Source organism: Sipha flava, unplaced genomic scaffold (assembly GCF_003268045.1).
Source record: "Sipha flava isolate LNK unplaced genomic scaffold, YSA_version1 46_pilon_pilon, whole genome shotgun sequence".
Taxonomy (NCBI): domain Eukaryota; kingdom Metazoa; phylum Arthropoda; class Insecta; order Hemiptera; family Aphididae; genus Sipha; species Sipha flava.
In genome coordinates, this window is record NW_020273250.1 from 1,303,924 (window position 1) to 1,364,871 (window position 60,948).

Genomic DNA, 60,948 nt, shown 5'->3' on the forward strand with positions numbered 1-60,948 from the left:
TGAAAGTTTTTGATTTGCAGTAATAGCACTTCTCTTATTTTTATCTTTTTTTTTTTTGATATAATGTTTAACTTTTCTAATGATTCCATAAATGTTGAATGGTCCATTCAAAGAAAATTTCCATAATCTTCATTTGATGTCAATAAAAGTTCATCTAGTAGGTTATGATATGTATATTTGGTTCCTTTTAAAAACCATTCTTTTGGACATATTCTTTGTTTTTTCTTTCGTTTCCTTCCTTCATCTGAATTATCTATAGCCAAAGCAACAATAATTGCAATGCAAGCTTTTTCCATTTTTCAGGAAAATTTATATGTACATTTACAATAGAGCATAGACTACGATAGATTTAGTTGGTGGAATTTGTTTTTATCTTTAACCTAAAAGTGAATAATTTATCAAACGATTGTCATTCATGATTGACTATGTATTTCTAATATATAGCACATGTTGAAACAATGAAATTAATCAATTTATTGTGTTTAAACAAATACAAAATATTAAACATTAATAAAATACATAATATATATTCGAATTTCCGGGGTTAAAATAGTTATCACCTAATTACAATACTATGTGAATTTTTCTTTTTATTTTTGCCAATTCATCTAATACTTCTTTTATATTAACTTCAATTGTCCTGTTAATATTTAACTGTTTCATATTATTATTATTATCATTATTTTTTAACGCCCATTCGGGCAAAAAGTATACATAAATTATACTATATAAGTTATTTACTATCTCAGGTACAGGTTCATGATGGGGAGGGTTTTGACTCCCCCATGGATACGCCACTGAAAACGACACATTTTGTAAAATACGAAATGTTAAGTATATAGTACGAAATTAAAAAGTGTGTTGCGGTTCTATTCTCTATTTTATGGTATGTTTTTATTAAATTATTTTACATATTTTTAAAATCCCAACATTAGCAAAATCTAAAATACCAACCATTTTAACTGTGTTACACATCGTTGTTAATATTTAAAAGGTAACTCCTTTTTCTTATGGGTAATATTATAATGTTACACTCCTGCGGTTGCGGTATTTAAAGACAAATAAAATGTAATAATAATATTTAACTATAACACAAAATCAGGATAATGTTATGTTATACAACCTGAAACGGTAAGTAACAGTACATTTGATATAATATTTATACAAAATGGATACATGTGGGTTCGCGAAATTCGATAAAAAGTTGACATTTTTTTTTAAATTATTTAATTTAATTTTTAGTGAATCCAATTTTAAGGATTTATGGAATGCGATTGATTGGTGTTAAAATTTATATTTAACTGCTGGATCATCTTCATTTAAACCATAGACATATTAATATGTTAAGATGATATTAAGATGATTAATATTAATATGTCTATGATTTAAACACATCCGTCTTAGTGACCATTGAAAGTTTAATCCGGCACGGAACAATGAAATAATAATAACAATAATATTAATAATAATAATATTTATTGCATGTTAAAAATATTATACATTACAATAAATTATAAAAATGAAAAATTATTGTCTTCGAAAGCCTAGACTTGTGAAGGAGACAACAGTTCTTACTAAGATGTGAGATTATATAAATAAAATAATAATAATAATAATTACATGAGTAGGTATATCCTTATAATCAATTAAAAAATAACTAAAAAGTAATAAAAACAAATAAAATTTAACAAGTTGGAATACATTGTAATTTATAATATATGAATATATATATAGGTGTTTACAAAAAAAAATTTATCTTGTACTTTACATACTTTTTGTGATGATTATAGTTATAAAAATGTCTAATAGGAATATCATATTGCATGCAAAAATGTATACCTTTATTAAAAGGATCTTTTTTACCAAATTCAGTATTATTTTTTTTTTATTTTGAATACATTTTTTATAGAATTGCGCGTAGAAATGTCTAAGTATGTCGTATAAACCGAGGTATAAATGTAGTACCGCAATGACCGAGTGTGCTGCGAGTGTATCAAACCCGCGGGCCCATGTCTCCAGGCCACAATAGGGCCCAATGATAATATTTAAAAATATGTAGAATGCGAGAAAATAAAACCATTTTGTAATTATAATTATTAATGAAGATTGAACATTGATTACATTGATTGATTTTGTTTTATAAATTTTTGCGCAATTCTTTTTGCGGCCTATATAATCGAAATTCGAAATAGTTTCGTTACAATTGATTATAGTTACGGTTTCGGTTCCAAATTAGTGTAGCTGCGGCACTGTATAAAGATTTCCCGCATTGCATTGCACCGAACACTGAGATGTTGGTATGGCGCAGTGCGATGCGGGAAATCTTATAGCCATTGATGAAAGGCAGATGATCGTCGTTGACCATGTACATCAAGCTTCTGCTAATGTTCACCAACGCAAAGGGCATCGTAAACGCGGTCGGTTTGTTGTTATCCTCCGAGTAGAGCGACCAGGGATTATCCCGGATCGTAGTAAACTGTACGTTTGCATCCAACTGCTGGATGATGATAAGTCGCGCGTAATTACAATTACGCCTCTTCTCTTCGTGGAACTTCAGATCCCGCCCAATAACGGTCGTCATGTGTTGCCATTTCGTTTTGCAAATGTCGGCTTTCGTGCAGTCATTATACAGGCACAAGATCAGATGGCCCGTGATCGGGTCCCGTTCAAACAGTACGAGTACATAGTATCGAATTGGAACAGCCTTGCTGTATCATAAGAAAAAATCTCACCCGAAACTCGGTCGTTAAAAGTAGCCATTCCGACATTGGGTACGGTCTCCTGAATGCCATGTGGCTCATCGTTCGACGATTTCGGATATTTGTCAACAATCTGAATTGCATGGTGGAAAGCATATTTTTTCGAAATAAAGACCAGAATATGGTTGGCCGTTGAATTTGATAACAGGGCGAAAAAATTAGATACCCGTGTTTGAACAGATAAAATAAGTAAGATTTACTACTTGCAATAAATTTGTTAGTTTTATTGATAATGACGTTTTTGCTTTGAATTATATGAAACTGTTTTTATTATTTATTTTATGATAGTAATACATCTATTGATTTGACAGACTTTGATTAAAGGCAATATTTTTAAAAATTCCGTTGTATTTTTTTAATTATTAAATATTTAAAATGTTATAAATAATTCAAATCGTAAAAATAAATGTATTATTTAATAAAAAACGTAGTGTACGCACATGTGTTATCTCCATTTATTCGTGCTACGCGTTTCTATAAATATTTACCAGTAATTACTTATAACCGCTATATCAATTACATAACATGGGTTTATGTGATACTTGTGCCGTAAGCTTTAAATGCGGTCAAAACGACTGATTTACGTGTTCTTCCTGCTCTAGATTATACCACCTTATTTGTTATTCGTTGAAACAAAATAACATCGAATATTTAAATACTTTGAATAAATCATGGTCTTGTGTTGCCTGTGCAAAAAAATTTTTAAAAATACTATTTCTGTTGCCGGTAACTCTGCTAAGCCTCTTTCTTCACTCTCTACAACCAAACCCGACTTAAAATTAACTATCAGTCATCTCGATAACCTACGCATGGAGCAAACCAAACTTGATGATCTGATCAATGAGCAAAATGAAAAACTTAATTCTTTTGACAAAAAATTCCATGGATCTTCTCTTAATTATCATATATCAAAAATGAAAATAGTGTTCTTCGTAATGATTTGACTGCTATCAAAAATCGTGTCGATCTGTTAGAATCAACTGCTCCAAAGTCCAACACTATTCAGGACATGTTTGCTGAGTTTGTCAACCGTCAAAATCGTTCTAAAAATATAATCGTTTTTAATGTGCATGAACAATCTAGCCAGAATAATACCTCAGATATTTATTCAATAACACGCATTTTTGATAAACTCGGAAATGACATAAGTTACATGTAGTACATACAATACATATAGCGTTGTTACTAGAGCACGGATTTATATGAATTTAAAACTAACCAAATATGCCCTAAAAAAACCTCTAAATATACATAAGTATATACACTAAAATGTTAAAATATGCACAAAAAATAAAAAAATATGCATAATAAATAATTTGCCGAAACCAGTGCTCCGCATAAATCTGCAGAAAATGAATTTCATTTCATTTTTCAGTGTCTTATTATTAGTGAATAAACTTTAAAAATTGCGTTGTTTATTCTGTTGTAAATTCACAGATTTTAAATGTTATTCAGTATTAATATATTGTATAATTGAATACCGTTTATCGTGGGAAACTTTTACTGCACATAATTTGCACAGTATGATTTGACCATCGGTTGAAAAAATATTCTCCCCGAATTCATGCACATAATTACGAAGACGTCTCGATAACGAAGATTTATCTTTCGGCATTATGAAAAAAAAATAAAATAAAAAAAACGCGAATTACAACACGAGCACACACGAACGCACAGCTGTAAATATTTTAATACGATTGAAATAGTGAAATAGTGGTGAATCGTTACCGCTGTATTCGGTACAATGTAACGGATTACATAGATGGAATGAGTAAGAACGAGTACATTAATCGTTCCATAGTCGTTCCATCGGTACATTCGGTACAAATTTTCAAATTACAAAATGGTCCCCATCAGGCGATGCTGATACCAACACCGAGTAGTACTAAGTGAAATAATGTCAATGATCAATCATGGTCGTAATCGATATTTTCTTATTTAAGAAAACGTATTTTATTTCTCCGATTATTGATCTAAAGTTATATTTGGGAAAATCTTTTATACTAACTGGAGTGGCATACGAGAAAAGGATCGATGTGATTGCACACACTAGAGGTAGTTTACTCCGCAAGCACTTTCAAGGCGTTCACGCACGCATGCAACACAAGTTGCCTATATTCAACTGTTTAAAAATTACAAGGATCGAACCATCAGAACAAATTTTATAGAAACTAAAGAACTAAACTGTATTAAAAAAACTACCCTGATTAATCCTAATTAATCAAATAAATGCACTCTTAATACTATTTTATAAGAATCTAAATTGTGTCTAGACAATTACTGTTAATTTTGTTACATTTGAAGACAAGCATATGTTTGTGCAATATTATACTTTTTTTTTTTTATTGTTACTATTTATATTTATTTTTATATTGTTTTATATTTGTTTATTTTATTTTTTAATCCTCTGTCAGATTTTCCATAAAAAATGAGACTTATTAGCAAAATATAAATATTTTAAATTTTTTAAAATTAGTTCGGTGAAAATATAATATGCAAACATGTGTACTCATGTCACTAAATAATACATAAAAAATAAATAAACTAATTTGAACTTAATTAAATATAAACTATTCTGAATGAACTTGGTGGACTAAAATACCATTGCAACAAATAATAAGTTTACGTTAATAATAATGCTAATTCATACGTTATTGACTCTGGGTGTGTTTAACAAACAGGTATCACTATTAGTTACAAATTGTTACTCTATTGATAACCGTATACATAACTCAATATATATAAATATATATATAATTTAACAACAATTTGTACGGCTTAGATGAAAAAGTAAATTTTCCTAAGTATTCGTAATTTAACTAAGACAAACAAGAATTGTGAAAGTGTTTTTAATATTGATAACAATTAAAAATATCATTGGTACTTTATACTTTTTAATAACTAAAATAGCATTGATTAAATATACAAATACATAAATAATTTATTATTTATTATTTTATTACATATCATACTTTATATTTAATCAATACTGTTAGCAATAAATGCTTTGGCAGTTAACTCCTTTTAGAAAGATTTGAAATGAACTGTACTAATGCTCTGGTTGGTTTACCAGACATACCACTTGAAATATATGAATCACTTTCGCCACTCGATTTCATCACTCCAGCTATATCCAGGTGAATCCAATTACCATGTGGTGCAAATTGCTGTAGTCAAATAATATAATTATATTAATAAACACAGTTTCCGTTCATCATAATTTTTTAAATTCAATTAACAGACCTTTAAAAATGCTGCAGCTGTACAAGCACCGCCACCTTTGCCTTTTCCTATATTACACAAATCAAAACCAGAATAACCTGTGATGGGGAAAACACACACAAACACATAGAGTTTAGTTAAATAGTTTAGTGTAATAATTATGGCCGATGGATATTGTCTTCATTAAATTCATAAGATTACCTTTTAATAATGAAGAATAATAATTCCATAGTGGAAACCTCCACATTCTATCACCTGTGTAATGACCGGCTTTTTCTAGATCAGCCCACAAAGTGTCTGATGTACTAAACACTCCGGACGCAGCTTCACCTATGGCAACTGCCATCGCACCTAATGGAACATCATTGACAACATTTTATATGATTCATTTTTTTCTTAGGAAAACACACACTATCATATAATTTATAGCAAAAGTTGACATTAAGATAAATTAAGATTAGTATTATTACCTGTTAGAGTAGCAAGATCCAAAGTCACTTGTGGATTAAACGTAGCTGCATAACACAGAGCATCAGCAAGTATTAGCCTGCCTTCAGCATCAGTGTTATCTACTTGTATGGATTTACCATTCATGGCAACAATAACATCCCCCGGCTTCAGTGCACTACTACTTGGCATGTTTTCGCACAATGGTGTCAGTCCTATGTAAACACAGAAGTTTTAGTATACCAGTTATGTTTTAAAAAAGTGTGAGCATTCTAGAAATGTATTAGAATGCAACTATTAAACATACAATTAAGCTTGTTAAAACTCACCGATAATGTTGATTGGAAGTTTCAAATCTGCAATAGCTGATATTGCAGCTACTACATTAGCAGCACCCATCATGTCGGCTCGCATCTCACCCATAGCTGCTGAAGGTTTGATTGATATACCCCCGCTGTCAAATGTCACTCCTTTTCCTGTTGAACATAGTGAAGATAAAGTTATTACTGTTCATTCAATAAAACTTAAAAAAAATCATGTTGACCCACCAACCAAAACTACAGGCTTATCATTTTTGTTTCCACCTGAATAGTTGATTTCCAAAAACGCTAAAGATTCGATACTACCTTTGGCAACATTCAATAGACCACCCATTTTTTGTTTTTCAGCCCAACTTTTATCCCGAATCAGGACATTGACTCCTTTCTTTCCAAGTACTTCTTGTACTTCCTAAGGACAACATTTTATTCTGAATAAGCAACATGAAAATAAAATAGGTTTGATCATTTTATCGATCACTTGCACTGTCAATAGTGGATAAGATGAGAGAAAATAGATTGAAATTGGTTTGGGTACGTAATGTGGAGAGAAAACCAAAGCAGTAAGAGTAGTTATGAAAATTAACATTGAAGAGAAAATAGGAAAAGGAAAATGAAAAAAAGAGATTGTTGAAAAAAATTGAAAATTATAATTGGTGTGTGCTAGAGGATGTCAAAAATCAAGAAAAGAGGAGGTTAGGACAAAGGTGGCCGACCTCAAGTAGTTGGGAGAAAGGCAAGGAAGAAGAATTGAGTTTCATTCATTCAGTACTTAATATCTATTATTTAATAATTTAGTTACAAAAATGTATTTAAAACCATTTCATAAAATTAGATAAACAGTTTATCATAAACTATTTTTACATTATAAATAATTATTTATTTATAAGTAAATACTTATCTGTTTAACTAAGTGTATGAAATAAGAAAGAAAATAATAACACATTACCCTAGAAAATATAGTTGGAGTCATATGATTAGAAGCAGATTCAGTAAGTTTTCTTGACCAATTTTGAGCATTTGATTTAATTATGCCACATAACCACGCATCTCTATGTATCACAAAAAAAAAATGGCTTAATTAAGTACACATTTACTCTGAACATAAATTATAAGTATGTATTTTTATTCTATTTACAATTGTAAAAAAATTGAATGGAAGACCACTTGTACATAGATTGGCATGGTGTATCATGCATTCTGGCCCAAATGGTTAACTCAGTGATTAACAATGCAAGACTAATCTTATTGTAAATAAATAATAGTAAAGTAAACAAATAAAATAATTCTTTAGATCACTGAAAACTTTTATTATTCTACAAACCTATCTTTCTCCTCAAGCAATGAAATTTTAGGGATTGGATCTTGTTTTTTCTTATACTCTTGAAATTTCCAAGTGGCCAACATAGAACCTTCAGCAGCACTTTCAGAATCGCCCATTGCAGATACAAGTATGTCTTGAATGCCGCATTCTGAAAGACTACGACAGCCATCTAAAATACAATGGATACATTCAACACAATATTCAAATTAATTAACAATATTTGTTGAAGAATTACTAGCTGCTGCTCTGCGAATGTTTTCTTTTTTAGGATCAACACCATCACCGTAGTCTTTGTTATCCAATTCTTCTTTACCAATCCCAACCAGAGCAATTGTTCCATACTTAGGACTTGCATTATAAAATAATCGAGTTTTTCCTTTTTTCAAAAAACCTTTGCCTCTACAAAAATGTACATTTATCACTGTAATTTTGAATTTTTATCGGCCATAAACTAAAATAAACATTTTTTAACAGTAATGGAACAAGAAAATAATCAACAAAAATGTGTACTATAGTTATATGTAATATATATTCATAGTTAACTCTTATTCATATTAAACTATTCATCTATAAAAAATATTTCAACACAGTTACAATCATCAGCTAATAGTTAAAATAAAAGTAATAATAAACATATAAATTGCATTTATTATAAATACTATATAGGATATTGGACACAGGTAATGAAAGCAAATACAAATTCACTTCTTAATATTGGTTTTACTACATTACAATCCATATAATGAATTAATAGTAAAACATACATTTTGTAGGTAAAGTTTATAAACACAAATTATCACACTATTTCAACACATATTCCATGATACAGGGAGAAAATATTAACGTTCAAATTTATACAATTTCACATGAAAATAACCAATAAAATTAACTAATTTAAACATATACACATTAAGCAATAGCGAAATTAAACAAGAAATTACTTAAGTTCAATAACTTTAATAATTCCTTGACTATTAGCAGCCATTATTATATTAGATGTTTGCCGCCAGCAAACTGCTGAAACAAATTCATTGACGTCATCATCTCTGCGCCTGTCTTTTTCTTCTTCAGCTGCACTCAATATTGCTGTAGTCGCTTCAAATTTAAATGTAAACAATTTTCTTTGTAACCCTTTGTAGTAAATGTAAAGAGAATTATTTTCAGACCCACAAGCTATATAGTCACCATCGGTTGCTAAGCCAACAAAGTTCTTTTCATTAACATGACCAACAAAAGAACGTACACAGCCTTCATGTGCTTGATCTACATTCCAAAGTTTTAATTGACTGTCAGTCGACGCAGATACCATTTCTTTTCCATTCAAGAACTTGACATATGATACAGCTTTTTTATGGCCTTTAAATATTGCAAGAGCACGTTTAGCATGTCGCAAATCATAATAATGGACACAGTGATCAGCAGAACCAAATGCTAGATAAGATGCACCGACTGGATTAAACTTAACACAACAAACATTGGCTTTTGCTTCCAGACAAGCAACAGACCTTTCTTGATTAAGTGTCCAAAGCTTAACACGAGCATCGTCTGATCCTGAAGCCATTAATCCTGCATCAGATTTATTAAAATCAACACTCCAGCAACGTTTTTCATGTTCTCGAAATATCCTAGTACGTTGTCCAGTACCTGCATCCCATACACATACAGCTCCTTCATAGTCACTGCTAGCAACAGTATTTTTTCTGTAGGAATTCCAACTCACACATGATATCTTTGAACCAGATATCATTTCAACACAGGGATAATGAATATCCACACTGTCTCGTAAGATACTATCATATTCAAACACCTTAATACGTTTGGTTACACCAGCTATAGCAAAATATTCATCGTCTTTATCAAATTCAATACTTGAGACTATGGTTGAATTATTGAATATATCTGTACCATAATTCAGTGTTGCTATTGGTCGGAGGGAATTAAATCTAGAAAACTTCACTAGGTTTTCCCGAAACTCATCCAATCCTTTTTCATGATCTTTTTCTCTAACATTTCCATCTTCTTCAGGTGAATATTTATGACCGAATACTAGTTCTTTTGCTCTTAATGAAAAATAACAATCAACAAAATCATCAAAATGTGTACACATTCGTCGGCGTTGAACATTACCAGGTATACAATTATTAGAGCTATTCAGAGTTGGTGAAGTATTATCACATTTATCAATAGGACAACTATGCTCTGTATCTGTAGCTGCAGGTTTCTTAGCTTCCCATTCTTTTAACATTTTTTTAACAAAAGCTACATCTCTTTTAACTAGTTCCACTTGTCTACTAATTCTGCGCATTTGCGATTCTTTATCGCATAACAGCCTTTCAAGGAACTCATAAAGTAATCGGTTTTGAGCCAAAGCTGACTCTGCTTCAAGTTTACGCTTACGGCGAGTTAAAAGTTCCAACATGGCATCCACATCAGACAAAGTTAACTTCTTTGATTCAGCAGTCACAAATCCACGTAGCCCGGAAACTACACCTAATTTACTGGAGGTTTCTAATTTACGACCAGGATTTAATAGTTTATATTTGCTCACCAACTTGTCAAGAGCTAAATTTGGAAATACATCACGAATACCTCCGGATAACATGTTACCACATTTTGGACAGGCAGATTTTGCTTCTAAAGCTCTACAAACACAACTGTAACAAAATGAATGTCCACATTTTGTAATATATGCTTCATGGATTAGTTCGTAGCACACTGGACAAGAATAATCAGATGAAGTAGTATTTGATAATGAAGACTCATTTGAATCCAGATGTTGGCGTTTAACTGGACGTGATCCAGAATTCTCTTCTTCTGTTATCTCGGACATTGTTTTAATTTTTATTTTAATACATTTTAGTACGTCGCAAACTGAAACAATAAGAAATAATTTATTTTAGTATATATTAATATATCATACAGGCATAAATTCAAAATCTTAAAGAGAATTTCTCTAAGTATAATAAAAAAAATAAAATAAAATGATTGTGTATTAATAATAAATGTAGCTCTTAAATTAAAAGTTAATTAATAAAAAAAAAAATTAATCAATAAAAAAATAATTAAAAAGTACCTAATAAATTGATTTTTCTTTAAAATTTGTAGATAACTTATAACCAAACTTAAAGCTTTCAAATTAAATAAAGAAATAGAAAAGAAAAAAGAAATTATAAAAAAAAGGCACACACAAAATAGAAATTGTTAAAATAAATAAGAAATTTAATAAAAAGAATAAGAACAGAACTATCTATAACATATTTCAATTTAAATAAATATAATTTAAGGAGAGAAAGTTTTTTTATATGTATACTAGTATAAAAGTAATAATATTTAATCTTTATATAAACATGCCTAATATTTATGACATATTAATAAGTACATAATTATCTCTTATCATTTCAGTTTGCAAAGTTTTACTTTAAAACAACTATAGTTTAATGAATAAACAATAATTAATGAAAATTATAAACTTGATAGATACAATTTAATTCATAGCTAATACATACAAAAAAGTATGTAATTAATTACTACACTTAATACATTTTTTGTAATGTAAGCTAATTTTTAATATTTTAATCACCACTGAGATGGTAAAAATTTAGTAAATAAACTAACAATAATTCAGTAGATTCACAATATTACGAAAAGTATAAACAAAAATAATACTCTTTACTTCTGCCATATCAAAAAATTTAAAGTTTTCAAACCATTTAATTTAACTGATGAAAAACATAGAAAATACGGATAGGTTTTCAATGATAGTTCAACCACAGAATATAATAAACTTAATCTATGCTGTCGTTCAGTTATTAATGATATTACTGGCTTACATAGGTAAACTAGGAAAGTATACTTTTTGGTTAAAAATGTATTAAAATATTTATTTATTTAGATGAAATGATATTTAATGTCATAAATTCATAATAATAATAACAACTAATTAACTACAAATTAAAGTTATTTTTATCAAATTATAATAATTTTTAAGATAATTAATGCTTATATTAAGGTACATAAAGCAAAAGAATACATCAAAATAAGATTATGTTAACAAAATGAAGTGTGAACTATAAAATATATACACACATATATATATATATAATAGCTGTGTAATAATTTAGAATAAAACAAATAATTGAAAATATCAAGTAAAATTATAGAAGAAAAACTTTCACCATTCTTATAATTAAATATATAAATAAATAATTTATATATAAAATTAAATAAATGCTTGGTCTAGAATATTAATATATTTGTAATATAAATAAAATCGTGACTACATAATATTAACTTTGTGTACATCTAAGATGAATTTTTAATTTGAAACCGGTCTTACATTACAAATACAATACTCCATGTTAAACATTTATTTATTTTTTTTTTTCACTTATTTTTGTTTTTTTATATTTTTTTATTATTCATAGAATTACTAAAAATAACTTATTATATGTAATATACTTACATTTTTAATGCTTTCACTATTGCACCATCAGTTTCTTGGTTTATTTGATCAGCAACTGACGTAAGTTTTACGTTATCCCCAGATTGGTCAATATATGCACCAACAACAAGACCTCTCTATAAAATTTAATAATTTGGATAAACAAATATTACCATAAGTACTTAATACAATCATGATTAAATAAGAGCTGATTAATATTAATTGAATAGAAAATTGAACATTATTCATAAACTGAACAATATTTTTATTATATTATAAAGGACCAATAGCTATAATCTTACTGCAATTTAAAAATGTAAATTAAATAAAATATTAGTAATTAATGAATAAATGATTTTTTTTTTCAATACAAATTTAATGGTAGTATAAAAGTTGTTAAATTGTTACAATGGATTTAATACACTTATATGTTTATGTATAACAGGGGTGGCGAAAGCTAAGCACGCATACCAAATTTCAATGAAATGCAAAAACATTGAAATTATTAAAAATTTTACAAAAAATTATATTATTTATAAAAAAATTCAGAAAAACAAATGATAATATTCCTAATACATTCAATTTATTTATCTACAATGCTTATGAAAGTTTATTCTTCATAACAAATTTAATTAACTCGAAGGAAACAAATGCTTTGACCAATGAAATAATTGCTGCTCGTGTTTCACTAAAAATTACAAAGTACACATCAAAACTTTATTCATTAAGAAATAGCATAATATAATTAAATATAATACCAAATTTAAGAATATTTAATAAAACATAATTTATAAAATTACAAAAAAAAATATGTACCTAACTAAAAAATAATACCTAAATGTAATGCAGTAAATCTGTAATTTTATTTATATCTTTAAAAAATATAATTTCCTTCGAGTCCGTTAACAATTTTCTAAACCTTGATTGGAAAAAATTGGTACTTAACCCAAAAAAGGTTTGTCACTTCTAATTATGATGCACAGAAAATACAAATTATTAAGTGCTTAAGGCATTAAACGTTAAGAATTCAACTATGTCAAAGCACTCGCAATAAGGAAACTAACTAATTTTATTTTGATTAAATATCATAATACATAGTACAAATAAAATTTTAACCAATCAACTCTTTATGCATTAAGTCATTAAATTGAGACAAAATGGCTGAAATTGGCAATATTGAAATCGAGACATAAAATTAAATTAAGATTAACATTTCATTAAACCAGTTGTATTTTCCATGTATATAAACCATATTTTATATGATTCAGGGAAATTTTAATAATGTTTTTTTAAAATAAAAACGGTCTCAAAAAATAATGATAATCAACACCAAAAAAATAATGTGGTACAACAACATTGACGACATATTGAAATGTGTCTATACTCAAAATAAGTAATGGTCAATGGAAAGAAAAAACACAACTGTACCGAATTGACCATTCACTACAGACCCGTAGACCCAAGAACGAGTGAAGCTTATGATTTACCGATCATAAATATAATGACGGCCGGACGAAGAGACTGTAGCGGTGTGCAAGAAACAGCAGATCTACTGCAGGAATCGCAAAACGTGGCACTACGACCGTGAAACTCACCTTGGTAAGGTCAGTGTCGCTGCTGAAGTTTCGACGGTATACGACGGCTGGCAATCTGGCGGAAACGGTCAGACGAGCGACGTTTGCGGATCCACGTAAGTACATGATGGCTATGACGGCGGGGCGCACGGACATGAATGGCGCATTTGGTGACGTCGCGGCGGATCGGGACCGGGGGACTGAGCCGGGACGAAAATTGCTAATCTGGTCGGTAGAGAAACGGAACGAGGACGAGATCCTAACGGCGTGGACAACGGGACAAGATAATTCGAACACCGGACAACGCGGCGACCTGATATCTCACGTCGACGGAGAACAGAAAAAACGCCGTAAACAGCAGCGTGTCGCCGTCCGTTCAATCGCCGCGTCGTTGAGAATAAGATTGAAAAGCAATAAACGACGCGGAACAAAACCTAAAAATCCTACGGCGGCGACGACGATGACGATGACGGTGATGGTGATGATAATAATGATAATAATAATAATAATCGAACAATGATGTTGCAGAGGTACGTCCGCGGACGACAGTCGCGCGTGTGTGTTAACACAATCAATGACGGCGGCGGCCAAGGTTTACAGATAATATCAACGGGATAGATGTATCGTCTTATTGGGCGGCGGCAATCAAGGTGAGTGCCGATAACGATCGGGCAGCTGGTACACCTCCACTGTTGCGCACCTCCAAGCGCCATCGCGGCGGCGGACGACATCTACCGACGAGGTGCGCGCGGACCTGTTCCACTGTTACGTGCGAGAGTACGCGCGACGTACAGCACCTCACCAATTACTGGTCCGACGCGCGTCTTCCCGACGTTTCTCGAACATTTTGACGTCACGCAATAATGTTTTTGTCGCGCGGAACTAACCTTGTGAAAACGATCTTCGAACAATGAAGGTGGACCCCGGAGGCGGATTTATCTTTTTCGCGGCTACAGGCACCAACAATTTGCCGCCCCTGTAATAGGCGAAGAAGTTATGTTAACCCTTCCAAAACACATAATCCAAGTATTAAACATATGAACGTATGTACCTGCAATCCGTTAGAATTTTTAGACTATTTTTTTCGCTTTTATATTAAGTAATCTAATTCGAAAAAATGTCAATGGATGTCCATAAAATTTTAATGAAAACAGATTTTCATAATAACACCATAGGAATTATTGACATCCAAATAGTTATATAGTGTAGCAGTGTGGGTATTTATTTTTTCCCGGAATTCCGACGGTAACATATTAACAAAATGCACCCATTGTTATACAATTATTTTTCGTAAATATAAAGTAATTAATTTTCCAATTTTTTTTTTTCATACGTTTGATGTTTTTCAATAAAACACTACAGAATTTACCGTCCTAGGCAATTTCCTACAGTACCTAATGGGAAATCTGCCTCTGGTAGGCATCCAAAACGTGGTGATTTGAACGGTAACGCCTTTAACAGTAATACTATAAGACGCTAAATATCTCGAATCGTTCGTACCGTAGCACACGAGTTGTAACATCGTTTATCATCTGACATCGTTAATAGGAAAAATAATAGTAACACTGATGCATGAATATCCAATGGATGAACTCGAACGCGACATTATATTTTATCATTATATAACCTATTATTTGTCTGCACGTCTATGTACATCGCCGGCATTTGATAATATTGATGATAAACAAACACAATATTCACAATGTGAGTAATTTTTATATCCTTCTAGGTTAGGGTTGCCATACGTCTCGGTATATGTCATCAGTTTATGATTTCGGTCCCGGTTAAGTGTAATTAAGTACCAATGATTATAAATTATATTCTAAAATGTTGTACTTTAAAGCGACAAAAACATTTAACTTCACGTCGAACGCTCCACTACTTTGATAAGATTATATATAATAAGATAAAAGATGATGCTCAGTTTTTAGTTTTAATACAATTATTAGACCAAGATGTCGATAATCATTATAAAACATCAGAAGAATATTTTAACAGTGAAGTAACCTTGTCATGAATTGTGACGTCTTTTCATCGATAGTTCTTCCCTGCAATGGAAATATATTGAAAAGGCAATAACTTATTTAAAATAAAAGCGTAATGACATCACGAATAGTTGCTTTGAAGAAATATTGTACCTTAAAAACTTCATTAACAAACAGAAAATTGATGAAGATTTGATTAAAAAAAACATGCCATGACAAACGGTTACATTTCTTTCGAAAAATTGATATGTTGGAAAAAAAAAATTTAATCTTGATGTGCCAATACTTATATGACATTCCTGGTCATATAACACTAATATCGAGAGAATATTTTCACAGAAATGGCCAATTGCACCAAATAACGCAACTGTCTTTAAGTAGAAACTATAAAAAGTATCATTCAATTCGAATTTAATTTCAAAATTACTTGTTCAGAATTGCATACGTATGTCATGGGAAAACTAGTTTTATTGAAACAGATGAAAAAATCTGAAAAATATAATATTTCAATCATAGGCGTGTGCACGGGGGTGGCCGGGTGGGCCACGCCCCCCCTGCGAACTTTGGCTTTTTCTTTAATAAATGTATATCTATACTATACAATATAGCGAACATTTTTACATTTTACATGAATAAAGTAAAGTCAGTTTTAATCTTATAGTATAGAATTGATATCTGTGAATAAATGTAATAAAGTTATTAGTTATTAATCAAACTAATCAGAACTTGCATAAAATATAAAAATTGAAGATGTAATTAATACATTCAAAAACCTTACTCCCGTGGACAGAAGGATAAAGTTCTAAATAGTATAATAATATGTAAATAAGGATTTCTTAGATATAAATTGTGTATGTTTAAATAGTATTTATTTTTATATTTGCATATTGAATTAAATAAATAATTTATAAAATTTAAAATATTTAATTATACTAGTAGTCTTTAGTACAAATATCTTTGGTTCACTTTTTTTAAGTGCCCCCCTACGGACAAAGTCTGCGCACGCCTATGATTTCAATTGATTAACTAAATGTATGATTTATTTAATTTCTGTAAGAAAGTAAACCCTCAATCTTATAAAAATGCTGTAAAATAAGTATGTAATCGTATTTTGTATAGTATTAATGTTCTACGCTATTATTATTCTTCATTTACTTTCATTTATTACCTTACACCTTTGATAGCCCAGTTTGGTGTAACTGTTAGTTATAAATCAAATAAAACGAAATTTCAAATGAATCGGTTTGGTAGTTTTGGTTTTTACACGGAATTACCCGATTTTGTATCATACGATTTATCGTTTTTAAGATGTAGCGATGATCAATGGAGTGACCCCCGATCGCGGCCCAAAGTAACCTTTTTACATTTTCACTTGTCCCGATTGCGGCCCATTCATAATAGATAGGAAATACTATTTTCAGTGGTTATCAAATTAAATAAATATCCTGATTGCTCCGACACGTATTCTGATGTACCTAATAAGTACCTAATAAAGGTACCTAATAAGTACCTTATAAGTACCTAATAAGTTTACCTAATAAAGATAAACCTAATTATCATATTAATTTATAATATTGTTACTGTCATTTTATTTCACAAAAATTCAATATCATTTACTAATAATTATTATACTATGTAGAATAATATTTGATTCCTTATTGCCATATTATTTACGATGTATAATTGACTTGAAGATTAATTGTCATCGATAAGATTTATCTAATCACAGTTTAATAATATTCATTGTTCACGAAGGGACAAATAAGTGGTAGCCAAATAAAATATGTATATGAATACCATTATATTATTTTGATGTAAATTATTGATTTATATTATTTTCAATTTCAATATTAATTTTTAAATCGTTTATAAATATTTTCGATCAATTTTTAAATCGATTTTAATCCCTGAATATACAACTAATTGTAATGTTCACAAATTATTATGATAAATTTAAAGTTGAAACACATAGCTTCAGGTTTAAATACTTGAATATGTGTATAAGTAACTTTATGTAATTAATAATGAAATTCATGATGAATAGTTTTTGAACGAGTCAATGTCAGTTTTCAACACAATGTAACAGTGGCGGTTTTTTGATTTTTTTCTGGGGGGCCTTTAAACATTATCTTTTAATATATACAAATAAAGTTTGAACCATTAATAATATTCAATATTTACTGTAGTAACTGGTAGGAAAATATAATAATATTTTGATAAAAAAATGTTCTATATTATATTTATTAATTTTCGGTGAAAGATGGCCGTAATTTTTAAAATCGCTGACTGGCCAAGGGTGAAAATAATTAATATTAAAGAACATTAAAATTTACATTCACAATACAAAACAATTTACTTAGATTAAAATTAAAATTAATTATATATTATTATAAATCAAATAATATGGATAAACACTTAGTAAATTAAAAAGCAAAACAATTTAAAATTGTAATTATAAATTTTATTAACCTGAATTTTGAATACTTTTCAAGTTTGATTCAAATTGAATGGTAATCTTAGTCCTTAGATTAAAAAAATATTTGTAAATAAACTTGTAAATAGTAATTGGTAACTTATTTATACAAGATTAAAAGTTTACACGTTTTATTAATTTTATATTTCATATTTATACGTTCAACGGGCGTGTTGCGGTCTGTTGAAAAGCGAAAAATGATTGTCAGTTTATCGCTGCGCTAATCCGCTAATGTGCATTCTTCAAACGGCCGAAAGTTATTATTATCACAAATAATAGATATCGCAAACGTCACAATTTCAGAGAAATATAAATACCTAAATAGCTGTAGCAAACATTCAAATATACGGAATAATAATGATGAAATCATCAGAATTATGTACAAGTAAGCGTGTATACCCGCATATAAATAGCTACTCAAAACCTGAACGTCACGAATAAAAAATGTATTACAGCCTAAATTTGGGATCTGGGGGGGGTCCAGACCCTCTGGAACCCCCTCCGTAAAACCGCCACTGCAATGTATCATAATAAGACGAGCTTTGATCGAAATAGTTTGTTCGTCTTACTATATAATAATATCAATATGTTGGTAATATTCGAACACCACTGCAGTGATTCTAATAGCAGCCCATACACGAAAGGTTTTCCCGTCAGTTTTGGAATGGCATTCCAAAACTGCCGATCAGGTCATCAGTTCTAGTCCGTCGCGGTACAGAACTTTTGATACCCATTTACTGTCATTCCAGATCTGCCGAATTATACCGCCCCTTTGGAATGTAACGACTAGATATGTAGGTGTATGTTCAAAACTGTCAATTTTCCTGCGGTTATGATGTGTCACTAAATCTTTTGTCATGTTAGAAATATTTTTTGCCATTCCTACGGAACAGTACCTAGTATATAGTTTGCTTAGTAGTGTGTTCCCGATATAATTATACATATATAAATAATATAATTAGACGTTATACCTGACTTATCCATATAAAATGTATAAAAATAAAAAAAAAAAATTGCAATTATATGTGCTATGGCAATTGTTACGCACAAAACTTCAAAAAAAAAAGTAAATAAAAAAAATAAATAGAAAAACATGGGTAAAAAAATGGATAGAACAGAGAAGTGAACAAAGTAATGTAACTCTACTAAAGGATTTAAAAGAAAATAATCCAGACGACTTTAAAAATTATTTAAGAATGGATGATACAGATTTTACTAATTTACTAGGTAAGTAATTAAACCTAATATAGCTATAAAAATATGTATAAGTGACTATTGTGACTATCAGTAAATAAATAAAAATTACTAAATAATTTATAATTTACTGGTGTTTATGATAAGTACTTGGATAATTTTATACATTTGTAAATAATACGTTTATATTAAAACAAAGCAAAAGTACAAATTTTAATTTTAAAATAATTATAAAAATCAACGACACCACTAGGCGCGTGTAGTTAGTGTTTACAACTAAAACTGTGACCGTCCATACACGTACAAGTCAAATAACAATATTTATCTTCCAAAAATATCTTTAGCGATGACGTTCGATTCGCGGTCTGTGATATTTTTATCTCATATACGTACAAATCAACTTGAGCGATTTGGTCGGCCAAGGGACAAATCCGACAGATAAACCTTTCGTGTATGGCCTGCTAATGACTCTGGTACCTTCACACATTCCGTCATCAGTCATAATTTATTTCACTTGAATCGAATTTTTTATAATAATCGGATTACTTTGAGTAACAATTATACGTAGGTACGTACGCATGTTGTGAATATAATATGGCCTTTTAACAATAGATTATTTTTATAAGATATATGTGCCTATGGGCGTTACGGCTAATTATTGTTCCTTATAATTACTTTTTTATTATTATTCAACAGTATTTATTTTTTGTCTATATTTTAACTTAGTTTATGTAAATTATTTGTAAAAACAAAATGCATCACCAACGAAATTAATTTAGAGCTTAATGTACAACAGTATTCAGTTCTAGTGCCGATTATTGGTCGATGAATTTACAGTTTTACGTATTATAGGCGAATTTAGGTTTTTAATTATAGATACAAATTCATGTAAGTAAATATATAATTTTATGTTACGAATTCCTGGATATTATTTATTTATTTTATATTGTTTGGCCATTAGGAAAATACTGCAGCTGCTATGTAATAAAAATATATATAATGTACATATCCCTGTCATTCTAAGAAGAAATGATAACAGTTTCAAATTAAAAATTAAAAACCCTACAAATTCGCTAAAATTTTAAACAATTGTACTAATAATGTAAAAAATGCTTTTATAACTAATTATAACTTAATCAAACATAAATTATAGAACTAAAAACTTCACGAAAAATTCCTCTTTTGAAAATTCTGGTTTTATATAAACTTAAATGTAATCGTAATAATTTTTATATAGATAAAACAAATAGACATTTTAAAATTAGATATAAAGAACAAATTTCTGAAATAAAATTAAAAAAGACGGCAACTAATACAAATTTTGCTAAACATTTTTTAGAAAACAACCATAACATACATTTTGATATCAATACAAACTTAAGAATATAAATAACGAAAATAACATTTATATTATTCAGTTTTAGAAAAGTTACACATGCACAATGAAATAAAGAAAAATAATTTTAATAATATTTTAAAATTACAAAATTAAAAATAATATTTTATACCAATACATTTTATTAAATAATAATCAAAGTATTTATATTTCTAACTCATCAATGTCTAGTAAAAACGCATTTTAAATAATCTTACCTGCTATGGTAAATTATTAAAAACGACGTAAAACGACCAATTTTTCTGAATGTATTCCTTTCTTAATTTTTTCATAATCCTTCTCGATTTTATTGACTATATAATCTTGACCATGAATTTTTAATTCCTAATCATTTTTACTATACAAATATAATAATAACCAAAGCTAAGCATTTATTCATTTATTTTTATATGCAAACTATTTGTTTATTTATTTGTATATTAATTTACGGGTATTAACCATTTAATAGTTTTTAATTTTGATTTTATTTTATATTATTTTATTATACATAAATACAATTCTTTCACATTGAATATAGTCGACATGAGAACAATTTTTTATACATTTTTACATAATATTTACATAATATACTTTGTAATCTTATTAATTTTTAAACATTGTTATTATTTATTAGAATGAAGAATTATTAGAATTTATTAGAATTTATTATTCATATGAAAAAATAAGAACCAGTTGATTAATTTATGAAATATAATTATTTATAATGTAAGAAAATAAAATTCATATTCAATACACAATTATGAAATAAAATAGTTCAAGACCGTTTTAATAAAATACTATACAAGTTATTTAACAACACTGTAAGAGAAAAACATAATATTATACAAATATATAATTACGAGTACTTACTATTATACTTATATATATATTATACTTACTATTATATTATACTTATTATTATTATATTTACTATTCTGTAACTGCTACACTATAAATATAATAAATACGTAATCTGGAGTATTTTATGATTTATGAATACATTTTCATGCTGATAGCTGGCCGGATTCAATTTTCTTGCTGGAGTTAGACGAAACCATAGATTAGTATATATACGAAATTATTTTTCTTAACCATTTTTGTAACCATTTTAGGGTGAACATTACAGTGCGTTATACCATAGATTAAATACTCACATGTTTATATGTATGTATATTTAATCTATGGTTATACATACTTCGAGTACACTTTGAAATGATTGAAATTTGCCAAGAAATTTGCCAAAATCATTGTCGCGTTGGTATGCTTATATTAATACGTTTCAATAATTATGTGACACGTAAGCTTAACTATTAGTTTTTTATCCTTTTGCATGCATTTTAAATTGTATGTATACAGATATACTACTGCACCCGCTTGAATCCGTTATTATGTTATATATTCACACAATGCAACGCTAAGGAAATAATACTTACTTTGGACATAAAATCACAAATAAGTACGATTATTTCGTATAAATTTATTTAATTCCATGATTATTTTTATTAAAAAAAAAATATAATTGATAAATATAAAAATTTAAAAATAACTATTAATAGCTGGTTATTATTCTACTTGAAATATTTATATATGTATGTAATACAAGCAGTTGTTATTATGTACACCTATTTTCTTTTATTATTGTTTTATTATTATTTATTATTACTTAATTATTATTTGTAAATAAAGTGTCTCTCTTTATCTTCAACACAAGCTTGTTTTTATCTTATATTTGTTTGTTATTTAATATGTATTTTATGGAATAACAATGAATTTTTTTAGTTAAAAAAATTTACATTATCTGCGCGTGTTCTCAGCGTGTGTCATATATGAAATATATGAAGTATACGTGCAGTTTTAGGTTGTTATGAAATATATTATAGCCGGAGCCTTACAGTCAATGGTCCTTACATTCGTATTATTATAATACATTTTACGATACTTTTTACGCTTTCAGTTTGGTTTGAAATTCCATTTTCTAGTTCGATAGTTATTATTAGGCTTAGGGACTTATAGCTCTAAAAAATACACAAATATGCTACTAAAATCATTAAAATATGCATTATAATATGCATTTATATGCATTAAAAAAAAAAAAAAAAAAAATGACCACGTAGTACACAAAATAAAACGTGTCCATCAGATGTAAATGTATCTTTAAACTCCGAAACAAAACTTTTTAGTCGGCTACTCGTAGACTGTTGTACTTTCGGCATTACACAATGTTACAAAATATATGCATACGACGTTTTAAGTATGATTCGACGTTGTGTGTTGACGAGACGCAAAAACAACAACGGATAATAATCGACTGAACTGAACACTAAACAAATAATCTAATATTCTATATCTACTATTATCTTTATCGATATCCGGTTGATATTCAGCGGGTTGTACGGTCGATACGGGCTTATAGTATTATTTATACTTACATAAAAATTATAACGAGATATGAGAGGTAGTTTACAGATGGCATATTACTGGAAGTATCTCTTAGTACATTTTTTTTTTTTTTTTATCGATCAGTTGAAATATGTATATATGTTATTTGTATACATAGTTTTTAATTTTAAATAATAAAATTTGAAAATTTTGTCAAAATATGCTAATTAAGCATAACAATTTTAAAATATGCACTCTCCTGCAAAATCTATCAAATATGCAAAAATATGCACATTCAAATTTTAAATCTGATATCATGACACTGAGAAACGAATTTATTTCGCACTCTGCAATACTTAACAATAATTAAAAAAAGTATGCAAATGCTAGAAGTCCCTAAGCCTAGTTATTATATTTGTACGTAATAATATATAAATAATCGCAAAAACAATACGGGTTCGTTGGATAATTTGTGAGGGATAAAAAACATACATAGAACACTGCAACTTTGGAAAGTTATACGTTTTATAAGGCATGTGTAACAGGAGCGGGTTTTATCACTCACCAAGAAAGGGGCTAATGTAGGTTCAAGAATGTAAATGAAAGTTGTTTTTTAAATTTATATAAAATTTTTAATTACAGAATTTTTTTTTGTATCCCTCATAAAGAAGTAATTTTTTTCACAATAGTGATAAATTTAAAATGGTTACATTATTGGTATCAATTTTAATCTGAAATCATTTTAAAAATATAGGTATACACATATAATTAGCAACAAAAATGAGCTATTTATTTATAAAAAAAATATATAAAATAGGTACCAAATTCATCAATGACGATTGATGATATTTTATAATAATCATTAATATATCAATATATCATAATATTTGGCTTTGTAAAATAGTTAGGTTAGTCCCAAGAGGGGGGACTAATGCCCCCTTAGTTCATCCCTTTAAACCCGCCCCTGGTGTGTAACCATGTACACTGTACACTGTACAAATACAATTTCGTAGATTTTATGCGTGCATTAGCCCGGTGTATACTAGTTGCGGTCAAAATCAAAAATTACGTACTAGTTGTGGTCACCCAACAAAAAGGTTACATACTAGTTGCGGATACTCAAAATATATATCTAGTATATATGGTATATACCATGCAATTTTATTTACAAAAAAGTTTCAACATTTTCCTTTCCATTTTATAAACAGACTTAGGACTGTCTATACTATTTTTATTGTGTAGGTTTGAAATCACAGTAGTAAGTGTGAAAAGTCACGCGGCAACTTCGGGTGAACATTCATTCTTACAGTGTGTATATTTTTTCTAATCAATGTAACGCCATTTGACCCTAGTACACTAAGTACTGTACTTGACATCTCAAAATAAAAATTTTGGAGGGACGCTCGCTCAACTATTGCACTGCTTTACGTTTAACACTGTAACTAACCTTTTACCGTACCATTGATTGGTGATCATCTAGTTCGTGATTATACTACTATTGCAGGGGCATATACAAGGGACGATGTGAGGGTCAGATCCCCCCCATAGGTCTTTTAAAGATTGTATAAAATATTCTTATTGTAAGAAAAATTTAAGGAAACAAGAAAATATTTCAAGGATTTATTGTAAATTATTATTTTGACACATTCAATATATATATTTTATAATTTATTATTTTGAATGTGCAAGTCCTTTGGTTTAGGAATTTTTCTTCCATAATAATTTGTTTGCAATTGATCCCCCCCCCATACAAAAGTTACATGTATGCCACTGTACAATTTTATTTATTTTATTGACAAACTTTACAGATAAGTAATAGGTATATGACCGCAACTAGGATATTACCTACAATTCGCGTGACCGCAACTGTCATACATATATCCTTATCTCAAAAATCGTCTCTGACCGCAACTCGGATGCAGCCCATTAGCCGCTGTACTAACTATTTACTCGCATCATGTGTACCATTTATTAAATATTTAATTATTGCGTGTACCCAAATTACATATATTTATATTTATTTATTTATTTATTTAAACGGGACGAGCCCAATAACAATTTGTATATTTATAATTAAGGCCCGGAAGTTGTTGCATGTGCAACTTTTTTTTATTATTCGGATTTATTGAAACATAGATTATAAATTCGCTCATGCAAGTACGAATTAAACTCTAAAAACTATTAATACAACTTTATGCAATTTTTGGCATTTTTTCGATATGATTGCAATTTTGTTGATTTCATCATTTATAACACAATTTTAGATGCTTTAAAATATTAATCATATAATTAAATTTTTTTTTTTAAGAAATAAAATAACGTCAGGGACCGTGTAAGATATTAATATATGTCAGAATAAGATTATAATAACAATAAATAATTTATGGTTATTTCGTGCCTTAACAAATGTAAGAATGGTAGTGTTGAAAATATTACTTGAGAAGACGATGCACGAGTTACACAACTCACGGTCTTCAAAACGGAAATCATTCGAGCCTGAAAACTGAAAGAAATAATTTATCGTGCTATGCAACCATTTCTAAGATAGGGATATAAAAAAATAAAACAAAAATTGTTCAAATAAATTGTTTTTAAATGTTGATCATTTTATTTATAGGCTCCTGGAAGACCAGACTAAAACCACTATTTCAAAATGAATTATAATTATTTTTTTATAATAATTCGCATTTGTACAGAAGTGATGTCTTAAAGAAAAATACTTGTACAGTTTTTGTTTTTTCTTTATAGTCATTTTGGTAAATAAAAAGTTTATTGCAATTTTTAAGTGTAACTTTGGGTATTTTTACAGCAATAATATAATCAATTGTAATGTTTTTCATTGTAATAACTTACGAGCCCTATTTATTACAATTGCAACTTAAACCTATTTGTCTGGATGAAAGAAAAAAATAATCACAGAACAATTAGAATATAAAATTGAATTGTCTGGATGAAAGAAAAAAATAATCACAGAACAATTAGAATATAAAATTAATTCTGGATATTATAGGTATAACAAAAATATAAACATTACAGTTAAAGTATTGAATTCCGTTATTTTATGAAATAACTAGGTAGTTCATGAATTACTTACGAATGTTAGTTAAAGTAAGAAATTATACATGACAATTATATTTTAACTAGTTATTTCATAGAATAACGAGTTATTCTATACAATTTTAGTTTAATATATGTTAATGTATAAAATACATTAAAATTTAAAACATATTATAATATTTTAATTATTTTAAATTTAATTAATTATTTATTTGTACATGCAAGGCTATTGTAGAGACAGACGAATCAACACTGAACGCGTGTGACTGTAAGACTATTACTAAACTTTAAATCTTACCAACTGTATTGACCATGTTAATAATAGTACATATACAACGATAATTTTATCTAACACAATAATCGTACATGAACACTGCAGTCACCGACAACAAGAACGTCAGTTTTATCTAATTTATTGCTATGATGTAAAAATGACGATATTTTACATGTATATATGTATCAATTTGATACATTAACGAAGTGATACCAGGAAATATATAAAATAACTACGAGTAGTTAAAGTATAAATTATATACATTACCTACACGTTTTAGTAATTTTATAAATTATTAAATTATTTCGTAAACTAACTGATTCAATACTTAACTGTAACACATATATATATAATAATAATAATAATAATAAACAATAAATATGTCTATGTAAAATAAATAATATAACTATAATAACAATCAAATGTATGAAAATTAAATTAATCAACATGGACATCTTTAGCTAATTTCATTAATCTATTTGAAGACGAAGTGCATAATTAATTCTTTGAAATGGAATACAAAACGTATTTGCAGGTCTAGTACTACGGCAATGAGGGACAATAAAGTTAAGCAATTGAGTAATTCAGCACAGTTTAACAAACCTTTTACTATTTTATACAGGAACTTTAAGTCAATCGGTTTTCTCCTTTCGGCAAGACTAGTCATACTTAATTGGATTAATAACAGTGTATACTGTGAATGAGGTTGATTGCATTTGTATGAAATAAATCGATGAAACCTATTTTGAATCGTTCTAACGCTTTACACAAATATAAATGTACAAAAAAAAAAAATCGCAAATTGACATTAACGGAATATACGTTTATACAACGTTTTATCAACGTTGTATCAACGGGAAATTTATAATATTGATAGATCACAGCCAAGTTCATTAAACAAAACAGCATTGTCCTGCAACGTTTTCGGCTCATTATTAACGGATGCGCGCATAAATATTATGCAGACTCCGATGTATTTATACCATAGGCATGTTCAGATTTTGGTGGCCGAGGAGGCATACAAAATTTTTATTATTATACATAATACATTTTTTTTTTTTTTTAGGCAAAGAAATATTTATTTATTATGTTAATAAACTCGCAATAATAGGAATATTTTTTAATTATGACCAATAAAGTATAACCACTGGCGTGCCAAAACAATAAAGATACATTTAAATTTAAATAAAAACACATGCATAACATAAACAATGTTGACAAAAATAAAGTGTTTATAAAAGTATTCTTCTTTCAAATGGTTTTAATACTTTAAAAGACTCAATGACATGATTAAAGTTTAAATTTCTTGTAAATTCTTACTCGATACTAATGGTTAATAAACCATCCAAATGATCTTGATTCATAGGGCTCCTTAGTTTAGTTTTTATAAAACTTAGTTTTACATCTTATAAATTGTATGGTTGCAAATATTTTAAAAGCTTTGAATACATTCGAAAATAAATCCTTTCTGCCATGAACTGTAAACCACTTAATCCTCTACCCACAGTTTTTTTCCTATTGTATTTGGTTCATTTTATTTAATCAAATTAATTTCAACATACAGTTAATCCTGCTTCAAATCAAAGGTTTTGTAATTAATAAATTAAAATTAAGTAATTAAATTACTAATAAAATATTCAATTACTTGTAGGAACCTAGCAATAAAATAAAGGCGATAAGAAGGAAAATAAAAAAATTCCAATTCGAATTTCGAAAAATAATTATTCTAAAAACTCTTAAAAATTCTTAAAAACTTTTCTTGTACATAGATCAAATAGCATAATATGTTCCATAGAAGTGTAATACTTTATTGAAAAACAAATTTTATATGATAAATAATGCGAGTAATTTATATTAGCTCAATATGAAATCAAAACAAAATACATTTTTAAGATATATCTTTTAGATATAATAGTAATAACGTAACTTAAACGAAAAAAAAACTATTGTATGTTTGCATGTTTGTATCGTTAGCAAATAGTGAAATCGGAAAACCTCCTTCTGTTATACTTATGTACTATGGAATATACATTTAATTTTTGAACGTACGGCTGATTTTATATTGTTATTAAATTATCTTCGCCGCGTTGTCGTACAGCGTACTTAAACAGAAACGCTGCACTCGGCACGGTATACGCTTCATGCAATGCAAAACCGTCACTTTCAAAGTTTCATCGTTCCCAAGGACCGGAACAATATTATGATCGAATTATAACGTCATAAATTTTTCCCGTGAAAACCGTAGGAACGTTTTAATATTTTTATGTGATAATATTTCATAAGTATGCATAGAGTTAGTAATACGTTGGTATGATAAAAATGCAATATAAAATGGTAACAGCAAAGTAATATTTGTAAAAATATGTAACCCATCTTATGAGTTTAGCGTAGGAGAATTTTTTGCCGGGAAGATATTTATTTTGAACGTGTGATTTAGAAGAACAAATACAATAAAATATGATTACACAATGTGGTTACGGTATCTATTGCAATAACGGTTCGGGATAACTCATTACCGCGTTTAATCCGCGTGTAGGAGCATGTGTACGTTGCAATAATGCCGTTTTAGTCTGAAAATATTCTATTTTACGTTTCCCGCGTAAACTTGATTTGTCACATTCATAACATGCGCGTTCGTACTACGTATCCGTTTATCGATGTTGAATAATATAATGACACGAAAATACATACATTTTTTTTCCCCATTCGGATAAACGTAAACGATTTACGAATATCCCGTCATAATCGATAACAGGGAAGATCGTAAACGTTTCGGTTTGCACGCTGCGAAATGCCTCCATCAGTATTCGTAAACAACATGTAGGCAAGGCCGTGACTGTGGGGGGTCCAGGGGTCCGGACCCCCCTCCCCCTCCCCCCATTGAAATTTTCAAAATTAGAAACATTTTAGCGGTGAATATAGTTTATTCACTATAAATTGTATTAAATAATAATGTTAGACCTCCCCGAAATTTTTTTCCAGTTACGACCTTGCATGTAGGTACTCGTATCGTGTTGTATCGTGTCGTGCCGCCTCTCCGTTTCTCTTGGCGGAGTTGTTTGAAAACGGTAATCTGTCTCGTTCAGACAATATCTGTTACGCTTATCTCCGTCGGAGTATCGATTGTAAAAATATTCTTCGCAGGATATCAGAACACGCGCCCGCACTCTTACCGATGCATTAAAATTCGTCGCGCGGAGTTGGTTATTAGCCAATTATCCTGAGGCGCGCATCAAGTACACAAAGTTTACGCGCAACTTTTGTCCCGTTTCCGTACATCAATACACACGACCCGCGTATACATCCCCGTCCGCGCACCGCACCGAATCGCGGCGTGAAGTTTACGGCCATTGTTTATGCGATATTATAATATAACATGTTATGTTTTAATGAGAAGACGTCACGTATGTGTGGGCGCACCGTACAATGTTGTATTGTCATCTTCTACATGTTATCATACAATCATTATTACGATGGAACGCCGTCCACCAAATACCGGTCTCACAAAGTATTCGAATAAATGTGTTTAAACAGGCGATGTTAAACTCGGCTCGAGGAAAAAAAATGTTCAAAAGGTCTATTGTAAACTCGGCCTATGTTTTTTTCAGGTAAAAATAATTTAGGTGCAAACTCGGCCCGAATAAAAATGTACATTTGTATAATTTTCTTATAATATTTTTGAGAACCATTTAGCATTACCCAGAGGACACCACGAGGAGGCATTGTATATATTCCTTTTAACATACTGAATATCACTTGTAGATCTTGCGCGTCAGGTACATTGTTTACTGCACTACAAAAAAATTTTTTTGGCCTACTGCAGATATCCTCAGTTCCTTTGCGTTTGGCCACGGTGGTAACACATTGTCGTTGTAGTACTTGGTCCCTGATAGGTTCATGCAGATGATCACCATTTTTCTCTGTAATATCATTATTTATTCTAAACGTTTTTAAAAAAGCTATACATTTGCGGTTTATACAACGCCATTTTATTTCACCTGTAAATATTTTCGGGTCGAGATTACAACCGAACTTTTTTATTACTTGAAATTTCTGGGCCGAATTTACAATTTACCTACTATATTACCTACAATTTTCGGGGCCGAATTTACAACAAAAAAGGTAATCGCGGGTCCAGTTTACATTTGCCCGTTTAAACACTTTTTAATTAGAGTATTTGATTTGTATTCAGTACACTTTTTCACGTGTATCTGTATTTAACATTCAAATACTGTTTTTAAATACTTAAAAAATTAAATCAAATTAAGTTTATATTTTTAATGGGCCAGTGTAGTTATAATATGATAATTGTCTGTCATTTATATTTTCTGTACTCTAAGGTAATTGACTCTGTGTTATCAATGATACATGTATAATATATACTATGAAAAGAAGAAATGTCAAAATTACGACCGCAATAGGTAAAAGGTATTGTTCTATCTGAAGCATTACAATAATTGTTTCTCGTAACATAAAAAAAGAAGAAGAATGAAGGATGAACATTTTGAAAAGACAATGCATCTTAAATGCAATAAAACATTTTGAAATTATTAATTATTAAATAAAACTAAAACCTTTATTGACACGACTGTTATTTTAATTTTATATTCGGTGATATTTATTGAACTCTTAACAAAAAAATAGTATTTGTAAATGTATTTAAATAAATAATGATTATATGTATTTGTACTACTTGAAATGAAAACCATTTGATCAAGAGTCGTCAACATTTACAACTCTTTCCAAACATTTTTGCTTTTATATAACAAACTAAAAACATTTTTCTCACTTCAAAACATTTCCGAGCGAACTCGACTACGAATATTAGGTAGTTGTTTATAACTTTCCAACACGTTAGTTTCATTAGAACATATTAGGTACTATTATATTACACACTGCAAATAATATTAAATATACCAACACATATACAATTTCACACGGAAACATATGATTGTGGTGCAGTAATTAATATTGTTAATATTTATCCATAGAGTTCTCGTGTGCATGCCTTGTTTACATCCCATTACATGAAATAAATCATAATCAATATTTTTAAATCAACATTTTATTGAATAAATAAACGACATTAAATGTCAAAGGTTTGGATGCCCGTCACACGACGAATAATTTATAGATCTTATTAGAATGCAAAGTCAGACATATTCGTTTCCACAACGATGCGTTTTATATTTTATTTTTAAGCCTGCAATGATTTTTTTTTTTTAGTAAAAAGAGTAGGTACATTTATTTTCCCTCCGAGTTGAATTGGATCGCAGAATTTTTTGTTTCTGCAGTTAAATTATTCTTAACTACTAACTTCTAACTTCAGTGACTCTAAGATATTTATAAATTGAAGTATCATGTGATATTGAACAATAGTTTTTGTCAGTTATATTAAATTATAATTTATTATATAATAGGCTATGGTTATTGCAGATAGAAATTTATTACGGACACCGTAGATAAATAATTAAACGTATCAAAAAACAGATTCAAAGCGTTTCACTTTCTACAGCAGACACTATATTACTTAATCATACCAATAAACTAATCAAACCTAATATATTTAATTAGTAATTTCACCATGTAATTAATAAAATAATTAATTCTAAACGTTTATGTCTTTTTGAAATCCATAACTAAACAATAATAATTTATTGTAATTTAATTTTCAATCAATATTTAATTATGATTCTTATTATATTAACAATTATAATCAGGGCTTATAACTTATAGCTCTAAAAAAAGTAGTTATAAGCGCTACAATATACAATATGCTCTTTAAAATATTCATGTAAGCGCTTAAATATGCACTAAAAATACAAAAATATAAAAAAAAAAATATATTATGAATAAAAAACAATTTTTATTTATTATTAAAAAAAACATATCATGTATAAAAAAATTGTTAACTCTTATTATTAAAATTCCGATCGCGTCGCTATATGATATAAATAAATATATAATTTAAACCTAAAGAAGAAGAAAATAATTAATTAATTAATATAAATTAAGTACATATATAAAAATTAATACTTCTATAATTACTTTTTATCATTGAAAAAAATATTTTAAATGCTAAGGAACTGAAAAAGAAAACAAAATAGTAAATAATAATTTTTTAAATATGCAAAAATAAGTCTGCAAAATAGAAAAAAAGCAAAATAGTACTTATACTTTGAAATATGCAAAAATATGCAACATACAATTTCGGATTTAGCTTCTTAGTTATCTAAAACAAATGTATAGCTCACTTAGGTATTTCTAGGATTTCTGAAAAAAAAAAATAAATGCTATAAGTTATGAGCCCTGATTATAATGATAATTACATAATTATTTAAAAATAAGTATTTATTTATATACATAAGTATTTTAAAAAAAATTATTATTATAAACAAAAAAAAACCAAATAACCTCGTATCTGGCCGATACAAAAGATTAATAAACTAATTATTATTATTGGGTAAAGTATGAGGTACCTCTATAGAGAGCCATTTTTTTTTTGTCTATGTTTCTTGTTTTTTTTATTATTATGAATGAGAGTTCTACACTAGTTGAGCTTTCTCTGCAGTAAATTAAAAACCTTAAATTAAATTATTATCATTATTTTTTAAATGTATTATTAAAATATATATGTTTTCATCTATTACACCCAAATTGTTTTTTTTTTATTCGTTTACTTTTTACAGTATAATGTTTATTTGTTTGTATAAAAAATCTAGGTACGATAAAGTGTAAGCAAACAAAAACATTTAAAATATCTTTATATAACACGAAAAAACTCATAATAATTATTATAAAACTATACTACCTCTAGAGAACGGTAAAACTAGCATTCAATAACAATTTTGAATCTCCGCGACTGTTACCTTCTGGGCGATGATTAAAAAATAATTCGATTTTTTAAGAACCATGATACCCCGTAAAATGTCGTAAGCCGACGGAAAAAATATGAAGATACGATTAGTACAATCTTTTTGGTAAATTTTGGTTGACAGACACGAAAAATAAAAAACACGCATAATGATAAAACGAATAACACAAAATAAAAATTTTCAAATACATGATCCGATCCGAGTCGGTCGCTTGCGGTACACTATTAAATTAATTTATCGAAATAAAAATAAAAAAAAGTGCTACGGACACAGCTTTCGGACCGCACCGTAGCACATTTTATCTTCCCATTCTCTATTATCATCACGTCTCGTGTATATAACGTGAATGTATACAGTATTTTCGATGGTAGGGTTAAGGGATTCGAACATTGGCGCAACTAGGTCTAAAATATTTGGGGGGGGCTGAAGCCCTATAAATAAATATAGTCAATGTGAGTTATGAGGGGCTTCACCCCTCCCATAGCCCCCATTGCCACAGACACAGAACAATAATTATTAATTGAAATGAAAACAATCATAAAATATTATTATCATACTATATTAATTAAATCATGTACCAACTTCTATGTAATATGTTTTACATAAAATATGACATAACATCACCGCAATATACCACCGTCGTCCGTCACATTTATTAGATAACAATATTATTATTAATTATGTAGGATTGTAGAAATTACAAAATAAACTATAATAATAATATTTTATATTTATACAATTTACTTTTGAATAATTCTCTACGTCATATATTCATATTATTTAGTATGTATCCCACTATCCCATGCTTAAATTATCATTAAATTTTAAATAATCAAAAAGTTTGAGGGGGCTATAATACATTTTGGGAGGCCAAGTCCCCTAAGTCCCCCCCCTAATTGCGCCAATGGATTCGAACCCGAGACCTTGCGCATCATCGGACTGTGCATGGGTAGCAATGCCACTCCTATATGGTCTCTGAGTTCACGATTTACAACTATTTAGATGCAAGACGTCCGTGTATGTATACGGCAGTTTATACATTATCGTGCGAACGCATACATTCGAGTTTTTCCCCTATAAATGCATTGCTTAAAGATTAACCGATATTTTTAATTATTTACAAGAAAAACCAGATTTATTTTGTCTATAAAAATAAATACTTTTTTTTTATCCAACGTCAGAAGTGGACGTATTAGCGAAGCGTCTAAATCGTACGGTTACTAGCACGGTAGTATAATGAATCGTTCACACGGTTATGAGACAACCTCTGTAATCTATAAACCTTTGGGTACCATCGATAACGAACAGGTGGTTTGTTCGTACGTTACAGGTACACGTAAATATTATCAATAAAATGCAAAGGGTGTTTTATTTTTCTCGACGAAAGCCGGGAAACGCATCATTCGATTACGAAAAAATATTTGAAATCTATTGCCCTTCTGCGTTGCACTTGTGTAACGTACACGAGTATTCGAAATAAATGTTTAGAAATTTAAATTTAAAACAAATTTTACCTACAATACACATTTATGACGTAGACCGGCGACGGATTTCAAATATTTATTAGTAATCGAATGATGTGTTTCGCGGTTTCCGTTGAGAAAAATAAAACACTCCATGACTTTCATATTTACGTGTACACCTGTAACGTACGAACTAACAATCTAATCGTTGTTGTGATGGTACCCAACGTTCAAAGATTAAGCAACAAACGTACGACACGAACGTTGCTGATCGTTACGTGTTTAGTGGTTTCCTACATACGACTGAATGCTGCGGCTGACTTTTATTTTCAATTCAGTTTAGTTTGGCTCGATGTTTTGTTATGCGTATTTTTACGTTTTTTTTTTTTTTTTTTAATTTGTCATCACGAATTACTAAAAATGGAACAAATAATTGTTAATAATAACTGAATAATCATTATAATCATCAAAAATTCATCATAAAAAGAAGAAGAAGAAGAAATAATGTATACTTGAAATACATACATAGGACTTCTTCAACTAACTCATCAACAGTTGTCGGTGAATAGAGTTTTCGACGTTTTGGATTGAATTAATTCGTTTATATAAATATATAATGAATTCGTTCAGAGCACTACGATTGTCAAACGCAACGACTATTGTTGACACGAACAAGTCGATCGGACATTGAAAACCACAATAAGGCATTTACGTGGCCAGTTGCAGCTCGGAAACCGTACCCTTACACGTATGCATTTCTCATAGGCGTTCGAAGACTTCAATTGACACCATAGTATAGGCTCGTTTTTCAGGTTTTGTACGAAATTCTGTCTATAATATCTAATTTTCAGTTGTACAATGTTTATAATAATTTAATTAAGTTTGTTTTGACAGTCACGGCGACTATGGTAGGGATAGTAGAGACATATGTAACGCAGGTGTGGCAAATTATTTTTATGTTACGTGCCAAAACTTACCCTTTTTTTATTTTCTTCAAATGTGCCATTAAATGATTAAAAAAATATTTATATATATATTATATATTACATGAAAATATTTATTATCTAAGTATTAACATAAAAATGTAATACTTGAATAAATATATAGTTACATTACTTTGGTAATAATTATTCATTATCTTAATGTGATTTCTTTTGTCGATATTTGGTTTATCTTTAGGAACTTACAATAAAGTACATGCCGCACTAAATTCATCAGTTAGTAAGTATTTTAAATCGGATTTTAAAAATATTTTTTAAAATAGTACAAATAACAAATTCAAGAAAAAAATAGACAAAATTATGAAATGTAAAATAATTATTTCCGTCAAAAATTTGATAAAGTTGAAAAACTTCTCCGACCGATGCAAAGTAAACTTGTTCACCAATTCAACCATCTTGACATTTTTTCAATCGAACCACTAGAAGTACTTTAATTTTTGTAGTTCGTACAGTTATTTCACATCCGTAAACTGGTTTTGAACGTATCGTTCCCACGCGGGATGTTGCGACGGTGACTTGTACGTGCAAGTGCCTCGTGTGAAAACAGGCTTCGGTGGCGACCAGTTTTCGTCGGGCGGCGGTCAGACTCCACCTATTTTACTTCCAACTAAATTAGGGTGACCAGACCGTCCCTTTAAAACGGAATTGTCTCTTTTTTATCATAACGTCCCGCTGTCCCAACAAACTTCAAAGGGGACGCTTTTTATTTCGTTTTTAGAAGATTGTTCCGTTTTAATACTGTAATTTTCATATTATTTATTATATAATGTATTTTAATGTAGAAACTCTTAGATCGATAATAATTACAAAACAACACTTTAAAAACTTAACTCGTTCACAGTTTTATGAATTTCTATTGAAACACCCAACATTGTTAAATTCAATTAGTTATTCAGAAAAGTACGAGAAAGCAGTCGAAAATGTAGAAGAATGCTTACAAAATTCATAAATAATGGAGATAACTAATAGTGTATAATTTACCTTTTTAATTTAACCTTTTTAAAAAAATGTATGAGTAATTATATGAATCAATAAATTGTTTATTATTTTAATTCTAATATTAAATATTAAATTTTTCTAATTGTTTAAACAATTGTAATAGTTTTGAAATGCTAAATTGTGTTGTTTGATGAATAATTAAGAGAAAATATTATTTAATAATAATAAAAGAAAATATTTTATTATTTAGATTATTTTACTAAAAAAAGGTAAAGTAAAAAGAAAATAATTGTTTATGATTATGACAGAGATTTAGATTCTAACTCTCGCGATTTGTGTGCTTATGTGTGAATATACATTGTGTTCACGGAAACAAGGAACACTTTATCACTCATTACCCTGTAAATATTTTTCAATTCTGTTTGTTGGGCATTCAACTGGACTAATGGATCATAAATTCCTATGACTTACAATTTATAATACTTATATGATATTATATTATGATATTTATCAAAAGCATAAACCTAAGACATTCATGTGTACGTTTATGGAAGAAATGATAGTAAATATGCCTTTAAATCGAGCAATAACTATTTTGGTTATTAATTATAAATGTCAAGCTCTGCATACCACGCAGTAAGCTTATATTATAATTTACACATGTCCCTCTGTATGCCACAGAAAGGATGTATAATAGTTATGATATATAAATAGACATGGACCAATCGTGCTTAAAAAAAGATTTTTTATTTAAGACCAATGTACCAATTGCGATCCATATATTTTACGGTAAATATACCAATTGCACTATTCAAATTTGTCTACCTTCAGATATGAAAATATTGTAAAAAAGTTTAAATGTGAATTATAATGTAACTAGTATAATATTAAATTAGAATTTATTTACATTATGTATGTATATTAAGTATTAATAGTCGCAAAAATAAATCGATTTGTGTATTATTTATATTTATTATACTTTTAATTATAACTTAATTTTGAATAATTTACGATCAAAAAGCAACTTGTTAAATCTAAAGAAAAAAATTATTATTTTATTTAAATTAAATTAAGTATTTATAATCGAACGAAAATTAGTCAGTGTATTTATTTTCTATATAACTATACCGAAATAATAAGTTTTGATGTTTTGAGCGCAATTGGTAAACTCCTATATAGATATCTACAACATCTATTAGATAAAAGTGTATGTCTATAATATATTTACTAGTTATTCAATCGGCCGTTTTTTTTATTAATTTTTGGATACCCATTAGGTATCAGGGATGATTATAGTATCCATTACATATAGTACAGCATCATTATTCTAATAGTTGTAATATGTAATGGATATCCATAAGATATTCATTGAAATTAATATCTTTATACGATTATTATATTATTATTATTAGAATACAAATTGAAAAATTTTTCATATCAAACCAAATCTTTATTTAATAATCAATAAAATCATATCAAAAAATATGCAGTATAAAAAATATAAATACAAATATGTAATCAAACTAATTTCATAATCTTTATAATCAAAAAATAATAATAATTTCTGTGTAATTAAAACAATTTAGAAAATCGATTAATTAATAATATTTTTTCAATCAAAATACGATAAAAACTTAATAATAAATGTTTTAACAAATATTTACTGTGTAATAAGTTAAGCTTACCTTGAACTTCAAAGGAGGAACGCGATTATATTAAATGTGTGTAATTAAATAGAATTAATACAGCTTATTATCAGAATATTTATTTTATTGTATTACAGAATATTTTTGATTGTCGAAATTCATTGAATTCATATTAAAATTAAAATAATTAACTGGTGTTATTATACAGGAGTGTCCAATATTTAGACATCAGTCGAAAACGTGCTGTAGCAAACTACTCCCCAATCGGTGAGTAAACTAAACGCGATCTCTCCACCATCCTAAAGTGCAAGATGGGAAACTGAAAAAACTAGAAGGCCAATTTTTGGAACTTTAAAATCTAGCGAACCAGAGTAAAAAAATAAAAAATAATAATATATTGAAAGCTTTTCTCACTATTAATTTTTTATTTTGTACTTTTTTCATTTTTTATTTTTTATTCATTTAATTTTTATTTCCATTTCGTGTCATCAATATACTATTGAACTTATTTTAAAAATGTACAAAACGCAAATTATAGATATTTATATTATTAATAAAAAACATATCCATACATTTTTTCGTGCATATATATTATATTTTATATGAAAAAAATACACAACGTAAATTATAGATATTTATATTTTTAATAAAAAAACATATCTATACAATTAAAATATCGAACATTTTATTTATTTAAAAAAATTAACTATTTTTAAGGTTAGGTTTTGATTTCACACCCCCTCATTTTGTTCATTATTATAAAAAAGAAATTTGTGTTAAATTTACCTAATAAACTATTGAAATTATCGGAAAAATGTACACAACGTAAATTATAGATATTTATATTTTTAATAAAAAAAACATGTCTATACATTTAAAATATTGAATATTTCATTTATTTTAAAAAATTAACATTTGTACGGTTTTTTAAAGTATATCAGAATAACGGTTGATGATACGAAAAAATATCTCGTGTACGAATGATAAGAAATTACATTTTCTAAAAAAAAAATATTTTGTCGTATCATCAACCCTTATTCCGATATACTTTAAAAAACCGTACAAATGTTAATTTTTTAAAATAAATGAAATATTCAATATTTTAATTGTATAGATATGTTTTTTTATTAAAAATATAAATATCTATAATTTACGTTGTGTATTTTTTTCCGATAATTTCAATAACTTATTAGGTAATTATATTCAAAAAAAACGACAAACTAACCCTATTTTGAAATTTTTTAACTCCTTTGTGGCACGAGAAAAGGGTTAGTATACTAATTATAATCATGGCTAAATTTAACACAAATTTTGTTTTTATAATAATGAACAAAATTAGGGGGTGAGAAGTCAAAAATTTGAAAGTTCAAAAATTACGGCTACCTTAATATATGTACATTAAAAGAACGCTATACTTACACCCATTGTTTTGTTTTACAAACGCATAAAATAGCAAATTATATATTCTGAATAATCTATATCAACTCTTTTATGCCTAATATTACAGTAATTAAAAACAAATCTATGAGGTTCACAAAATAATATTTTTACTTTTAAATTTAATAGTAGGTAAACTAATATTATTTTGTAATATGTTGATTTTTTTGCTGTCAAGCCATACGAATAATAATAAAAAAAAAGTGTAATTTTAAGTATAAATGAACTTAATGGATTATTTAGAACGTACAATTTGTTATGCCATGTGTTTGTACTCGTAAGACGGAAACCATGCATATGAGTGTAGTATCCTATTTATCAGTATTTTAGAAGTTTGTAATTGATCATTGTTTCATTGATTATTTGTTATGATTGCAGCTTTTTTTTTCTTTTTATTGAAGATGGTCTTAGCGCCAAATACTTTTGTATACGATCTTCAATTTCCTTAGGTTGAACATTTTTAAATTTTGTTTTTTTGCGAATTGCTTCTATAAAATTATAAAATAAGAAAATAATGAGAATATTTTATTTTATTAATTAATTTATTTATTTATTTAATTTATTTTACAAATTTATACATTTTAGTTAATATATTCATAACATTATAAATACAATATAGGCCTTTAGTATAAACTACTATAATATACAAATTGTACAATCATTGGTATAATTCAATATAATATACTTAAGAACGTTAATATATAATTTAATGTTACACTACACATTCACTTGGGATGGATGTTATATTTTATATATCTTACCAAAAATAGTGGAACGAATGTTTATGGTAACAAGGAAAAACATTTTTTTTTCCTAATACCATGAAATAAATATTCAAATAGAAGCTCATCATTAAATCATTTTTTAAATATGCGTTTAATTGAATGGTATACGTCTTTACCCATTGTCCACATAATTTTAGCAATCTGAAAAAATAAAATTTATAATTTAAAAAAAAAAGAAATGTATTTTATTTCATTTTGTATTAATTTAATATTTCATAATAATAATTTTATATTTTATTTTTAATATTTACGAGTAAATATTTTTCTATTTTAATTAAAATAAGATAATAAAATGTGCATATTTGAAACTATAAAAATGCTATAGATTTTAATGTTTAACAGTCATAATGTATAACATTATTTAAATAAAAAAATATCCCTTATTAATTGAGACCTAAATTCATATATATGGTCATGATCAATCAATTTTGCTTCTAATGCTCGTATCCATGCTCTGTATTGATAGCCTTTTTAATGAATGATTAGTATATCAAAGATTGATTTTCGGTAGATATTGATGCCTTTATTGGTGTATCAATTATGTGTCCAATTCTCTCCAGTACATCAAACAATAATCTGATGTCATGAAGGAATCCAGATACTTGTTTTTCCATAGATTCTAATTTATGGTCTAAAAAAAAAAAATGTTATAAAATTAATTTTGCTTAAAAATTAATTTTATCTAAATTTGGTAAGATTATACATAGATTTAAGTAATATTTAAAATTTTTACAGTACATATTATTTTAATATACAGATAACAAAAAAAAAATTAAAAAAATAGACACTATAAACATGATTACCTATAAATTGTATGTACTTACCTAATATTTTGATTGTGCCCATTAATCCATCATTATAAGTTTCGTTGTATTGTAGAACCAGATCATGTTGTATAATTTTTGTTTCCATCAATTTAATGAACTGTATACAATAGTAATTTAAAGTAATATAGTATACAAACAATTATAAGCTTATTATGGTTTATATTTATTTACTTAAAGAATCTCCATGCAATTTTTCAATATTATTATTAAACAATAATTTGTTGTTTTTTAGAAAGACAAATTATATAGTCAAAGGAGTTGAATTTACTACAGATGAAGTTTCGGAACTTAATATACTTTTATCAGATGAAAGAGATTTTGTGAATGGCTCATATAAAACGTATTTATCTAAATCATCCAAAATGTCAACATATAAATTTTAATACTGCTTGTATAGATTTTGTTTAATTATTAGAGTTGGTCATAGTATCAAGAGTAAAAATTAGAACATTAAAAACACAAGATATTCAGTACAAAGTTCAGAAAACTGTAAACCATAATTTAAGTCTTATTGTATTAGTATCTAAATAAAACTCAGATAATCTGAAAAAATAAAATGTACAGAAATAATTTAAACAAGTATTGATATGTATAGAAACTTGCAGGATTTTGTAGCGCTAGATTTTGAAGGACTGCTATATTGTGGAATTCAATTTCTATTGATTTTTCTTGAAGTACTAAGGCTGTTTGATTTTTCAGGTATAGGTTTAGAGCATTTCGTTTGTAGTTCTCTCCAAGTACGGTCTTCCAGGAAACAAACTATCAAAACAGTCATGTTGTCACATCCAATACCCATTTGACCATTGGGTGCTAGACATCTAGTCATTAAGTCTTCACATATATATTCGGGGTCCATACCATTGCTGACACGGAATCGTATAAACTTAACAACTTCCTCGTTGGACATTACGTCCCAAATTCCATCACAAGCTAATACAATAAATTCTAAGTCCTTTGAAACTGGTTTTATTTCAATATCAGGCCATGCAATAACTATTTGTTCATCTAATTTTTTTTTGTCATTTTTTTTAAATCTATAATCACCAAAAGATCTGGATAGAGCTAAATTGCCATTCACCCTGTTGGATATGATAAAACCACCAGCAGCTTCAATTCTTTTAGTTTCTAATTCATTGTTTGGTTTGTGGTCATATGATAATGGTTCTACTAAACCATTCACCGATGCTATAGCCCTGGAATCTCCAACATTAGCACAATAAATTACTTTATCTTTTATTAAAACAACTACAGCAGTAGATCCAGCATAGTCATTCTTTAGCATCTCATCATCGGCCATAGCCGTATCCATGTCCATAAAACCTAGTTGTAATGCTTCACTAATTTTATTTTCTTCATATTCTGGTCTTTGAGTAATAAATGTATGTAAATGCTTGCCAGCATATTGTGCTATTTTCGCACCTCCGTGACCATCATAGACTCCGAAAAATGCAGCACTTGGATCATTAGGTAGTGTTAGAATTTGTGTATGAGAATCTTCCATAGTGGGTCTCCATCCTTGCATAGAGCTGGAACCAACTATTAAATAATTATTTCCACAGCTTTCTGTGTGTGTCGAAATCACTGGTTCTAATAATGTATAACTCATGGTAGTGTTCTGATAAGGGTGTTTTTACGATTCAATAAAAATTATCAACGGCGAATTTAGTCTTATTAGTGATTATTTATTTATATAATATAACTGTTGCCAAGGCAACATAAAATGTGCCATTTTCCTTCTCTCCAAAGACCATTGCATTAAATATACGTTAATCCAAAAACGTCGTTTATATCAACAATGCAAGTGGTGTAAAAAAATGAACACAAAGTGTACTGACGGTTAAAATATATTGAGTCGAATATCTGTAAGATTCTCGTATCATACGTTATTGTAGGAGACTATTATTTTAACAATCGGAAGTCATTTTTTTATTTTTATTTTTAATTTTATCTAAATTTAGAAAATAACGAGAACCGTTGGTTGTAAACGAAAAAAAATATTAAAAAAAAGAACATTTGCATCTTCCATGATAACGTATGCGTTGTATTTGCAGAGCACATCGTCTATATAAGCCAGGGGTCGGCAATAGGCGGCCCGCGGGCCATGTCCGGCCCGCAGAAGGGAAATAACTGGACCGCCAAAAATTATCTTAATTTTCCCATATATCCTATGTATCACCCCCCCTCCGTTCATAACAAAAATTAAACCAATATTGAAATCGATTTCATTAGGCGGTGAGACAATAATAACGGTTTATGATTATCTGTATTCTGTGTTGTTGTTGAACGTGCCACAGTCACGGCTGCGGGCCGAGTCGCTTGCATTCGCGCGCGCGCGCATGTGTGTGTGTGTGTGTAAAATACAATATTCAGAGGCGATCTATTTTTATGATTTATTAGGAAATTACGATAGCGTTCATCGTATACCGCTGTTTATAATAATAGTCACGATAACAGAACACCATACATTGAACCTACTTCTTGAAACACAAATATTATTTAGTTCAATTTACGCGTTGCGTTTGTCGTTCGTCGTTCGTCAAGAAATTATTATAATTATTCGTATTCGTAGTCCGTCGCGTCTGTAGTGTTAAAACTTATTAATTTATAAATATTATTCGTGTATAATCGAGTATGTTTTCCAAAAAACGTAAAGTTGACAATGAAAACAGAAAGTTTCTGGCTGAGTGGACCGAACAATATTGTTTTACACTTCCAGTAAGAGCTGGAGCCGTTCCAGTTTGTCTTATATGTAACAGTACAGTTGCTGTCGTTAAATGTGCTAATTTAAAGCGTCATTATGATACAATGCATAAAGATTTTGAAAAAAAATTTCCTCTTAACAGTGCAGCGCGTAAAAATAAGCTCCAAGCGTATCTCTTGTCTTATAAAAATAGTACGACTATGTTAGTACAAAGTATGACTGGGCAAGAAAAGTCAGTAGAAGCAGCATTGCGTGTTTGCTGGATGTTAAATAAACACCAAAAACCATTTACAGACTCAGAAATTGTAAAAGAGTGTAATGTTAGAAGTAGCCACTGCACTTTTTGAAGAAAAAAAGGACATAATTAATGCTATTCAAAGTATTCCTCTATCAGCAAGAAGCAATACAAGAAGAACAGAACTATTGGCCGATGACAACAAAAATAATTTAATTCACATTTTACAGATGGCTCCTTGCTACGCTATTGCAATTGATGAGTCATGTGATATTGTTGATTCTGAGCAAATGTCAATTTTTGTGCGCTTTTTAGACGTTGAAAGTAGAGTATTTAGAGACGAGTTGCTAGCATTATTGCCAATGAAATGCAAGACTCGTTGAGAAGATTTGTTTAAAACTTTTGACGACTTCATGACTAAATCAAATATTAGTTATGATAAAATTGTGTCTATTTCAACTGATGGCGCACCGGCAATGATTGGTAAAGAAAAGGGATTTGTTAAGAGAATCAAGGATAAGAATGCTGAAATACTTTCATATCAATGTATAATTCATCAAACATCCCTGTGTGGCAAACTTAGTACAACACTGAAGGAAGTAATGGACATAATTATCAAGTTGATTAATTTTTTGAGGTCCCGATCTGCTCTTCAGCACAGGCAGTTTAAAGATTTTTTATTTGAATGTGATTCAGTGTATTCGGATTTACTTCAATATAACAATGTCCGTTGGTTAAGTAAAGGCAAAGTGATCGAACGTTTTTGGAGTATAAAAGAAGAAGTTATCACGTTCTTGGTAAACTTGGATTCAGTAGAATCAAAGCAGTATCATAAATTCTTAACAAATGAGAGCAATATGCTATCTGTGGCGTTTTTAAAAGACATTCTTGGATATTTAAATGTACTTAATACTGAGTTACAAGGGCAAAAAAAGTTAATTTGTGATCTGATATCAAGTGTATCTGCTTTCCGACGAAAACTTGAAATCTTTGAAGAAGATATAAAAAATCAAGATTTTATTCATTTTCCAACAATCCTAGAATATAAAAAGACTCCCGACATAGACTGCAGTATGTTTTTAAGTTTTTTGTCGGACCTTGGTGAAGAATTTCGTAAGAGATTCAAAGACTTTGCAGAAATTGGAAAACTGTCTCAATTTTTAAAAAATCCGTTTGAAGTTTCTCCGACTGGAGAATGGATTGACGTTGCTACAAAATTATTTAAACTTCCAAAATCTTCACTTCAAATTGAAATTATTGATTTGCAAGAAGATATCTCATTGCAAATGTATAAAACTTCGTCCACTGAAGATTTTTGGATAAAGCATGTCTTGGATAAATACATGAACTGTAAAACCCTTGCCATAAAATTAGCTACTATGTTTGGCTCCACTTATGTATGTGAAACTTCGTTTTCAAAAATGACGTTTTTAAAAAACCGATACCGTTCAAGATTAACAGATCACCACCTTGAAAACACTTTACGCATCAGTTGTTCTCCAAGAGTACCAGATTTTAAAAAACTAGCTCAAGAAAAGAAATGTCATTTTTCTCATTAATACAATTTTGTTATTATTAGTATGAATGTATAATTACTTTATAAATAATTAAATACTTTGTCTTAAAATGTGTTTTTAATACAAAAATAAATACATTAATGATAAAATTAAGTTTAAGATTTTTTTGGCCCTCGAAATTTTTTTTTTTTAAATATTTGGACCGCCATATAAATTAATTGCCGACCCCTGATATAAGCATATTATAATAAAAACGAATTTTGCATTTATCATCGTTGTTATATCATGATCTTGAGTTTATGTCAAATCTGAAGAAAAAAATCCCAACGATTATTTCTGCTACTACCTAATAGTTCGTATTATTAGCGTAGAACGATATCTCATGTGCGAAGTACGATATTTATTTTTTCTTCAAAATACAACATCATAGATGTTAATGATTTTAAGTGCTATAAGTCCCGAGCCCTGTTTATAACACTTATAAAAAAAAACAAATACGTAAAAGTATTCAAAAAGTAACCGATAAGAATTAATTATAAATGATTTTATACATTTTTAAAAATAATAAAAAAAATGTAATACAAAATTCTTCATAAGTATATCTACCTTTATAAAAAAAAAAAATGTCTACAAAAAAGTCCAATTAAAATTTTATGAACCTTTGAAGTTTAAATTTTTACAACATTAGATATCAATCGATTTCTCATGTAACAATTTTTTTACTTTATTTTAATTCGATAACGAATAACTATACACAAAAATTAAACAGCAGTCGAACAACAGGTTAACACAATCCATTACAGTTAAAAAGATATTATAAAGCATAAAAATGTTTATCTTTTAAAATATATAATGTACTTAACTATGAAAGAAAATCATTAGTAATCCATTACAGTGACCTACTTTTAATCTATTGTACAGTAGAGCGACTTCCACTTGCCCACCTTTTTTTTTTATGAATTTCGATAATGTTCTATTTTTTGGGTGAAAATTTAATACAAGGCTTCTGATAAATTGTTACAATAGCAGAAGTACGATATCAAAAGTGGTTGTTGTTGGCAGGGGCGGACTGAGAGTACTTCGGCTTGGGTGGAGAAGATTTGAGCGGCCTACATTTTTTTTTGTGTGATCAAAAAATTTGCAGCTCGCTATGCTCGCTCATCGTAGGCTAATATCTTCTAAAAGGGTATTTAGCACCGCCAATATATTCTAGAAATAAATAATACTTATCATAATTCATAATATTATATTATATCGTTTTTAATACTTAAAATCTTTTTTGTCTTTATTTAGATATTACTGAGACAACAATTTATCAGGTACTTATTTTTCAGATAACTAATGTTATAGTCATTATTGTGCATTTGTGCTGATTCGACCTACTGTTGAATAGGTTATAAATAACCTACTGTTATGAAAATAAAATTCTATTAAATTATATACCTATTATTATTTTATAAGTAAATTTTTATTTTCATGAATTTGTTTCTATTTATTTTAATATTTGTTTTAAAGATTTGGCAGAGTATTTGAGATTTATGGGGAGTTTGAGTATCAAAGCCCTCTACGGGTTACTGATAAGTTAATTTTGAAGGGACTTGAGCACCCCCAGAGTACTATTTCCGCCTATGACGCTTATGATTGGCCAAGCCCGGATTATGATAATTTGGGGCCCGGGGTCAAACAATTTTAGGGGCCCATAACCATAATCAAAATATTGATGACCCACACATAAATATATTTCAGAGACAAAAAAAAACATTATATTCTAATTTATAAATTTATTTCTTACTTTTTTTTAATATAAAAAATAAAAATGTTATTTTTATAAATAATTTTTTCTTTCTTTTTAAAAAGCAAATTCTTTAATTATATCATTGGTATTAATTACCTCTAAAACATTACTCTCTGAACACAAAATCATAAAACTATATACTATTTTATACTTGTTTTTTATACGAGCTAAATAAAAAGTTAAAAATCGAAAATACCCACTATCCACCAGGGGCCTACTATTGTTTGATATTCGTTATAGGCCCGAGACATGACCTCCTCTGCCCTCCACCTTGATTCAGGTTTGTAAACGGCAAATTTTACAGCCTCTTCATATATTTATGACGACCATAGATAGCTAGATTTAATCTTCTTTTACGTCAAATATAATTGCAGCACAAAAATTCATCAAATACATTATTACCACAAAATAGTGATTTCCTTATTTTCGCATAAATAGTTTATAATAATAATACGAGTATAATAGGTAATAAATGAATGAATGAAATATCAAATGCTTATTATTTAAATTTAAATTTATAAATTCAATATTTGATGCATAATGGTGGATGATTCTTTTAAATAGTTAACGGCTTCCGACACATCTATTTCATACAACAGCTCTTTTTTTACTGACATTTAAAGCAGAGTCTCCAAATTTTCCTGATTTAAATTGGATCTTTATCTAGTTATAATGAGTTTCAGCTTACTAAATGTACGTTCACAGATAACTTCTGTAACTACTAAAGTTAAAAAAAATGCATACCCTTCGCATAGTGTAGTATAAGCAGACACATATAAATTTAAATTACATATCAAACTTGATGTCGGGACCTACTAATCTAAAAACTATTAATTGTAATATAATTGTATTGTAATATAATACTAAACCTATATATTTATGTACATAAGTAACTGTCAAAGTGCCTTTACTCAAAGGTTTCTTTAATCTGTGTTTCACTCAAGCCATTATTCTCTGATCACTTTTACTCATTGTTCTATTCTGTAAGAGATTGTAAATTATATAAATAAAAACAAAAAAAAAATTAAAAAACATATCAAACTTAGACATAATTCAAACAATTTTTCTTGTCGTGGTTACTGTATATTACATTACCTGAAACCATAAACAACAATACTCGTATTATTGATCATGGTTAAATAAACATTGTAAATAAAACGAATATTTACACTATCAATCTTACAAGGAAACATACTTTTATAGATCCCATCAACTTTATTTTCTAATTCGATTTCTATGCACTTTTCTCTTCAGTTTCGGACTCTGAGTATATTAATTTTGTTCTTTTCTCTACTGGATTAGATATGTTTGGATAGACTTGAAAAATGTTGAAGTTCCAGTTTTAATTGATCTAGATCTATACTTGCTATAGAATACTAGATATATTAATAAAATGTAGATATATCTACTTATTATAATTAAATAATAATATTATGTAAAAAAATTCGTGCCCCTGGATTGTGTATTTATGTGTTATTATCTATTATTGTTAATTTAGTAATAATATAATAATTTAATATAAAATTATAATATAATATATTTTTATTAAAAGTGCACCTCCCATGACAGCGGCCCCAATGGATTTCTTCCTTTCTTCACCTGGGCCAGTCCACCACTGGTTATTGGGTACAAATTTCGCGCGAGGATCGCGGCTTTTGGCGTCCTGCAAACTTGGTCGATAACATGATCGATTGCTTGAGAGGGGGTAGTTAGCTGTGCTGTTTCCGATCGTCAGCCCGCCGTTCGCTCCCGAGACCGGTCTGTCGTCGGTCTTCTGTGCTTTCATCGGCCAAATGTAAACTTCTACACAAATAACCTTTTTACCTAAATTATCATTAAATGTAAACTCCTACACTAATACCCTTTTAAAATTTTTACCTGAAAATCAAAGATATTGTAATCTTCTACATAGAATTTTTCCTTTTACAAAATTGGGTACTGAAATTCTCGATTTTGAAGTTTTCATTATTTCCTCCAAAATTGTGGTCTTCTAATAATACTACTAATACATGTGAATCATTTCGTTTAAGATTTAATAGTAGTTTTTATCATCATCATCCAAATCTCCATTTATTCGTAAAAGTTTTGGAAGATATACAGACCGAAACATACATTAAAATTAGAAGCAGTCATACAATACAACGGAGACAGACAAAAACTATTTCTAAATATCAATTTATAAATAATCAAAAAGATATTCGAAGAGAAATTTTAGATTTAGAGTTTATCTCCAAAGTATGCCATAAAAATATACGTAAATGATTATGACTTAGTATTGTTTTATTGAATTTTTTATTATTTTTTTCAAAAAATTTTGTTTTAAATATATGTGATTTTGACTATTGTTTTATTAACATTTTTATTATATTTTTCAATCAATTTTTACTTTATTTGTTAATATATTGCATGACTGATATTTTTTACAGCAATACGGGCGGTATTCATTTTTATTGGAGTTAACACTATCTTTTGTAGGAGTTTACATTACATTTGTAGGAGTTTACCATTCCCCCGTTCATCATCACCGTTGTGTACTTGTGTTCCTGTTTTTACGTAGCCGTCTAGACCAGTGGTCTTCAACCGGTGGGTCGCGACCCAATTTTGGGTCGCGTAAGCTTTAAGATTGGGTCGCAATAAGTTTTCTGTTTAAAATTTAAAAAAATCATATTTATATATATTATATAATTTATGTCATATGATACTGCATAAAAATGTTTTCGAATAGAACCGAAACCGTACTATTTTATACTATTTTAAATTTGTAGAAGATTAGAATGAACCCTTTTTTCTCAAACACTCATACTAAATTAGAAAAAATCCTCAAACCAATATGCAACATATATCACTAATCATTAACTATTGAACACATAGTGGAGGAGTGAACACAATTTACCTCAATACGCACCGACCTGAACATGCCATCCAACATAGTAAAAGTACTTAACGAAAAACAAACTCTGAAAATTGTCACATTATTAAGTATCACAAATATTATATTAATAAATTTTAATTTATATCTAACTTCACCTATATAATATTTCATATGTAATATTGTAATTTTAAAACACCTAACACATCAAATATGTAACATCTAATAGCTAATAATATTTGCTGTTGAAGCCTCAATCTTCAAATAAGAGAAAAAAATAATAAACAATCAAATGAAGTGATAGGTTGACTTAATTTATAAATCGCATTTACATTTCATAAATTTATAAACTGCATTGTGTTAAATTGAGCTGAGGTGGAGGTATTTCGTGTGAAAACAGTCCGGGACAAATATCGCACTCATTTCTTTTGTATATCAAAACATATACATTTTTCGGTATCATTACATGTATTTTTTTTTTTTTTTTGTATCATTACTTGTATTAAAAATTAAATATTTCCTAAATACCTAAAAAATATCAATTTTGATTTATTTTGTTATAGAAGCACTTCCAATATGGCATACATTAAATAATTTTAACTTTTTTATTTGGCTTTCGTGGCTATTGAAATTTACATGGGTCACGAAAAATGTTTGGTAAGAAAAGTGGGTCGTAGGTCGAAAAAGGTTGAAGACCACTGGTCTAGACAATATAGTATATCCGCCATTGTGCGTATCGGTGCGTCGCCACTGTTAACACTAACAATCGCAAACGTCATGTACACTGTACGCCACTCCGTCGTTTTTTGTGTTTTTTATTATATATTTTGCCACCCGTAGCACTCCGCGCCATGTGGTTTGACCATCGTCGTCTTATCCACTCCGTTCTCGTCACCGAGAAACTTCAGGACATTTTTTTACATCACATCCAAACCTAACCATACAGTCCACTCTTTCTTTCACTCTCTCAGGTTTTATTCCAGACGACGATTTTACGATCGGGTTCTCTGTCGGGCGTCATCCGTGCGTACAGGTACTAGCCCATTCGATCGCCGGTTTCGGTGTACAACCGTTAACTGCCGCACAGTTATAATAATAATTGATTAGCATGAACGGGTTTAAATTTAAAGCCATTATAATTTTTTTAAATTTTGTAAACTATTTTTCAGTTAGTAATTCATAAAAAATGTTCATTTCATAGCTTAGATAAGAAATTGTAATAAAAGATTTCCAATAAGTTTTTTTACCTCTATCATTAAGAAAAATTTCAAAGGAAAGTTACTATTTTCATAGTTATAAGATATTTTCGATTTTTATAAAAAAGATATTTAACTATTGAATTCCATTGAGCATTTAAACGGTTCAAAATATACTTTACTCTCTACCATGGTCAGGGGTGTATTAAATATAGGTTTACCGCCCTGAAAGTGATTTTTGAAAAAAATGTAATATTTGTCCATCGGTTCTTCTTTTACTCGGCCGGGTTTCAATGTAGAGGCTTAATTTTTTCACGAAAAGTTTTGTTTTGAGTTATTATACAAGAAGTATTCAGGAGGTCAATACGTTCTTGACCCTCCCCCTAGATGTATTTTGAAAAATGTTTAGTTTTTGTCTCACGTTTCTGAAACTCGGAGGTTCGTTTTTCCGTACGTTGTTCATCGAAATGGGTATTTTGTGTCGAGATTAGGAACCGTTTTTGCCCCTGTTTTGGACGTCAGAAGTTCAAAATTTGAGTTTTTTAGTCGATTTTTAATCGGCCAGGTTTTAATGTAGAGTCTTAGTTTCTTCGCGATAAGATTTTTTTTAAAGTTATTTTACATAAAGTATTTCGGGGGTAGAAAGATCCCATGGCCCCTTATGCTCTCCCCAAAAAAATTTTGAAAATTTTGAAAATTATTGTCCCACGTTTCTGAAACTCGAAGGTATGATTTTTCGAAATCATTTTATTAATACATTATATTTTATTATAATAATTATAATTATATAATTATTATATTAATTTATTTTTAATAGGAGCTCCTGAAAATAATGATATTTGTAAAGCTACTGCATTTCCAGAAAATTTGAATATTGTTTAATTTTAAACTAACCTATTATAAATGAGTTAAATTGCAATTCTAAGAAATTTAAAAGTATTTTTGTACAACAAGAGTTTAAAAAATCATTGGCTTCACTAATTACTTTGTTCTCAAAATGATGTGTCGGCGATGTGTCATTTACAGACAGTTCTATTCCACCTTCCTTAGCTGGGTCTTCAACAGTAGCAGTTGTTTGAGCAATTGTTCTTTTTTTCTTGATACAATTTTGCAATTGGTACTCTGGAGCTAATTACGAAATCTTGGGAACAGTAGCTGCGTTGTTCGTACAAAAAGTAAATTTATGAATTGTATATTTTTGATTAAGTTTTTGTGCTATGAGCATAGTAATATACCATACCTTTGCCTTACGCTGGGGCTTTGGGGAGGACCGTCCCCAGGGTTTTTGGCCTCTATAGCCTCAAACATTTTCATAATACTATTTGTTGTTTCTGTGGTAGGTTCAGATATAATGTTCTGTTCATCGTTTTTGTAATCGAGTTTTATCCAATTATTATAATACATTTTAAAAGATAAACATTTTTATGCTTTATAATATCTTTTTAACTGAAATGGATTGTGTTAACTTGCTGTTCGACTACTGTTTAATTTTTGTGTGTAGTTATTCGTTTTCAAAATAAAATAAAGAAAATTGCTACATAAGAAATCGACTGAGTATCCAATGTTGTAAAAATTTAAACTTTAAAGGTTAATACAATTTTAATTGGACTTTCTTGTAGACATTCTCTTTTTTTTTTTTTTTTTGATTAAGGTAGATATACTTATGAAGAATCTTGTATTACATTTTTTTATTATTTTAAAAATGTATAAAATCATTTACAATTAATTCTTATTGGTTACTTTTTGAATACTTGTACGTATTTTTTTTTATAAGCAGTGGCGTAGTTACGGGGGGCAAAAGGGGCGCTTGCCCTCCTAACCTCTACTGAAAATTAACTTTTAAACAAAATTTGGTAATTTAAAAAAACTGTATATTGAAAAAAATATTATTTTGATTGATAATGTTGTTGAATTGATAAATATATTAAAACCACAGTAACTAGTAACCACCGGTATAATTAAGACCAAACCGTAATGTGCAACGGTGATAGTAAGAACACGCATGTTTTTAACGCTTATCAAATAAAGTAAATAATGTTATTATATTTTTTAAAATTGTACTCAAGGCTATTTATATGTTATGACAACATTAAATATTGCCTCTTATAGATAGTATAACAGTTTAAGAGCGGAAAATATTTTTGTTTAAAGTAAATATATTAAAATGAGCGAGATTTCATGTCATTATAATGAATTTGAGACTTGTGATCCATCGCAAAACATTAGATATATTGTTCATAATGAACACTTATTTAAACATTATCTGGAACATGGACCTATTCAACCAAAACATGGATTCAACAAAGTTAATGGTAGATAATTTAGAACGGACTGGTATGTTATTATTTTCATTAAATTATTCCTGTTTTGTGTCATGCACATGCAACAAATATTAATCTTATTTATTATATTTGACGGTACACAAAATTCACTTGATTAGAATACAGTTTAGAAGAACAAGTGGCTTTTTGTTTTTTCTACCGTGTGATGCCATCTAAAAAGTCAAGTTTTACAGTTATACGAGTAGTTGGTGGAGTAAAAAGTAATGTTTTTTCAGCCACTGGTTTTAATAACTGGAAAAATTCATTAGATAAAGGTATCATTTGCATTTATTTATTAATAAAATAAAAATGTTATACTGTTTATTAATTGGTCAGACCTGTTAATCTAAGGGACATAATATTTTATTTAATAATTAATTGATAGTTAATGATAATAATTTTAACTGATTTAAGCTTAACTGTAACCCTTCCAAAACATAATGAAAGTAAAACACATTTTGAGAGTGTAAACTTAGTAAAACATTTTCTAACAAAAAAGTAAATTGATGAAGTAATTTCTGTTGAAAATGAAAAAATAAAAACCAAGAAAAAGCTTGGAAAAAATATACTTATTTTTAGTGTTGTTAAATTTTTTGAAATTTGACCTTCCTTTTAGAGGCCACGATGAAAGTTCTAATTCTAATAACAAGGGGTGTTTTCAAAGAATTTATTCAGTTTTTGACAAGTAATGGTGACAGTATTTTGGCAGTTCATTTAAAAAATTCACCTCATAATGCTATGTATCTTAGTCCTGAAATCCGAAATGAAATGGTGTCTATTACTGGTGAAAGTATTAAAAGTTACATAGTAAAAGAAGTAATTGAATGTGGTCCGTTTTCTATTTTAATGGATGAAACGTCAGATTTATCCTATAAAGAACAAGTTTCAAATTTTGTACGGTATGTTAAATTTGGAAATCAAAATTATACCATTTGTGAACACATTATTGCTCTGCAAGAAACTAATCAAACTACTGGTGAAGCTTTAACTGAACTTATTTTATACATACTAAGCAAAAATAATCTTTTAGTAGAAAATCTTGTTGGTCGAGGGTATGACGGTGAAAGTAATATGAGGGGTGCAATTAAAGGAGTACAAAGTCGAATTAAGGAAATAAATCCAAATGCACTTTACACTCATTGTTTTAGTCACAATTTAAACTTAGTTTTAATAAATTCCTTGACTGGAAGTAGGCACACCATACTTAAACATTTCTTTGGAACAGTGGAATTAATATATTCGTTTATTGAAGGAAGTCCTGTTCGACATTCATATTTTATATCAAAACAAAAATGTCCACTTCGTTACACTAATGACAATACCACGTGTCTACATTTCACTAATTGTTCAGGAGAATGAAAAAACTAAATAAATATTAATAAATATTATACACCTCAAATTTTTATCAAGTTTAAATTTCAGTTTTGATTATCCAACATTTTTAATAAAATTCTTTAAATTTGGTTGCTATTTAAAATTTAGTGTAGTTACTTGGTATTTACTAAAGTTTTTGTGAGATAGGTGTTATTTATCAGTGCTTTAACATGGTTTAAACTTATAAAAATATTGGAGGAGAAATAATTTATTTTACGTTATTGCACAGAAAATAAAATTCAGGCGCAAGGAAATAGCAAATATTTTGATACCGAAAACTCATTTTATGTAAAACGTGCTATTGTCATTAGTGTAACGACTTGTACTTAGGTAATCGTATTATTTATTTAAATTTACATGGCTCTTATTCAGTCAATTTTGAATTTAGAACCATACTTTATTTATCAAAATTACTCAAAAGAAAATAGGCCTATCCAAATATGGGATTCAAAAAGGTTTTACCATTTAAAAAAAAATGAAAATATATTGCGCATGCGCAAACTATATGAGTTAAAAAAAATAATAAGTCATAAGAATTTATGATCCATTAGTCCAGTTGAATGCTCAACAAACAGAATTGAAAATTATTTACAGGGTAATGAGTGATAAAGTGTTCTTCGTTTCCGCGAACATCCTGTATATGGATGATGCGTCTTTTTTGGGAGGAAGTAGTGACAGTTTTTTTATTTTCTTAATATAGTCACCCTAAAATAAATCAACCACCTGTTCGCCTGCAGATCTACCGTCGGTATGTGAGTGTAACGTGTCTGCATCATAACGCGACGACGCTTATTACCACTTATATAAAGTATAACGTACTTACGTTGTACAATTTTTACAAGTCTACTGTACAATTTATAAGCGCCATTTATCACAAAAAAATAATAATAATTATAATAATAAAATTAAAGTTAAGTGCCAAAAAAAGGTAAGTTTTAGTTAAATTCGTTATAATAAAAATGTACTTAATATTACAATGTAATTAGTGTCAGATCAGCAAGATAACATGTAATAGAATGGAAATAATTTAATATCCTTATTCCTAATGTTTAAATAAATACCGAAGCGCCAATGCCAAAATTAAGAAAATATGAAAATTTTGTTTTTGCTCTCCTAAAAAATAGTAAAATTGTCGCTTAGCCCCTTTTGCCTTTTACCAGTTGAAATGCTGACCGAGAGGGAAGAGCTAATCGTTTGGCATTGTACTAGTACGACATTTGTAAATATTCGATCTATATAATATCTAGACGAGACTTGGTTGAACGTAGACGATTGTGTCGATCGTGTTTGGAAGGACAATACGGTTCTCTCCGAACAAAATGCATTCAATACAGGCCTAACAACCGGTCCGTCAAACCCATTAAGGGAAAACGGCTCATTGTACTACACATGGGGTCGGAGAATGGTTTTCTGCTGTGTTTTGTTACCAAAAAAAAAAAAAAAAAACACCGGAGATTACCATGATGAGATGACGAAATAACTTCAAATACTTCTATACTATATTATTAAATATTATTTATATTACTATTAAATATTATATAATATTAATTTACGCGGTTACATAAATGCATAAAATATTTATATGATTTTTTTTATTTCTTACAAAATTTGTCACCCTAGGTACGGGCTTACATCTTATGTGATTCACCTTGAAATTTTAGATTGATGCTACTTGTATTTTGTGCGCTCAACCCAAAATTACCTGTGTAATCAGTTGACTTCGTGAATTCCGCATTTTGCATACATCCTATTGATGCCTTTCTATAATAATTATTCTTAATATTACACTTTGGAATGTAGCCATACGGTATATATAATATATGTTTGCGTTACCCTCGAATTTAAACTAATTTTTGTTGTTGCGAATATTATATTATTTATAATCATTTCCCGTAATGTTGTTTGCATATTATAATTTAAAATCTTATACATTATTATATAAATTGAGACAGCCCAAGATAGAAATAGGTGGTGAGGTATAGTAATGGCGGCAAAAACTCTTAGAGAGTAGGAATGCCAAGGAGAGAGAGAGAGAGAATACATTATTATATTAGCTAATATTTTTTAAAAGTTAATTAACTTAATAATTTAAGTTATTTTTTAAAAATGTTTATTGTTATCAGACTATATACTATCCAACAAAATTTGTTATTATATTTTTTACGTGGATCTCCAGTAGACCTAAATCCACGATTAATCAAAAGATCAATAATATTACAAATAAATATCAGGTTATCGAAATAAATATTTAAAGTATTTTGGTCAGGGGATGCCTCGCCCTGATTCTTGAATTTTTGCCTTTGCCGAAATTACAGAAGCACCTCGCCGACGTGGATCCAGTCACAACTAAACGTACAATATTAAATAAACATTTTGAGAATACAAAACAAATCTAATGAAGAAATACATACATAGAACAGTGAGACTTTGAGTGAATAACGGATACGGGTACGATTTCTACTCTTTCCGTTATAAGAGAATGAAGACATATTTTAACGAGTTCTAAATCGTTTTGAGTGACAACTTTTTTACAACTGACATCAAATAAGTTTTCAGGTTACAAAAACTGTTGTGCGTATTGACCGTCCAAACAATAGATAATTTATCGAATGCGACATCGGACCGCTGTCTATATTCCCGGATTACTCATCAGATAATCGTAGTATATTATTATAGTCGCGTAGTTAGCATCCGACAAGTATAACATGCCGCATTCCTGGTCTATAACAATGGCAACCAAAAGCAATCTGCCTGCGACAGAAAGAAACAAAACAATTGAAACAATGAAAAGTATATAGTAGAAAAATAAAATAACTTATGTCATCGGCAGAACATTGGAGAATGTCAACTTTTAATGTTATGAATACAATTGACGGATACTGTCGGTTGAACGGACCTATGGGAACATGTCCTATATGCCAATAGATTCGATTTTCCTTAAGTTTCCAATTTAATTTGATTGGAATCTGACCAATCCGTCAGTTTCACGCCTCGTCCTCTACGTTTCCCGGACAAGGATTGCGCACAGGGGAAGATGAAGGATAAATGATGGTTGTCCAGATAACGGGACTTCCCGAACAATAGAAACCTAAGCGAGATTTATTTGACAGTACCGCTATGCGCAGCACTTGACGGGAAAAAATCTACTGTTATGGCATAAAACATACACTCTTAGATTATAAATAAATCACTCTAGAATGATTATAGAGTAAAAATACCTATTATCAAAATTAAATTTTACATTATTTTCAAGGGTATCTCATCGGGTTTTTCATTATTTAAATTTTTCTGTTTGATATAGCATTTATAAAATACGATTATTTTAAATTTTTTAAATGACTGTATCTTTTTTTAAATTTAATATTTTTTAAAACCCCAATGAAATGCCCTCTAAAATATTGTTTTATTTGATTTTGATAAAAGGTCTCTTAGCTCTAAAACCATTAAGGAACAAGTAATTTTCAATTTACGTGAACACGTTTTTGATACTAAAACAATACCTGTATGATGTCCTTTTAATGGGAATGATAATGCAGTTGTTTCCTCTTGCCTTCAGCATAACTTATTTTGTGAGATAGATTGTCAAGTCTATCTCAATCCCCAACCTGGAGGACCAGAACCACCGACCAATAAAATCAGGGGTGACTGTTGCAACATACTTATAGTACGCTGGACGATGGGTATATCACTTTCCCTACGCCAGGTGATAGGGGTACTAGATAGGAAAAAAGAAGAAACCCATTAAAAATATGAAAATGTTATAAAAAATATTATCGAAGTATTAATTTACTATGTAGATACATACGGCGAGTGAGGGCGTTCCACTTCATCGCCGTGGCTACCGATAGTAATAGGCTCATAGATCTAAATAAAATTTTATTGAACAATTGAATAGTAAATTTGAAGATTTTAATGTGGATGTAATAATTGAAATAGTTTTCTGAAGTAAAAAATCGTTATAAGAAAAAAATGTAAGATTAAAAATCTTCAGATACACCTATCTTTTAAATGTTGAAAAAAGTTTGAAGTTTAAGTTTAAAATGTTATATTAGATAACACAATTTCAAATATGGAAAGAATGTTTTCCTCTAATAAAATGCTATACACAGATATATCTTTTTTATTGCCAGATAATTTTGAAGGCATTTAATAAAATATTGCCTTCTAATATATATTATTTTATAATATATATAATATATTGCATTAGTGGAGTTGTGTAAAGTGTTAAAATATTTTGATAATTTTATATCAATTTAAAAGGTAAGAAATTAACTCATAAGTTTTGCAGGTAATTGGAAATATTTTTAAAGTCTTTACCCGGCGAATATATATAGGTAGTTAATAAAGACATACAAAATACTGATGACGATAACAATGATGATGTTTACAGTAATGAAGAAAAGATTACAAGTTCAAAAATGTGTAAATCATGTATGAATTGTTCAGTTTGTTGCTACAAAATTTTACTCAAGTACAATTTATATAATAACGCTTACTCAAACCTTGCTCTAGCCTACAAATATGTTCTTATACTACCACGTACTCAGGTGATACTTATGAATTAATTATAATTATAATTAATGCAAACATAATTTATTAATAATATGCAGTTATATAGGTATAATAACAATGTAAGTTTTATTTTTCAAGTAGCATCTAAAAGATCATTCTCAATTCTGAAGTACATCAATCAAATCATGCCTGAGAAACACTAACGGAATCAAAATTGGAAGCATTTATACTGATGAGTGTAGAGAAATAAATTTTACTCAAAATTTATATTGATGACATTATTGATATTGTTAAAAATCACAGTAAATTATTAAGATAAACTAACCTATTAAAATGTTTGATTAAATATTAAAATATAGACATAAAAAAGTACAGAATTTTTAATTTAGTACAATATCTTACATGTTAGTATTATAATGTGATATAACTAATTTTAATACTAATATAGTAATATATGTAATTATAAATAAGTAATACATTATACTTCAAGTCTTCAGATAATAATAAATAATAATAATATATAATTTACTAAAAATATTAAGAATCATAAGTTGTTTTCTGAGAAAATTGAAAATGTGTAGAGGATGAACGTTTCTCATTGAATAAAATTGTTATATTTGAGTTTTTACATTTT

The 60,948-nt window shown here is 28.7% G+C and overlaps 5 protein-coding genes and 1 pseudogene across 6 annotated transcripts; 3 read left to right on the forward strand and 3 right to left on the reverse strand.

Annotated features, from left to right (window-relative positions):
• Window positions 1–5,675: 5,675 nt before the first annotated feature.
• Window positions 5,676–14,682, reverse strand: LOC112689745 (E3 ubiquitin-protein ligase COP1-like). Of its 2 annotated transcripts, XM_025563577.1 has the most exons (11): window positions 14,106–14,682; window positions 12,532–12,647; window positions 8,305–8,468; window positions 8,070–8,238; window positions 7,695–7,797; window positions 6,977–7,157; window positions 6,758–6,904; window positions 6,452–6,643; window positions 6,183–6,332; window positions 6,003–6,079; window positions 5,676–5,926 (listed from the first exon to the last, which is right to left on the reverse strand). In XM_025563577.1, the coding sequence occupies exons 1-11, from the start codon at window positions 14,238–14,240 to the stop codon at window positions 5,774–5,776; spliced, it is 1,587 nt and encodes a 528-aa protein (XP_025419362.1). In that variant the 5' UTR covers window positions 14,241–14,682; the 3' UTR covers window positions 5,676–5,773. The 2 variants fall into 2 exon arrangements, with proteins under 2 accessions (XP_025419362.1, XP_025419361.1); XM_025563576.1 differs by lacking the exons at window positions 5,676–5,926; window positions 6,003–6,079; window positions 6,183–6,332; ... (5 more) ...; window positions 8,305–8,468; window positions 14,106–14,682 and adding an exon at window positions 8,698–10,940 and having other exon boundaries at window positions 12,532–12,621.
• Window positions 14,683–40,548: 25,866 nt separating this feature from the next.
• On the reverse strand, window positions 40,549–41,813 carry LOC112689716 (annotated as a pseudogene).
• A 630-nt stretch (window positions 41,814–42,443) lies between these two features.
• On the reverse strand, window positions 42,444–43,400 carry LOC112689717 (probable protein phosphatase 2C T23F11.1). Its single transcript, XM_025563547.1, has one exon. The coding sequence runs from the start codon at window positions 43,398–43,400 to the stop codon at window positions 42,444–42,446; it is 957 nt and encodes a 318-aa protein (XP_025419332.1).
• A 1,025-nt stretch (window positions 43,401–44,425) lies between these two features.
• On the forward strand, window positions 44,426–45,113 carry LOC112689718 (general transcription factor II-I repeat domain-containing protein 2-like). The gene is made up of 2 exons (XM_025563548.1): window positions 44,426–44,810; window positions 44,890–45,113. Exons 1-2 carry the CDS (start codon window positions 44,426–44,428, stop codon window positions 45,111–45,113), a joined length of 609 nt encoding a protein of 202 aa, XP_025419333.1.
• Window positions 45,114–45,143: 30 nt separating this feature from the next.
• On the forward strand, window positions 45,144–46,289 carry LOC112689719 (general transcription factor II-I repeat domain-containing protein 2A-like). The gene has a single exon (XM_025563550.1). It carries the CDS (start codon window positions 45,144–45,146, stop codon window positions 46,287–46,289), a length of 1,146 nt encoding a protein of 381 aa, XP_025419335.1.
• Window positions 46,290–54,377: 8,088 nt separating this feature from the next.
• LOC112689720 (zinc finger protein 862-like) lies at window positions 54,378–55,787 on the forward strand. The gene is made up of 3 exons (XM_025563551.1): window positions 54,378–54,441; window positions 54,548–54,703; window positions 55,045–55,787. The coding sequence occupies exons 1-3, from the start codon at window positions 54,378–54,380 to the stop codon at window positions 55,785–55,787; spliced, it is 963 nt and encodes a 320-aa protein (XP_025419336.1).
• Window positions 55,788–60,948: the final 5,161 nt, after the last annotated feature.

Bases quoted from the DNA above. Each gene is read 5' to 3' on its own strand.
- LOC112689719 (XM_025563550.1), top strand. From the start codon at position 45,144: ATGACTAAATCAAATATTAGTTATGATAAAATTGTGTCTATTTCAACT.
- LOC112689718 (XM_025563548.1), top strand. From the start codon at position 44,426: ATGTTTTCCAAAAAACGTAAAGTTGACAATGAAAACAGAAAGTTTCTG. The intron at 44,811-44,889 runs GTAATGTTAGAA...TTCCTCTATCAG, and splicing joins CTCAGAAATTGTAAAAGAGT to CAAGAAGCAATACAAGAAGA.
- LOC112689717 (XM_025563547.1), bottom strand. From the start codon at position 43,400: ATGAGTTATACATTATTAGAACCAGTGATTTCGACACACACAGAAAGC.
- LOC112689720 (XM_025563551.1), top strand. From the start codon at position 54,378: ATGGACCTATTCAACCAAAACATGGATTCAACAAAGTTAATGGTAGAT. The intron at 54,442-54,547 runs GTATGTTATTAT...TCACTTGATTAG, and splicing joins AGATAATTTAGAACGGACTG to AATACAGTTTAGAAGAACAA. The intron at 54,704-55,044 runs GTATCATTTGCA...CCTTCCTTTTAG, and splicing joins GAAAAATTCATTAGATAAAG to AGGCCACGATGAAAGTTCTA.
- LOC112689745 (XM_025563576.1), bottom strand. From the start codon at position 10,899: ATGTCCGAGATAACAGAAGAAGAGAATTCTGGATCACGTCCAGTTAAA.